General features: G+C 36.7%; 3 protein-coding genes and 1 pseudogene across 4 annotated transcripts; 1 reads left to right on the top strand and 3 right to left on the bottom strand.

Annotated features, from left to right (window-relative positions):
* Positions 1-18,247: 18,247 nt before the first annotated feature.
* Positions 18,248-18,766, bottom strand: LOC108999366. The gene has a single exon (XM_018976258.1). The coding sequence runs from the start codon at positions 18,764-18,766 to the stop codon at positions 18,248-18,250; it is 519 nt and encodes a 172-aa protein (XP_018831803.1).
* Positions 18,767-20,159: 1,393 nt separating this feature from the next.
* On the bottom strand, positions 20,160-29,834 carry LOC108995301 (probable protein S-acyltransferase 4). 2 transcript variants are annotated; one of them, XM_035688168.1, is made up of 5 exons: positions 29,371-29,834; positions 28,148-28,336; positions 26,991-27,299; positions 23,178-23,399; positions 20,160-20,937 (listed from the first exon to the last, which is right to left on the bottom strand). In XM_035688168.1, the coding sequence occupies exons 1-5, from the start codon at positions 29,422-29,424 to the stop codon at positions 20,401-20,403; spliced, it is 1,311 nt and encodes a 436-aa protein (XP_035544061.1). In that variant the 5' UTR covers positions 29,425-29,834; the 3' UTR covers positions 20,160-20,400. The 2 variants fall into 2 exon arrangements, with proteins under 2 accessions (XP_035544061.1, XP_035544062.1); XM_035688169.1 differs by having other exon boundaries at positions 28,264-28,336.
* A 1,880-nt stretch (positions 29,835-31,714) lies between these two features.
* LOC108995300 lies at positions 31,715-33,015 on the bottom strand (annotated as a pseudogene).
* Positions 33,016-49,984: 16,969 nt separating this feature from the next.
* Positions 49,985-51,835, top strand: LOC108995299. The gene has a single exon (XM_018970833.2). The coding sequence runs from the start codon at positions 50,124-50,126 to the stop codon at positions 51,759-51,761; it is 1,638 nt and encodes a 545-aa protein (XP_018826378.2). The 5' UTR covers positions 49,985-50,123; the 3' UTR covers positions 51,762-51,835.
* The last annotated feature ends 19,045 nt before the right edge of the window (positions 51,836-70,880 follow it).

Genomic DNA, 70,880 nt, shown 5'->3' with positions numbered 1-70,880 from the left:
TGGTACAAAACATCAGAGCGAAATTTTCAGAAAAACAAACTTGTTCTCAAAAAGAAAATCCTTTGGCATTTCCAAACTGAAATATTATATTCATATCATCTCATAGCATCATATCGGGACAAATACCATGTTTAACCCTCGTGGTAGGGTTATAAACCACCATTATACCCGTGGCTGGGCCGTATACCATGTTTCACCCCCGTGGTAGGGTTATAAATCACCATTATACCCATAGCTAGGCCTTAACAGAAACAGAATGGAACATCATCGGAACCAGATCACATTCAAATACAGAATTAGAACCTCATGCCAAGGTTTTCAGATGACACATCATATCAAAACAAAATACTAAATAGCTTCAGATCATTTCACATGTTCGAAATAAACAGAATCCAAAACATCTTCATTTATTCAAAGTAAAAAATTTTAGATTTTATAATCGCTCTTTTTCATATTTTAGAGACAACATGATAAAATATAGCTCATGTCTACACAATGCATGGCATAAACATTTTTTTTTTCATATAGATTTCATGAGTAATGCAAATAAGCAATCGAAGTTGGTTTTTCTCAAGTTCTCATTTCATCACAAAACATGCAAAGTTTTTAGAAAGTTAACCTTAGTCTAAACAATTTATATAAAGTCTAGCATAGGAACCCCGCTTACCTGGACTTCTTAACTTTTAAGAAATTTTCCTCAATAATGTCGAACAAATATAAATTATTACCTATAAAAAATAATCATGTAAATTTCGTAAATTTCCACATCCTTCGTAATTAAACCAAAAAAATGTTTAAATAATCTATTTTAATTCCTCAAACCCTAACATCTTCGAAACCTTAAGATCTCATTACTCTAAAAATTATAATTTTCACATCAACTCTCCAATTTATGACTGTGATTATACTGTAAAATATATCCAACAGTCACACATCTAAACTCTCTAAGTTTAATCTCAACAATAACATCATAATTAAGAAACTCTGTGTTACCAATTAGGGCCTATATGTAATTTACTATCTAGGGCTTAAAAATCTAACAATAGAAAAAAAAAAAGGAGAGACTAGAGGTCTTACGAGCAGAGTGTGCATGCGGCGTGAGTCGTGGGTTCGACCGTGGACCTCCGGCGTGGGTGAGCGGCGATGGATGTTCTGGCTGGCAGAGCACGAAAATGATAGAGAGGGAGAGAGAGAGAGAGAGTAAGCTGAGAGAACACGGTGAAAAAAATGAGGGAGAGACAGAGAGACTACGGCTTGTGGAAGGGAGAGATAGCTCACCGTGGGATAGCGAGTAGGCGTGCGACTGGTCGGGAGCTACGTGCGGTGACTTCCGACGTGTAACGTGACTGAAAAATCGAGGGGCACAGGGAGAGTGAGAGGCCGATGGAGGGGAGCTCAGTGGAGAACTTTGGCAAGAACCTGCTCTGTTTTTGGCTGGTTAAAACAGAGGAGTATGGGGCTTGGTAGTGCACAACAGCAAATAGGAGGAGCTGTGCAGTGGCTACGGTTTCGCGTGGCTGGGTAGCGGCTAAGCAGGAGTGTTACGGTGCAAACGTTGAACGTCGTTGAGTTGTTGCTTTGGGAGGTTTGTGCATCAACTGTAGGCTGTGACCGTGGGGGAAAGATGTGGGTTGTTGGATTCGACAATGGTGGTGATGGGTGCGACGGCAGTTTGCTTGGCTTAGAACAGAGGGTTGCGACTGGAGGTGTTTCAGGGCAGAGCTCGGAGGCCTTGACTGTATGAGGTGGTGTCTTGCATGATCACAGCAGATTCATCCATGGACTGACCGTGCGTGGGATGGGAGATGCGAGGCAACTTGCCATTTTAGGGACTTGTTGGTTATGAAAGATGAAACAAAGTATCAGAGGGTGGGAAAACTGGGTTGTGTGCATGAGTTCGGTGCTGCTGGACTGGAGACATGAGGGAGATAACGTGTAGCAGCCCTAACTTATCAAACTGATGAACTGCTATACGTGAGTATATAAACATCTATTACACAACTGTTGTCGTAAATGTAATGGGATAGGAATGTTCATCCCGTGGAGAAAATGGACGCGAAGAGCAACCCTAGTTGAGGGAAGTTCTACGTGTATGAGATGATGCCTAAATAGGTGGTTTAACAGAACCCCACGATTCTTAAGGGCGATTTGCTTTAAAAGAAGACCTTGGGAATCAAAGGTAAAAATGCAGCCGAACTGGTCTGTCCGAATTTATTTGTCACTCTGGCGCAAGCAATAAATATTTATGAACGCAGGATAGAGAGATAATGGCTGGATTATGTAGAGTGGGAGTGCGTGGCTCGGTTCACGAGGTAACTTGCAAAGAAATTCTGGTAGATGGTTCATAGTTTTTCGCTTGTTATGCAATTAAAATCTCTATGAGTGGTCCTAAAAAATGAATTGTAAGATTTGTAGTAAGGGCCTTCGAGGATGGGCCTTGTGAGTTTTGTTTGTAAGAATATTTGTGTAGTGATTGTACGTGAATGTTTTTAGTAAAGTGCGTATATTTCTGTGCTTGGTGATCGTTTTTTGGGTTTTCAGTGTCTAGTGGATTTTGCCCCGTGCTGTGATTTTTGTTATTATTTTTCCGTTTTTGATGTGGATGTAAGAGTTTGTAGTAATCCGTGTTTGAGTGGTCAGGGTGCTTGTCAACCCCCTAGATCCCCTAGATCCATCTTAAGCGGTCGCTGAGCCCATTGACTTGTTCCCGAAGGACACCCGATCAAGGCAGTTATAGTGATTGGAGACACTTGGATGTGGGTGTGGAGGGAGGGTGTCTCGACCGTATAACTTTGGTGATGGGAGTGTAGCGAGGGAATGCCTCAACCATGTAACTCTGAGAGATGGGTGTAAAGGGAGATGCAATGGACTGCGGCGATGGGCAAGAGAAAGCTCCTTGACCATGTAGCCTTAGCGAATAGGTATAGCGGAAGATGTCCTCGATCACATAAACTTGGCGAGTCGAGTGTAGTGGGAGATGCCCGGTTCTAGCTTACCCTTTGCACGGGCTCTAGTTGTGTCGCAAGTATTCAATTTTACCCTTCGGGTGTTAAATTTTTAAAGGGTCCCATGGTCTACTGATCTCCGCGTCTGTTTGATTGCACTGCAAGGGTGTAAGTTGGCTCGTAGTGGCTTACTTGGAGAGGGTCGTAGGTCTTGCGACCTCCGCACCCTTTGGATTGCACTGCGAGTGTATGACTCGGCCCTTGGTGGCTAACTTGGAGAGGGTCGTAGGTCCTGAGATCTCCGCGCCCATTAGATTGCATCCCGAGTGTGTGACTCAGCCCTTGGTGGCTAACTTTGGAAAGGGTTGCGAGTCTTGAGACCTCTGCGCCCGTTGAATTACTCCGTGAGTGTCTAACTCATCCCTTTGTGGCTAACTTGGAGAGTTCTCCGCGAATGTGTAACTTGGCCCTTGGTGGCTAACTTTGGAAAAAGTCGTGAGTCTTGTTACCTCCGTGCCCGTTGGATTGCACTGTGAGTGTTTAACTCGGCCCTTGGTGGCTAACTTGGAGAGTGCATCGCGACTATGTAACTCGGCCCTTGGTGGCTAACTTTGGAGAGGGTTGAGGGTCTTGTGACCTACCGTTGAATTGCATCGCGAGTGTGTAACTCACCCTTTGGTGGCTAACTTGAATAGTGCACTGCAAGTGTGTAACTCAGCCCTTGTTGGCTAACTTGGAGAATGCACCGCGAGTGTGTAACTCGGCGCTTGGTGGCTAACTTGGAGAGTGCACCACGAGTGTGTAACTCGGCCCTTGGTGGCTAACTTTGGAGAGGGTCATGGGTCTTGTGACCTTCGCGCCCATTGAATTGCACCGTGAGTGTGTAACTTGACCCTTGGTGTCTAACTTTGGAGAGGGTCGTGGGTCTTGTGACCTCCACGCCCGTTGAATTGCACCTTGAGTGTGTAACTCGGCACTTGGTGGCTAAATTTGGAGAGGGTCGAGGGTCTTATGACCTCTGCGCCCGTTGAATTACATCGCGAGTGTGTAACTCGATTCTTGGTGGCTAACTTGGAGAGTGCACCGTGCCACACTCTGTGGCGGGAGCTAGAGCTCTCCTTGTACCAAAATAAAAACAAAAAATGTTAGATTAAATAACCCAAATCACAAGTTTGAGGTTTGCAAACCTTGGTTATCTCGCTTGAGTGTGGTGAAGGCTGGTGACACACAGGTGATGTCTACGGGTAGCCGTGCTCGGTGTTGATGAAGGCGTGAGATGCTCGCAATACCAAAGGACCTGAGTAATTTGGTTGTGGCATCCAACTATTCCTTGATTGAAGTTGTTCACTATCGAGTGATTTTATTATTATTATTATTATTATTATTATTAGGTGAAAAATATTGTATATGGCGAGAGCTCTCCTTGTGTATGCGCCCACTAGGCGAGGATGGCTTTGGCATGGTGAGTAAATGGCGAGGAGTATCCTGTGAGTGGGCAATTGGCGAGCAGAATTTTGCGGTGAGGAATCGCGTATGGATCATCTCTTAGTGGCGAGTACTGACAAATTCTGTGGCAAGGAAATTCAGTGGGCGACTACTTTATTCTGTGTTGTGCCTAATTGATCGCTGTAACTTGCAACCTGCCTGAGTGGTTAGGCGACTGGTTCTTCGTCCTCTTGTCTTCTCTTCTTGCACTTTGGCTAGCGTGAGCGGCTCTCGTGGTGAAGGAACTACCCTACTGGCAACGGAAAACTCTAGCGGTTTCGACGGCTGCCGGTAGGGGTGTAAAGCAGTCGGTCCAGACTGGAGAAACCGATCGGTTCGGTCCGGTTTGGTCTAGACAAAAAAAACACATGAGTCTATGACCATAGTTATATAGTATTAATAATTAATATCAATATTAGTATAGTATAGTAATAATTTAGTGTATACTATATGTATTAGTAAGTTAGTAACACTATAAGTCTATAATAGTATAATATATAGTATTAGTGTTATAGTATATATTATAAGAGTTATCATTAATTATTTTTTAATGAGTTAATTAAATAGTCAACATTAAATAGTTTACTTTATTTTAATTTTAAAAATTTTAAAATTTTTTTAATTAATTTATGTGCCAAAGAATCACAACTTAAGAAATACATGATTTGCCAATCAGAAGAAACGGCTCCGTTTAGTACAAAATTGGACCTAAACAGTGCTGTTTAAGTCCCTTAGTTGAATACTAAAACTAGGTTGCGTGAAACGCCGTTTCACGCAACCCAATTTTTTTTTTACTTAACCATCTTCCTTTTCAAAACTTTAGCAGTTGTTGTCCCCTCTCTCCAGCAGTAGTGCCCCCCATCGCATCCCCTGAAATTTGAAGCCGGCAGCCCCTTTGTTGCGACACGCATGGTACTCTCTCTCTCTCTCTCTCTCAACATTCAGAATATACATATAACTCGCTAATCTGATGGCATTTTACAGTTATCAATATATATTTCAAAGGAATCTTTACTTATAAAAGATATATATGTCAACGAAATCTTGATTCATGAAACATATCCATCATAGGATACTCAAGAAATTTATAGTGGCTTACGTTCAAATAATTGAAACACACAAAGCCTTAAATTTCCACTTCGGGTTTACTAAATTGATCCAAATCCTCTTTCAAGTCATAGACTACCATCCCATTATTCACCATCAGACACATTGTTTATCACCATTAACATCTTCTTCAAGTGCCTAAAAACTTATCCCATATCTCTATTCACAGGTACTAAACTTATACCATATCTATATGCACTGGCGCACACATTACAGACCACACGACATAGCATACCATCAAGTGTTGTATGTTTATATCCAAGGATCAACACCTGAAAGACTACATGAGTTATCTTTGATAAGTCATGCTTTAACCTCTGTTATTTACTTTCCTTGTAATCAGGCAATTATTTTTCCAAGTCAGTAAAGTTGCTATCTTTAAATGTTCTGGAAATAATAAGCAGAAGTAGAAATTTAATTCCCTTTCTTTCTTTACTGTAGAGTTGCTATCTTTAAATGAAAATTTAATTCATTTTCTTTCTTTCTCCTTTTCCTGATATGGGTTATCATTGGCAATTATTTTGCCAAGTCAGTCTGTTATTTTCATTTAATTCCCTTTTTTTCTTTTCTAGATGGACTTTATTCCAGAATTAATTCCATAAGATTCTACTATAGATGATGCATAGTCAACATAGGCTACACATGGGCAATGCATTCCTCCACTCTCACCTAATGTAAGTGCTAATACTAAACTGAGTGCTAGTGGTAGACTTAGGTCAATGGTTTGTGATCACTTTACAAAAACACCAAAAGGTGATCCAAGTAAACCTAGGGCTGCATGTAATTACTGTAGTGTTTCGTATACATGTGATACGAAGACCAACGGTACAAAGTCTATGAAGTATCACATTGAAAAACAATGTAAGAAATACCTATTGAATAAGATGGATAAGTCTCAAACTACTCTCGGTTGGAAGGCGGGTGTAGGAAGTGGTAGTGGGGGATTTATGTCCATAGCATTTAGTGTTGAGACTTGTAGACAAACCTTAGCAGAAAATGATTATTCTTGACGAGTTGCCCTTTAGGTTTGTTGAAGGGGAGGGTTTCAAGAAGTTTATACTCGTTGTTTGCCCTAAGTGGGTAGGGATTTCATCGAAATCCCGTGTTATGGTTGCGAAGGATTGCTTTAGTGTGTATAGAAGGGAAAAAAATAAGTTGAGAAGTGCTCTTTGAAGAGGGTAACGAGTTTCCCTCACCACGGATACATAGACATCCGTGAAAAACTTCAACTATATGTGTCTCACTGCACACTTTATTGATGATAATTGGAAACTACACAAAAGAATTCTTTCTTTTTATTTGGTTGAGAATCACAAGGGTGATACACTTGCTAGGGCCATAGAGATGTGCTTGCATGATTGGGGGAGATCGAAAGTATTTGCAATCACACTTGATAATGCAAGTTCTAATAACGGAGCAATTTCTTATTTGAAGAAAAAAATCAAATATAGGAAGGACACTATTTTGGAACATGAATTCTTGCATGTTTGGTGTTGTACCCACATTCTAAACTTACTAGTCCATGAGGGGTTGAGGAAATTTGATGAGTCTATTGTGAAGGTGAGAGGTGTTGTGAAATATGTTAAGTCATCATCTCAAAGGTGGAATACATTTAAGAAGTGTATTGAGTTGGAAGAAATTGCAAACAAAAGTGGCATTTGTTTAGATGTATCGACTAGGTGGAACTCCACCTATCTAATGTTGGAGGGGGCTTTAAAATTTTGAAAAGCTTTTGAACGGTTAGAAGAAGAAGATTTGGGGTTCTTTACTAGTGTTGGAGACGATGATGACGAAATAGGTGATGTGGTGAATAGGAGAACATCAAAGAAGTTAGGGCCTCCCAATAATAACGATTGGGAGAATGTAAGGTTGTTTGTAAGGTTTCTTCAACTATTTCATGATGCAACTTTATCTTTTTCGGGGAATCAATATGTAACTTGCAACTCATTTTTTCTGGAGTTAGTTAGAATACCCGATGCAATTGAAGTGGAGTGTGAAGTAGGAAGCCCCGTGGTGGGATTAATGGCCACAAATATGAAGAAAAAATTTGACAAATATTGGGGCGACTTAGATAATATGAATATGTTGTTTTTATTGGGATTATTCTTAATCCTCGGTACAAGATGCGATATTTTGACTTTGCATTGGAAGGAATGTATGCCAATGATCCCACAAAAGCGGTTGATTTGAGTTGAAATGTGAAAAATGATTTAACCCGCATGTATGAGGCATACACTGATAATGAGGAAGTCAACAATTTTGATCTACAATAACAGTGCACAAGTCCCCCAACGTGAAGAAATAAATTATACAGATGGTAGTGGTAGTGGTGGTGGTAGAGTTGATAGGACGGCAAAAAGAATGACCCTATTTAAGCAATGGTTACAGTCGAAAAACTCTTTAGGCAACAAGAATGAGGTTGATAGATACCTAGCTGAAAGTTGTGAGGAGGCATTTCCAAATTTTGACATTCTTATTTGGTGGAGGGTTAATTCAGTTAGATATCGTGCACTTTCAAAAATTGCACAAGATGTACTAGCAATACCAGTATCTATAGTGGCCTTTGAATCTACATTTAGCACGGCGGGTTGTGTCCTTGATCCTTTTTTGAAATAGTTTATCTCCGATGATGGTTGAGGGCTTCATTTGTACACAAAATTGGCTTTGTTCTTCTTCTACTCCAACCAACCTTAGGACTTTAATGGATGAGGTGGAGGATTTTGAGAGATAGTTGGGTATGTTTCTTACTTACTTCATTTTATAACTTTTATGATCTATAATACTATATGTTATGTAAATTTATATAATTTATTTTGTTTCTTTATTGTATAGAACTTGTTCGGGATGGTGAATATTCTATGGAGGCTTCAAATACAATGTCTACAACCAATGCAAGTTAATGAGGTGAATCTGTTTTAGCTTGTTAGTTTTCAATTTTCACTTTTGCTAATAATTCCTTTGTTTACACTTTACAGTGTACTATGAAAACTGAAAAGTATGTTAAGCCAAAAAATGTAGGAGGAGGCTAGTACTTAGGAGCTGTCAGGAGAATAATTGTATAATTTGTATGGATGTAAATTGTAATTTGTATTGAGAGGCGAGAGTTATGTTTTTTTAGAACTTTTAATTTTTCAATTTTTTGGGACTTGTATAATTTTTAGTTTTGATTATCTATGCTTGGGAATGGTTTTTTTTTTTTATTCTTTTAGAAGCCAAATTTGCTTGGCAATGTTATTTCAATTTTCTTTCATTATCTAGTATAATTTTTAGTTTTAACCTTGTTTAAATTGTTTGGATGGATTAGTATTAAGAAAATCAAGTAACTATTCTCTTTTTGAAGTTTCCGATGGATATAGAAAAATTTTATTTTTTGTAGTAAAAAATTTATTCAAATTTATTGTATATTGACAATTTTTTTATGATTATTTTTATTTTCCTTTCAAGTTCTTTTTTGGTATTTTTTGGCTTAAAATTGGATAAAATGTTAGTGAGCTTTCACTATTGGGCTGAGAAAACATAGGAATAAGTTTGGGCTATTGGCCCATTAGGTATAGGTTGGACCGAATAGGACCGACCGGACCGGACCAAACCGAATTGGACTGACCGGTCCTTATGCCTATTTAGTCCGGTCCAGGGTGAGAAAACCCTAGACCAATGGTTTGGTCCGGTCCACAAAACCTCCTCGGGATCGACTGGACCGAACCGAATTAACCCCTAGCTGTCGGGGGTGCCCCTGCCTACTCACGGATGTAGGGGCAAAAGCTCCTTGTGTATGCGTCGACTTGGCGAGGAAGGAGTATCCCGTGAATGGGCAATTGGCGAGCAGCATTTTGCGGCAGGGAATCGCGTATGGATCATCTCTTAGTGGTGAGCACTAACAAATTCTGTGGCAAGGAAATTCAGTGGGTGACTACTTTGTTCTGCACTACGCCTCATTGATCGCTGTAACTTGCAACCTGCTTGAGTGGGTAGGCGACTGGTTCTTCGTTCGCTTGTCTTCTCTTCTTACGCTTTGGCCAGCGTGAGCAGCTCTTGTGGTGAAGGAACTACCCTGTCAGCAAAGGAAAACTCCGGCAGTTTTGGCAACTGTTGGTGGTGCCACTGCCAACTCATTGATGCAAGAGCGAAAGCTCCTTGTGTATGCGCCCACTTGGCGAGGAAGGCTCTAGCTCGGTGAGGAAGTGGCAAGGAGTATCCTGTAAGTGGGCAATAGGCGAGCAGCATTTTGCGACGAGGAATCGCGTATGGATCATCTCTTAGTGGTGAGCATTGACAAATTCTGTGGTAAGGAAACTCAGTGGGCCACAACTTGTTCTTCGCTACGCCTCATTGATCATTGTAACTTGCAACCTGCCTAAGTGGTTAGGCAATTGGTTCTTCGTCCGCTTGTCCTCTCTTCTTGCACTTTGGCCAGCGTGACCTGCTCCCGTGATGAAGGAACTACCCCTCCAGCAACGGAAAACTCCAACGGTTTCGGCGGCTGTCGGTGTTGCCCCTGCCAACTCACGGATGCAACGCGTGAGCCTCCGACTGCTTGACCACCATCAACAGTTGAAAACTTGCAACCTGTGGTCGGGAACAATGATGGAGGTGCTGAGCGTCAATGGTGGCTAAGAACCACCACTCTTAGTGACAGAAGTTGCTAGTGGCTCTAGTGGCTGCTGGTGGTGTCTTCGCTAGCACACGAAAGCCTGTGAGTGGGTCTCCAGTAGCTACTTTCTTCTCTACCCACACTGTGCACGGCGTGCACTACTCACTGCTACGGTACTTTGTGACTGGAAGGAGGCTCCGCCGTTGTGTTCCCGCCATCAGGGGCGGACGTCTTCAAGTCGTGGCGCTCTTTGGCTAGATTGCATGGAGGCTGAGGAAGGTATTGCCCAAGGGGTGATGCTTCAAGGGCCGTGGAGGGGCTATCGAGGAATCTATTCACATGGAGAGTTTGTGGCCGTGTAGGTTAGTCGTGGGCGAGGAGAAGGACGCCGCCATGAGCTAGTCGTGGTGTCCCTGGGTTGAGGAATGGTCATGTATGTTTCCCACACTAATACGCGGCTTCACACCGCCACTAGCCAACTCGTGACTCGGGACGAAGGCAGTGCTCGACCGTGGACAGAAATTGCTGGCAATCCACATGATGGTCGATGGCACCCCTACCGAGCCATGGTGCGACTGGGCCGAGGTTACCTCAACTATGTGGCAGCGCGATGTGGTCCATGCCTTGAGGGGAGGTCGCTTACCATCCCCACTGGGCACACGGTGATGTGCACCTATGTGCACCTTGGATGGCATGGTTTGTGTCATGCATGGTGTGTACTTTCTTGGTCATCAAAACAAAAAAGTGCAACTGACTAAGTAACGAGTAGTTTGGGGTGTGGCTAAAGCAATCGGGGTACATCTGAACTGGGAAGGCATCGGCAACAAAGTCAAGAGCCGTGTCTCGAGGATGGTTGTCCAGTAAAGACAAACAAGCTCTACACAGTCAGTTGGCAGGGTGGGTAGGAGTCCTACAAACTCCTACGCCAAAATTCCCCCGGGCTTGTCATCGAAACAAAGAATGGAGAATACTCGGAAAAGAAAAGACATAAGGAACAAGGTATTTTTACTAATTAATATATACAAGTCGTTGGGTGACAAATTGCGAGTACATTTGTATAGCCAAAATAAAAAGAAAAAGGAAGAACAAAACAATGAAGCTGTCAAGTCTCAGAGACGGGAACACCAATCTCGATAGCAATTGGAGCAGGGTCATCCAGCTCTACAACGACCTGTGCGGGAACAACTGGATCCAAAAAAGTGTCATGCATTTCCTTCCTTCCCAGGTCGCGGTTGACTTTGAAGGCCGTTGTGCGGGTGGGAATGTTGGCAAGCACAAGGCCCTACAAGTATTTTGTGAAAGACTTCGAACGTAGCTCCAGTCTCCCCAAGAGGAATTCCCGCATAGACCTACGAACCTCGACAACCCCGTTCCCCCATGCTTCATCACAGACTCTCGGGAATAACTTCAGCTACTTGTCCAGGGAAAGGCCGACACTTCACACTTGGAATAAGTCATCTCGAAGACTTTGGTTAAGCTGCTCCAATTGTTCCTTCTTCTCCTTTACCCTCCTCTTGTGCTTCTTCCGGCAATGTTCCAGCCTCCTCACCCTCTTGTGCTCATCCTCCACGTCGAGCCGCATCCTCTCTAACTCGTGCATCGACAACTCCCTCTTTTCCCTCTTGCCTCGAGCACAGTCAAGGGTCATCTAGCGAAGGCCCGGTTCTCTTGAACAATAGACCCTTGACCGTCCACGATAAAAGCAGTCAGCTGAGAAGTACCTTGGCAACAAAAAGAATAGACAGCCAACAATCATTAAGGGGAGACTCAAAGGCAAGGAGAAAGGAAAAGACAGGAAGGAAACGACCGAACCTCATGAAAGAAGCCAGACAAGCACTTGATTACCCGACTAATGGCCTTCTCACGACTCCCCTCCATTGCCAGCTGGGACAAAGGAGGGAAAACTTCCCCAAAGCCCTTGACTTCAGACGGTTCCGCAGCTGTTTCAGGAGGAGCAGTTGGGATGCCGCAAGAACCTTCTGGGTCTTGGTCGATTACAAAATTTGGAAGGGGATCATCCTCTATTGGGTGCTTGGCTTGGAAGGGCGACTCGTCATGCAGACCCTCGCCGACTATAACATCGAGAGGGGAATCACCCCCCACTGGGTGCTAAGTCTGGACAAGCGGGTCAGCGATCAGACCCTCGCCGACTATAGCATCCGAAAGGGAATCACCCCCCTCTGGGTGCTCGGCCAAGGCAAACGGGTCAGTGATCGAACTCCTCGCCTTGCGTACTATAACATCCAAAATGGATTTACCTCTCACACGATCCTTTATCTCCACGCAGTTGCTGGAAGTGGCAGCCGCCCCCTCTCGTTAGTGGCCTCGAGGGAGTGACTACCAATGACAGAACGAGACAAAGAAGGAGGGGAGATCCATGAAGAAGAGTGCTACCCCTCGTCAGGAATAGTGGCCATAAAAAGACTCTAGAGTAAGGCATCCATCTTAACCTCATCCACGGATGCCGCAGCGGTAGCAGCTGGTAATGACGTCATGGGAGGATCACCGACCAGTCCAGGCACCGACACCTTCGTCAGAGTTGCCGTGACAACAGGGTGGCTAGCTGCCAAGATAGTTGACTCCTGCGACGGAGGATTCAAAGCTCCAGAAGAGGGTCTACTATCAATCCGAGCACCCCTAGCGGGGTTTCTTCCCCTTGTCAGACAATGGAAGGTCTGAGGAGCACTTCCGAGCAAGAATAACTTGAGGCTAGGCCGTAGTCGCCCTATCATTAGAAGGAAGGTGGCCAAGGGGTGGCAGGGAACTTCTTAAGTTCTCCTTGGAAAGAAGGGCTTCGGAGAACACGCTTTTAGAGTTACTTTGTACCCATTCTCGGACAACCACAATTCGTCACGCTTCATAAGAAGTAGTTGACGGACGCACAACCTTGTCCTTCGGGACCTTTCCCACTTCGTCTGTATTGGGAATTTGCGGCAGTTCCCTATATTGCGACAGTTCACTTGGCCTACAGGGAACTCCCATTCACGGCCAGACATGGAGAAGAATTTGGGAGACCAGTCTTTCACCTTGCGGTACCTCAACTCCAAGGTGACTAGAGCGTGTATCACCCTGAAACTGCAGACATTTCCCTTTCCCTGTAGCACCTTATGGGTAAGAAGGAACTCACGGACGGTAAGATTAGCATTATCAAGAAAAAATTCCAACAGAGCACACCGCCAGATAATGTTGCAGCATATCAACAGTCTCCAGGCATTCGGGTGCATATGGGAGTGGTCCAGACCTAGGCGGTCCAGAAGGTCGCGAACAGGGCGAGGGAAAGGCAACTTCAGGCAGCACATAAACATGGAAGCAAATAGGGCCACCCTTGTACAATGACCCTCTTCATCGATGACACCCTCGTTGGGGCTAGGAACTTCGAAAAATAGTGATTTCGGTACTTGGTAAGTAAGGGCCAAGGAAGCCAGCATTGACGTTGTGGCTCTTGAGCGCCATCTGCTGCAACGACCCAGTATTAGTAGAATCTCCACCAGAAACATTGGGTTGAGCAGGTTTTCAGAAGCCATCACCACCAATGTATGAGATAGTGAAAAAGATTGGGCAGATGAAAGAAAAAAAAAAAAACTGAAATAGCAGGACAATTACAGTGCAGTAGACGGAAACCACACCTCACTCCAACTTTATATAGGGGGAAGGTGAAGGTTAGTCTCTCACAAGCTGTGACAAAAGGGGAGGTACATGCCGATTCAAATTTTGGGAGTGTAGTCTACGAAGCGACGCAAATGCGAAGAGTCGCCTGACACCCTTACATTGATGAACTTGAAAAGACGTAACAAAAGGCGAGCCAATCAAGGATGATGGGAAACGTTGCCAGGGTTACCAACCAACGGGAGCCTCCCCAGACTTCAGAGCAGTGCGCACATCAATAAAGGGATCCCAACCTTAGTGGCAAGGTGAGTTTGGATAATGATGAAATTCACACTATATTCGTCCGATGAGCATTAGAAAGGTAACTGTAATGGGATTTTCCCCCCACTAAGCCCAAAAAGCTTGTGGATGAAAGAGAAGTAAGACCAAAGGCCCAGCCCAGGGCAAATAGTTCTCAACCCAACCAATGGGAAAAGTCCTATGGATGCAACTTGCAGGAGGAATGGTGCTGCATGTGATGAGACTCGTCGATCTGAAGGCGCCTCGAGTAGTGTCCATCCCTCAAGTGCCCGCCCACATGATGGACGTAATACGCGGGGAGCCTTTGATCTACTGACGGGGAAGATATCAATGGACCATCAAGAAGACAGTCTGAGAGAAGGAGGTCGGAGAATCACACCGCATTAATGACTCCACTACCCAGGCAACACGCCACATTAATGACGCCGTTGGAAAGCCACGCTGCAATTAAGGATTCTGACATAGGGAACAATACGAAGGACGAGAACTTCATGGGGGTAGGCATGATTTATTCCTCTAGACTTATAGTATAAATAGCATATCCCAGGTACGAGAATGACTCTCTCATTCCTAGACTTCTTTACTTATTTACAAACTTCCAAGAATATTTATTAACTTTGGCATTAGAGGTTATCCGGCCCCTAGGCCGCCCTCTCCAAGTGCGCTTCTCTCCATCTTTTACAGACTCGTTACTGAAGACCTGAGTTGTCGGAGTTTGGCACAAAGGTTAACACTTTTTTTTTTCTATTTTTTATAAACAGTTAGGGCCACATGTCCAGAAGTGACCCATTCCCAGTATATTAAGAAAAAGTCATCACTTATGACGAAGGAATACCGTGGTTACATTTCAAGCATAAAAATGAATATAACAAAACGCAGTATGCCGAAAAGGGCTAACCTAACCAAGACAAATCAAATACCGGAAAAAACACAAGAGACCAACACTAAACATCAACTTAATGAGCTCTCAAATAAGGCAAGGATAATTTTTCTGTGCGAATCAATCCTTTAAGATGTTTTGGAACATGCGAAAGAGATCTCTAAACATAGGTCGAACCTTGAGCTCACATTTTAGCTAAATAATCAGCCGGACATTTCCTTCTCGATAGGTATGATTAATAACAAAATTCCCACCTTCAAACAATCTCATAACCTCCTCCCAAAAGTCTTCTAAATACCAAACCCCACAACGTTTCTTCTGAACCCAGGATACACATACCAATGAATCAGACTCAATGTCCACCTGTTGTAGACCCAACGCACATCAATATTTCCACCCTATTAACAAGGCCTTTAACTCAGCAAGATTATTAGTATCCACCCCAAGATAGCATGAAAAGGAAAGCGCCATGTCCCCATGCAAATCTCGAATTACACCCCCTACGACTAAAACTCCTCGGATTGACGAGGCAACAACCATCAATTTTCAATTTAAATCTTCCGTGCCTTGGCTTCACCCAACAAACTAATTTAACCTGAGCAAATTTAATCGAAATAATCTGAATATTCAAATCCCTCAGCCTTTCCTCATTGGCAAAGGCAATCTTTGTAAATTTAGGCAAACTACTTTGCAATTTCCCTATCCACACACAAATAGACCTCCAAATCTCTTGCCTTACACTTGTGTTGCCACAACTTCCAAATAATAATAGAAGGAAGAAGCATGTCTAAACCAAAGTAACACCAACTCAAACCAACGTTTATTTGGGTCATATGGCATGCCCAAGATAACAGAAAACCTCTTCCAAATCTCGGAAGCAACATCACTTGCAGTGAGAACATGATTTAAATCTTCATATCTTCCTTGCTCACAACAATTACACTTGGAAGTAATAGGAATACCAACTCCTTGCAATCTATCATCAACACTTAAACTATTATGAAAAGCCTTCCACATTAGTATGAAATGTTTTTTTGGTAAAGCTTCATGATACACCCATTTAGCCCAAGGCGTAGCTGGTGCAGTAACACGAATACATTGCCATGCACTTTTGGTGGAGAAACAACCATCTTTATTGTGAAGCCAAACTAGTAAATCTTGGCTAGATTTATAAGCACCCAAGAAGCTACATATCTCCTCCATTTTTTGTAATCCCACAAGCCTCTCTAAAACTTTCAATGTCCCAACCATTAGAAATTCTTAAATCAACCAGCATCAGCCTTGGCACATCCACCACAGGAAAAGAATTAGCAAGAGGACCTTCATCCAGCCAATGATCCCACCAAAAAGAAATATTCCCATCCCAGACTTTCCATTTCGAATGCCAGAATGCACTTCACAACCATCCTCCAAAATCGCGAGCCCTTTTTGGGATATAATAAAGAAACATGTCTATCCCCAATATATTTAGCACGAAAAAACTATGACCAAAGATCATCCCCAATCATAACCTTCATGCAAATTTCATATGAAGAGAAGTCTGAACCTCATCAAAGTCCCGAAGACCAATTCCCCCCTCATCAATCGGCTTGCACATCGTCTTCCATGCAACCCATTTCTTTTTTTCCTTTCCATCATTTTCACCCCAAAAAAATGAGCTAAGAAGCCTGTTCAGATTTTTCAATATCCCTTTTGGTAATTGAAGAATAGACATAATATGTATAGGCATACTATCTAACACATGCGTCAACAAAACCAACTTACCACCAACCGAGAGACATTTTAATTTCCACCCCCCAAGTTTATTCCTCACTCAATTGAAAATAGGTTCTAGATGTAAATTGGTTAGCTTCCCATTGACAATAGGCGCACCAAGATAAGTAAAAGGAAAGCTACCTTCAATGAAACAAGTGATATTGAGTAACTCACTCTTCCGCCCTGTTGAAAAATGCATAGCAAAATACATAGATGTTTTCTCCTTACTAACTCGTTGCCCAGACCAAGACTCGTAAGTCTCAATAACCTTCATCAATTCCTTTATCAAATTCTTCCCTCCATTAGAGAAAATCACTACATCATCAACATAAAGAATGTGAGAAACAAGAGGCGCACCTCTGGGGTGAGATAAATTTTTAATCTTGCCACACAAAAAATTCTTCATTAGTAAGCGAGCAAAAACTTCTTCCATAATGATAAAAAGATATGGTGATAAAGGATCTCCCTATCTCAAACCCCGACCTTCTAAAAAAATCCCAAGATGTGTCGTTCATCATAATTGAGTACCAAGGCGAAGTAATACAATTCCTTATCAATGTACTAACAGAATGAGAGAACCCAAAAGCTGCCAAAACATGCAAAAGGAACTCCCACTCCACCCTATCATAGGCCTTAGCCATATCAAGTTTCAAAAATAACATTACCACCCATAGCATTCTTATTGAGATAATGCACCATTTCTTGCGTAGGACTGATTTTATCTAAAATAGTCCTAACCGGAATAAATGCACATTGCTCGGAAAAGATCAAAGAAGACAATAAAGGCGCAAGCCTTGCCACCAGAACCTTAGTGTAGATTTTGTAAAACACAGAACATAAACTAATAGGCTGAAACTTATCAAATCCTGTCGGCTTAGTCATTTTTGGAATAAGAACTACAAAAGAGGCAGTATAGAATCTGGGAAGAGGAACCCCCTGAAAAAATTCCCTTACCTCCTCGACCACCTCCAAACGTACAATATCCCAACATGCACGATAAAATCCTGACCAAAAACCATCAGATCCTGGACTACTCTCTATGGGAATACTGAACACTGCTTGTTTCACCTCTTCTTTTGTGGGCAATGAGCAAAGTCTCAAATTATCTTCATCCGAAATCACATTAGACACTAGGCTTCGTTTGGAACCACAATTTCTCTCAACTCATCTCAACTCATCATTACAACTTTTTCAAATCCCAATACAAAATATAATAAACAATTCAACTTTTTCAAATCCCAAAATAATAATAATAATAATAAATAATATTCTAACAATATTTTATCAACTCAACTCAACTCAACTCACTTCAACATCCAAACGCAACCTAAATCTTCCAAATCCGAAAACACCACTCGGGAAGACTGCCCCAAGAATTATGTGAAATATTGCACAACACCATCATGAATTGCTTGAGGGGACTGTAACAATGAGCCATTTGGAAGTTTCATCTCCGTGATCTTTGATTGCTTTCGTTTATTAAGAATTGCATGAAAGTAATGAGAATTCTTATCGCCATGTCGCCACCATCTGACTTTATAGCACACTGAGCTAACCGAAGTTATCCAGCTACATTTTTTAAGCGAACAGATCGAGCTCCGTCTCTTCATCATACCGCATCTGCAACTGACCTTCTAGCCCCTCAATACGATTCTCCAACTCTTGAATATGCCCACTCGTCCATCTAAAAACTGACTTGTTCCAAATTTTCAGAGCTACTTTCACCTTTTTTAATTTTGCCTCAAGTTTCAGGAGACCATTGCTGACTTCAGATTGTTCCCAAGCATCTCGCACGCATCTGGTAAAATCAGCATGATCTACCCATATTTGTTGAAAACAGAATGGTGCCGGCCCACACACTTCGACATTCTTCACCAGAGAAATGATCATAGGAGCATGGCCAGAAGAGGTTTGAGGAAAATATCTCATAACTGAATCCGGAAATGCATCCAAAAAAATCTGATCTACCAAAGAACGATCCAAACGAGCCCAACTACGAGACCGACTGGCATGCCCACTACACCATGAAAAACTTTTACCCAAGAATTGTAACTCCAATAATCCGCAAGAGTGTATCCAAGAATTAAACTCCTCCATAGCCACCACAGGACATTAACACTTAGTTTAATAATTCTCACTTAGTTTTTGCTAATCATTTACCTTGATTTTTGTCGCAAAACAAAATGCAGAAACAAAAACAACTTTTAAAAAATCTAAGTTGGGGTTCGGTCCATTAGCTGGTATTTTTATATTCAGATAGTGACTGGCGACATAAAATAAATAACAATAGATTTATAAAAAAGAAAAACCTTTTCAATTTTATATGTCCACTTTTACAAAATCTAATACAAAAAAATTTTAAAAAAATATATTTTCCATTTTAGCTACTCATTTTCAGAAAACCCATACAAATATGAAAGTGGTTTTTGAGAATCTAAGAAAAATAGAGAAATTGTCACATATCAAACAGGTTCTAACTTTTTCTTTCTGATAGCAATCATCCTTCTTGCCTTTTATCAAAGCCATTACCGTGGTCTGAGTTTTCGTATAATTGGCACTCACTGTTTTTTAATTAGCCATAATAGCTACTTTGTAATAGAAATTAATTAATATCAATGAAATAATTGATTTATCAGCTCCAACATACTCTTGGTAAGGATTATATATAGTACCAACAACTAGCCAAGAAGTCGTGATAGGAGTGTGTTATAAGTTAACCACCCTAGATTTGGACTAGCATTTGTACATGATGAGTATGACTCTCATGTACAAATGCTATGGTGGTTGGTGAGAGAATATGAGTATGACTCTCATGCGAGCCTCATAGAGTGTTGTATATGGTTCTCGAGCCATTCTACTCATAATTTCTATATTACACACCACATTTGATTTTTTTTTTTATTCTTATTAAACTAAAAGAATTCTTCTACTTATTATCCATATACCACAAATTTGATAAGGAAAATAAAAATAAAAAATCATTTATAGCGTGTGGTGTAAAAATAATGAGTATAATTTTTCTTGGTATAACAAAATCACGTGAGATTACCACTTCAATATGGGAATTGGCGTGATGACGTTACGTGAGATTGACACATCAGGTTGTATATCCTCAAGGCAACAAAGTCTATGTCGCTTGCATTAGTAGTCTTTTGATTATTTTTTTCCCTTTGCTCCTTATGGATTTCATTTCCTACTGATAAGCAAGGTGGATGTATTGCAATATTTTGACATGAGAATTGGAGCCATTTTTCAATTCGTGTTCCTTTTTTTCTGTCTACTTTGTTTGGAATGTTTGTTGGGATCTCCCTTCCCATAACATATAATTGTCATATTATCCATAACAAATTATGGTAGATCTTGCCTGTGGTATAATGTGGTCAACTTCAATTTACAAATGGGGCAAAGCAGTTGTAGAAGGCAATGATCTTTTATCAGTATGATGTTAAGGGACCAGCTCATTCAAGGTTACCATCAAAAAGAGCAATCTTCAACGCTAACATTAGTTAAGATTTAATTCAATAGACGTTACATTATCACATCCTTTCTTCTTGAGATCAAATGTACACTTCTTAATCTATTGATTCATTAAACTAGTTTTAGTGGTCCAAAAACAGAAGCTTGGGTGAAAACAAAAAAGATGGAAGATTCGGAATGGAGGGTGGAGGGGGATCTTTATGCTTGAAAAACTGGTGCTGTTGTGGTTTGGTGTAAGTTATTTCCAAAATCACTTACCTATCTGTTTTAGTTACATTGACAGCCATGTATCTTTGATCAGATTCTCCAGCTCCCTCAACAAAAGATGATTTCTGAATAGACATTCTCACTCCATCTCCAATTGATGAGCTTTGAATAAGTTTTGTCACTCCATCTCCACCAGTGGAGCTCTGAACAGATTGATTCAATTCTTGCTCAACATGCAAAGGTGGGTCAAAAACAGATCTTCCTTCTTCTCCCTCTGCAGTCTTCTCATCATCCTCCAAGTCATCATAGTCCAAATTTCTCAAAATTTCTGGAAGTGAGACTCCACTCTCTGCACGCCTAGTTCCCATTTCAATGTCAATTTTCTCTTCTGGGCTAATAATAGCTTCCCCACGATTCAGACTCACTGATGCCACCATCATATGTTCCTCCTCCACAAATGATCGGAATCTAGATATTGAATTGGGGATCTTAGAGAAAAACATTTCTCTGAGGTTCTTCTTCATTCCCTCGTTATATGGGTTCTCCTTCTTATCGTATCGGTAACGGAAGTTCTCATAAGTAGTCTGAAATGAAACAAATATCACCCATTGATTAAATAGAATTAATTCAATAACTGCAATGGGTTAAATCTAGTGGAAAATCTAGTAAACAAGGAAAAAGGTAAGGGGAAGAAAGAAAAGAAAAAAGAGGTAGAAGGAGATAGAAGACGTTTTCTAAGATTAATTTGAAGATAATTGTACGTAGGTAATTTATAGCTGATAAATTATCCAGCAATATGATGATGAGAAAATTTATAGAAGCTACAATATCTGAGCAATATGGATGACAAGAACTTTGAGCATTCCTTTTGAAACATGAAAAATAGTAGATTAAATTATTACATTTAACATATGTAAAGAGAGACAGTACTCTCCTTGAGGTAAGACTTATTCCTTTCTCTATTCAATGAAGAAATCACTGTTACTAGCAAAATAAAACATTATGAATTATGGAGCTTAAAAATGGATATAGGTCCTACATAAGAGAAGCTACGTTTTTGGTCATTTTTGCAGTTAAAAAAGTATGGAATCAATGTACAAAGAAAGTTCAAGGGTAGTCCAAAATAGAACAAGAAACACGAGTACAAGCCTAGCTATACACGAGGAGAATTTATCAAGGTTCCCTTCACATTGCAATTAAGTATACAACTCCAAGCTTTCATGACAGATCAAGCATTGGTACTTCTGTCAAAGTAAACTTTTGGGAGCAACATTTTTTTTGGAAAGTGACGCATAAGAAAAATATGGGAAGTGTATAAATACATGTACGCGATCTACCTGTAAGTATAACCATTTGAATAGTTGAGACAAAAGTAAAAGGAAGAGTGGGAAGAAGCTCAGCCTGAGCTACAGTGGAGGTATGAACTTAGGTTTGTGTTTCAATGGGAGTTAACTTTGGCGAAATGACTATATTTACCATAACAGAGTCATGTTATAGTGATTGACTGGTGTTGTACCTGAAAATGGGGAAATGATTTTCGTTCTTTGCATCATTGTGAGGTAGGCAGGCCTTTGGGATAACACTTTCAATAAGAGTACTGCATGGGTTATAGTGGATAAGGCCTTAAAGGTTAGTAAATCTTTTGGCAAGCTGGAAAAGCCAAACTGGTAATTAATCTGATGGCGAAACTAAATGGAAAATGTTTACCTCTTGCCTGATATGGTGCTTTTGGGGGGAAATAAATGATCATAACTTCAAGGATTCCGAAAGGACGAAGGAGGATCTTATAGAGCTTTTTACCTGAATTCATTCTCTTTATTTTTGGATGAATGCTCTTGTTACTTCTGTTTTTAGTTTTCAGTATTTTCTTGCAGTTTTCTCTTTTGAAGCTTAGATGCATGTCTTGTATATTCCCCCCCTGTACTTAGGGTAGTTCCCTCATATCTTTTTTATTTGATACTATTAACTTAAATATTAAAGATAAAGGCCCATAGGTGATGTAGCTTTGATGACATGGAACCTTATGGGAGCAAAATGACTCAAGGCCAGTGGTGAGGAGAGAGAGAGAGGGAGAGATCAAAGAGTTGTAGACCTAAGAAATTAACCGAGAGAACAGAGGAGAAAAAAATAATAATAAAGAGGCCCAAGAACATGCTTTTTTTTCTTTTCCAACGCATAACACTACAATGCTAAGGGCAAAAACTGATTTTACTTTGTGGTTTTACTTTTACTTGGCATTTTCAGTTGCGTGAAACATAACAAAATGTGGAAAATACTTTTCAGGAAATGTTTTCAAACAAACAGAGCCCTAGATATATTACAATCTGCTTAAATTTATTCATTTCCTAGACATTGCGTGTTGTCATGCCCCTGATTTAGCATGAAAGGTGAATTAGATCCCACGTTGTTTGGAATTGGAGTTCTTGCTGTTAACAGCAATTCCAAAAGGCTCCAACTGTGGCTTGACATTTTTTGAGTCATTTAGAAATTGTATTAGAGCCAATCCAAGCAAGATGTATGGAATTTGAGCCATGCTGCCTACAAAAGAATGGTCTAACGAGAACATTATGTTCTAAGTGGGGATATTTTAATATCCTAATTTAGTATTAAATGGTAGTGAATGGGATCTACATTGCATGAAAGTGAGAAGTTCTTGCTATTTATAATAATTCTAAGGGGCTTCAGTTGTAACATCTTTGACTAGTTCTTTTAAAATAGGATGCTTGGATATTTTCTCAAGTCTTTACATGTGCATATTCATGTATGGACTAGTGACTGAAACTTAGAATCAATTCTCTCTATGCATGTTTAGTAATAACAGTACCTGGTTTGTGCAAATCAGATAGAAATGGAAAACCGTAAGACCACCAACAAACCACACAGCTACGAAGCAGTACGCCATGAGAATATCTGATAGGATATCTTCTTTCATAACCTTCCAAACACTGCCTTCCTTTTTAATAATGTTGATCAAGGAAAACACAAAGACATAAATGCACAAGATGGTTGATGTTGTAATGAACATGATGAAGAATCGGTAGTTACACTGCAATCAGATCAACAATAAAGAAACGTTAGCTTCTAAGAAGTATAATAAAACAATTTGATTGGCATTTGCAAACCAAATAAAATTGTAAAGCATCTAAGTTCATATCATTTAAACTACTTGCAGCATGTTTCTTATATAAATTATATTTATATTATTATCTTATAAGTAAGACTGGAATTACAGATAAGTATTGTTACGACTGTTGTTTCCCTACATTTCATGATAAATACTAGTTGCCTAAGTGGAAAAATAGAGTTGCTGCTTTAAAATTGGGAATCTGTTGTTTCCTCAAAAAAAAAAAAGAGATTGGCTCATGACCGTTACTTAGTTAGCCTCACAACTGACAGAAACAAATGCATGCAATGCAGAGTCCCCTATCTAAGAGGCAATGTAAGAGCTAGAGGTGCAGTTGTCCCAGACAAAGGGATGGCAAATGGGGCAATCCAACTCATACATAATAAAGTTTTACAATTCACTCCACGACATACTAGAAGCTTGAACATTTGATATTGATGTAAGGGTCATTTGCAACAGGTTTATTTTTCTTCTGATAAGTAGTCATTCCCAGGAGATATAGAAGAATTAAAACCTTGATATCCAACAGTCCTCACTTTTTTTTGAATAAGGGCAATGAATGTAGCACCAAGGCTCTTCTCAAAGTTGTCTTTCAAGTGAAACACACCTACATAATGTCATCCTTCAGAATATCCCAACAATGTGATCCCTAATTTCCAAGGGATTGGAAGAAAAAGTTCCATTTACAAGTAGGGAGTCAATGGAATGGTTCCTTGTATTCAAATTAGCCACCTGGCAAAAGAAATTCATGCATATATCCCTCTCTGAAAGCCACAATGCTCTTAATTTTTATCTCCAACATATATCCTCCATAAGGATTATCCTTTTCAGGTTACTCATAAGCCATAAGCATTGCTTTCCTCAACCTCTTCGCAGGGATCCAGTCTCCGACTAGCACCTACTCCAGGAATCTCCCTCGTGGCAATAGTTTATCTTTTCCAATCATATCAAGGCCTTGCAACTCTTTGGAGAGACGTTCTTTCCTCTAACGTCTCCAACTATACCTCTTCATTCTATACTCTAAATCACTTTCCAAAGCTTTGAGTTCTTGTGCCAAAATAAAACTTCAAGATCCCAGAAAAAAGCACTAGTCTCAACATTGCTTCAATGTTTCCACAAAGCCTTCTATTTAAGCCACATATTTTCAAACTCCATATCATTTACCATCCTGAATATCCCCACAATGCAGAAGAATAGGAAAATGATTAGAGCAAAGTCTAACCAACTAATTCTAAAACACAAAAGGAAAGTGTACTTCCTACTTGGGGAACATAAAAAAAAAATCCAATCTAGACCAAGTAGGATATCTCAATTACTTGACAATGTGAAACCTCCTCCCACCAATGGTATATCAATAAAGTTTGTTCAAAAATAAAATTCAACATAGATGGACAAATAGAAGCCGCACCCGATTTTTGACTAGGATAAGACATTAAAATCACCCCTCAATAGACCAAGTCATGGTCTGCAAATTCATAAGACCAGTTAATTCATCCCAAAGAAGATTCTTTTCACTATAACAAGTGGGACCATAGCCCCTGAGAAAGCACAATCAAGTTTATCTTCTACATTCTGAAAAGAGAGCACAATAGTGAATCCACCCTCATAGGTTTATATCCCACATAAGAAAATACCACTTGACGTCCCTCTTGAATCTAATCAATACCAATCTACATGTTTACCACTCCTTAAATTATGAACAAGACTTTGGGACGCATGTGTCAACTTCATTCCCTTAATGCAAATAATACTCGCTCTCCAATCTCTTAGCAGATTACTAACATGAAAATGCCTATCTTTTTCATTCAACCTGCTAACATCCATGACAATAGCTTAAGCTTCATGAAAAAACTTAAAGTGTCCTTCCCCTGAACTCGATCCAAACTAGAAATAACACTTTTAGAATCATAGTAAATGGAACATGTACATTGTTTTAGCTCCCTTAACCTTCTACTATCTAGTTCAGGGATAAAAGTCGTAAGTTGCTCTTCAAACCCATAGCAGAAGCTCCCACAAATTGATAAAACATTCAAACTTCTGCAAAACCTAACCAGAAGTTCTTGATAGCCAATTCTTCAAGGGAATGCACATAGCCAAAGGCTTACATTACCCAGGGTCCTCTTGAATGCCCCCAGTCATTGACAAAGACCTTAGTTCCCCAGACATGCACCTTTGCTTTATTGGAGATCCCAACACACATCGTTCCATCAGAGACAAATTAGTAGCCTTCCCCTTATTTAGGCTACCCACAGGCCCTCCATCCCCTCCCCCACCAATTTCTTAGAAAACAAAGTGGAAGAGAGGAAGCAGATGCCCCTGGTCCCCCTTTAGTTATAGCCAAATTCGAATCCTTGGCCCCTACTAAGTTCATAATCACTCGCCTCAATGGCGAGGTTGCAGAAGAAAGCTCCTCAAATGGTCCAATACCAAAAGAAGTCCACTGTACATTATTTGCAGCAGTCTCTGTACATGAGAGAAATGAAACAAATTCAATAACTTGTACCTGGGTGAAATCAACAGATGGCCTTTCATATTGTGGCACCACTAGAGCACAGCGGGACACTTCACTGTACTCTAGCGAGAATATCTTTGTGTTGATGAAAAACAAACTCAGAAAATCCATCAAAGAGAGAGAGAGAGAGAGAGAGAGAGAGAGAGAGAGAGATAACAGTAAATAAAAACAAAATTGTAGAAGAGGGAAACCCATGAACTACTTAATTTTTCACTTTTAATTACAGTTAAAATTGTCATCAAAATATTGATGCATACTTCAGATAATAATGTTCCAATGACACAATTTGGAGGTATCACGGAGATAAAAGGAAAACAAAATAATATTTACATCTGTCTATTGAAGTTTTCTACTAAACATTTTGGGCAATTGGAGAAGACCTTGAAAAGATTCAGTTGTATACAGAAAGGAGAGTCAGTCGATTAGAATGAACACAATTTTTAGGATTCGAAATACGTGACAACAAAGAATTGGTTACGCTTCAACATTAACAACTCAACCAGTACTTTACAGAGGAAGCTGCAGAATTAGAGGCTGATGATGTCACTTGATTATTTCATCGCTATATTCTTTTCTTTCTTTTGACTTTTATCAATCAATTTTATCTCTCTATAAGCAGTATAAATGAAATAAACTAAGTTTATAGTGAATGGCTTTTCAAACTATGAGTTGGATGGCTTGAGATAGAGTTCCTATATTGAGTTGAGAAAGAGGAAGGGATATACAATGTCAAATAGGGACACATTTTAAAAAACTTTCCCCTTCCCAAATCCAAGCACATTCAAATTAATTACTTCCATAGTTTTAAGATCAAATTAATGAAACATATTATCTATTTTTAAAATATCCAGATTTAATATCAGAAGGACTAAGTTGTGGGTGAGATCCCCTTTAAACTTTACCAAATTTTATTTTTTTGAAATGGATATTATCTCAATTCAGTTTGTTTACTTTTACAAAGAAAAAGGAAAAAACTGCAAGCAGAAAAAAACAGAACTTACCAATCCAATGCACTGACCGACCCATGGACAATGATGATCAAATCTCTGGACACAATTATTGCAGATGGAACAATGAGAAGTGCGAGGTGGGCGATAGAGCAAACACGTGTCACAGTATTTCACTTTAACAGCATGTCCATTCACAATCACATCCTTTGTCCGGGGTAGTTTCATGTGAGGAGTTCTACCATTAACCCACTCCATAGATGGTGTAGATGCATCAAATGCTTCATCCGATTCCGGAGGCTTTGCATTTCTAGGGACTATTCCAGGATCTCTACTAGATGTCAATAAGAGAAGAATTAAATTCTGCACAAAGGTTGACCGGAGTTATTTATCTGTAAAAGCAAGAAGAAGCTCTCACTGTAGCACCAGGTAAAGAAGTGATGAAAACATTCTCCATGGGAAAATCAATAACAAAAACCATAATATTGAAATCATTACATCTCGGTTTTCATAGTGTGTGATGGAGGGATGGTGCCCAAAGTTGATAATAGAATCAATATTCTAAAGAAGAATGTACATATGTTGATTGTACAGTAAACCTGGGAATAGAATATCTTCACTGAAATCCAAACAGTACAAAAAATTAAACACTGCAGAAACAAACCAGACTCATTCCAAGGTTAGTTGGCTAGTTGTGGGTGAGGAGGTAATGAACCCAAAACTACTTTGGATCTCTTCCTGTGAGTAGTCCCTAGCTTGCCATGTCCAAAACATAGATAGAACTGCTCCCAAGTTTTCTCGAGGACTTCTTTTTTTTTTTTTTTTTTGAAAAGGGGGGGGGGGGTTGTTTAGAAAAAAGCCAAGGGATTTCATTTCCATGTGATATCTGAATAAATGAATGCATTTGTAGAAATTTCAGGCATCGTCCTATCCGTAGTGATTGAGTCAATAACAGAGGACTTTCCTTCTCTCCTCTCTCTCACTTCGCCATGTTTTTTCCGTATTTTTTTTTGGGGGAGGGGGGCTAGAGAAAAGCTAAGGTGTTCCATTTCCATGTGGAATTATCAATGCATATGTAGAAACTTCAAGCATCATTCCATCCTTAATGATCTCTCTGTGCACATGCGCGCCTATGTGAGTAGCTTTGAGCATGCATGGTTTTGGAGACAGTCATCACAACTGAGAGATAAACAGTTAATGTAAATACTTACCAAAAAAGTGAGGATTAATCCAACAAACAATACAGGACACCAAAGATGATCGTCCTTGTTGTTCACATCTTTGATCTTAAGATATATATTTATACAGAAAGAAATTGCGGGCCCACCAATAAGGAGTGTGGATAGCAACAGGGATGCGACATCAGGACCAAAGATCAATCTCCCACCGCACAAAAATTTCTGACAAAACCAAGAAAAGGCACCATCAGTGCAAATATGCCATACTAGTTCAGGATCTTCATTTTGAATCAACCGCAATAGACATAGTTAGCTTCTTTAACAAACCAAAGCACAGCTCTCTAGATTTTTAAAGAGCACAAACTTTAAAGACAAGGAAGCTAAAGCCTACACACATACACACAAGTCACATAAAAGTAAATAAACAACAAAAGAAAATGCAGCTTTACTTGAGAAATATGTGTGTGTGCGCATGTGCACACTCATGCGTGAAGAAAGATGTGGAAAGAAGAAAACAGAAAATTACATCGTTTTTGGTTTTGGTGGCAAAAAACGAAACTACTGTATTTTCTTCTTAAACCTAACCATCTTTTTAAATGTCATCTATGTTAGTGGAAAAGTTCTAGGAGGCTTCAATTGTAAGTTTTGAAAATTCCTTCTGAAAAATACAAGAACTTAGAAATTTTCTTTCTTATCTTTGCTGTAGGGACTGATAAGATAATAATTAATTCAAAAGATTTCTACTCTGAAAAAATAGATACCTACAACCGGAAGACTTCAACAATCAGTTTCGATCCTTTCATATGTTGTCTCTAATCACATTAACAAAGATATATACTGAGCTCACTAACTAAAAATTCAAATATTGCTACTTATCAATGGAGGATGACTCATTCGGAGCAACATCGAAACACAATTTGTATTTAAAACCAAATAATCACCAACCAGACGGCAAACAAGAGCTGAACCCAACACAAGAAGAATGAAAAGGATGGAGTTGTCACATTTGTAGTACTTCCCTTCAAAAAGAAGAAAAAAACATCCAATGCAATTTATGAACTTAAAAATAAAAATTGTCGAGCCTCTTGCGCTTATCATGTTGAATGCCCCAATCATGAAGTTTGTAGAGTAGAGAAACTCACATTATTTCCCTTCCAAAAATCACAATCATGAACTTCCCTTCAAAAGGGAGAAAAATACCCAATACACAATTAATGAATGCGAACCCAGTTGAATACAGACGTAGAGAAACTCACATTATTTCCCTTCCAAACTTTGTAGAGCCTCTTGCGCTTAGCATCCGAGTCCATACTGTCACCAGGAAGAAGAAAAAACCAGAACCCAGATAAGGATGTTTATGCTCCAAACCACAACAGAACTTTTCTAATCACAACCCCACTTTATCTTCCTCAGCATCCATTGCATATACCAAACCGCACCCACAAAAATATTCACAAAAAAGGATGGTGATTCTATATACAATACTCGCATGTGAATGAAATATGGAGGTTGGAAAGGCAGGTGATGAGAAAGACAGAGAGAGAGGAGGACGCTGGATTGAAAAAAAAAAAAAAAACAGTTGCCTCTCCGCTCACCCAAAGATTTTTGTTTTTGTTTCAAACGGATTATACCAAGAGATAAAAATTCTATCTTTCTGTTTTCTCTCTCTCACTCTCTCTCTCTCTCTCTCTAAATCTCTGCCTATTTTTCCTCTTCCAAAAGGCTGGCAACGATGAGTTCGGAGGCAGATGTTCCAATTTCTCGCAGGTTTTACGCGCGTAATATTTATTAATTTATTTTTTTATTAAAAGATGCCAAATCATTAACTATGCAAATATACAATATAATATTTTAGCCTAAAAACTTTATATCTCTATACATTTAGATCCAAATGCGATCTCCATGATTTAAAAAATAAAAATAAAAAATGTGATCTCCATGTACTTTATTGATTTTTTTTTATAAACTATAGTTTTTATAATATTAATGATTATATTTAATCAATTATTGAGAAATTCTATATCTATACAAAAATCTTACAAGGATGTCTACAAATCATTAATGTTATCCATGAGCGCCGCAAATTGGTCGCGATTAATTTGTTGTATCAACGTTATCGATAACATCTTTTTGTTATAGATAACATTTTTTTAATTTTTTGAAAATCACATGAATTGGTAAATAACATATTTGCAATCATAATAAATTTATAGAAGAATGTTATACATCAATTACTATTTATTTTTATATTTCACATCTATAATTTTTTTTCTTCATAAGTTGTAGAGTATTTTTCATAAAATATGAAAGGTGTGTTAGTGAATAGTAACTGATGAATTTCATTATAATTTAGAATCATTGTTATGTTAGTTGGAATAAGTCTTAATTAGCGAATAGTTGTTAGGGTGCATAATTTTGTTTGTCAATAATTGTGATTTTTAAGTGGTTTTTTGGCAATAATTTAGAATATGCCCCTTTTTAATTTATTTGGGTTATGCCTTATGGTTAGAATAAAAAGCTGGTTGATTGATTGGTGCACGTACTACTATTTTTATTTAACGTTATTATTTATCCATTTCTCATATTTTATTCCAAGTGTTCAATTGAGATTATAATAATTACATTGTTTTACTCTTAGTTGTGTTTGGTTGTTGAATCAAACTCAATTTATTTAAATTCATCTTGAACCAATTTTTAATGTGACCCGCTATCTTTTCAAACTCATATAAATTTATTTCATATATTTTAACTTAAAAAGTTAAACACATTTCAATATAAAAAAGTTAAACTCATCGCAGTGAAACTCACAAAATACTACTATACACAATTCAATTCAACTCATCTTAATATCCAAACATTAATGTTCAAGCAATATTCCATGGTTTGGTCCTTGCACATAGCATTTCCAATCTAGTAAAATATGTTGAAATATAATACATCCACTGCTTTTCCAAGAAGAAATACAAAATATATATTTTCTAATATCTTTTTTATTCAATCTATCAATATAATGTATTTAATTAATTTTATCTATTCTTTTTCTATACATCATTCAAATATTCTGTTTTATTCTTCTTAAAAAAATATATAGTCTTATGTGATGGCAATGTCTTCCTCCATACTCGAAACGAACAAATAATCTAGATAAAAATCATATTTGGGAGGGGAGACCGTGGTTGTTTGACAACCACCTGTTTGTCATAAGGCTTTTTGATGGTTTCACGCCACCTCAGAGGATGAACTTCAATAAGGAGCGTTTATGAGTTCAGATGCACAACTTACCTTTAGCATGTATGAATGAAGCAAGAGGTAAACTGATAGGTGAGTCTATTGGCAGAGTGGAATAGGTAGACGTGAAGGAGGATAGTAGCGGATGGGGAAACTTTCTAAGGGTCAACATTGAACTGGATCTTACTAAGCCTCTAGCTAGAGGAAGAACAATCCATGTGAAAGGGGAGAAGATCTCGATATCACTCAGGTATGAAAAGTTACCGAGATTGTGTTTTTCCTGTAGTTTTATTGTTCATGATTTACAAGAATGTAAGGGAGGAGTGGGGGGAGATACACAATATGTGGCATGGTTGAGAGTGGGATCTAGAGTTAAGAAGAATGAGCCTCCAAAAAAATCAGGATGGAGTCCAGTAAATAACAATGAAACAGTGTGAAGACATTCTTAGGTAACTGTGCCATACTTTTCATGAACTCTGGATTCTCTTCTGTACCAGAGAAGATACCAAAAAATGCAAATGCAGCACGTCTGGCAATGTCCCAAGCTGTCCATTCCTTTATAAGCCTATATATTTGCACATTAATAGCACCTGGTGGATGAGCCTACAGCCAGAAAAGCATTATCTTAAGTAGAGGAAAAATAACTCTACTTTATGGCTTCATATTTATTACTCAGATGGCCATAAAAGCTTAACATAGAAAGAATAAGAAGTGAAGAATGCATTGTTAATGAATATTTTACAGGTTCAATTGCAGTTAGAGTTTTCCACCTATTTTGATTTCTCTGTAGCAAATCTAGATAACATATAGTAAGCAGATTACCTCTTTAAATTCTGCTTCGGGCCGCACATCAAGAATCACAAAGTTGTTTTCTTTCTGAAGGCGTAGAGCTTCCTTTACATCCACACTCCTTACCTGAAAAATAGAAAAAACATCCAAGTATATCCATCAATATGTTTGTGTGGTTTGACCGAAATGTGTCTGCTTTACGTTTCAGAATTGTAGTATTAGTACTTTATGTTCAGTCTCTGTGAATCAAAGCTAGAGGTGGGGGCTGTACCTTTTTCTGTAGCAGATACTCCCTCTTAATCTTCCAGTCTTCTTCAGCTGATCCCTCCAAGAAAGAAGTAGAAAAGAATGAAAATCAGTGTCAATCTAGGAGATAAAAATATCAAACAGATGAACATATATCAAATCAAACATATCTCTATTTCAGTGATCATGTCGTCTTGAAAAATGTATGGAGATTCTTATTAATTACATGTAGACTAGAAAAGATGTACCTGGTGTTCTTGCAGGTTTTGTGGCTGCACTTCGGATTCACAAAAACCTATGGGAAGAAATATGAGGGAGGAGGTTGGCAGGGATGAAGAGATGAAGGGTAGTAAAAAAGTTAAAAAGGTTAGTGTTGAGGTTGAAGAAGTCCAAATAGAAGAATTGGCAGAGGTTGTCGTACAACCCCGCCAATCTCAATGAAAATACTAAGTTGGAACTACCGAGGGCTTGGGAACCCTCGGACAGTTCAAGACCTTTGTCATATAGCAGAAGAGAAGAAACCCAAAGTAGTCTTCTTGATGGAAACTAAGTTAAATTTAGAGAAGTGTACCGGAGTGAAGAGAAGACTGAATTGTGAGGGGCGTTTTGTGGTGGAACCAGTTGGCAGAAAGGGACATCTAGTAATGATGTGGGATCATATGAATAAGGTAGAAGTTATGAACTATTCACATAAACATATCAGTGCTTGGATTACGAATGAGGAAGGGAATATGAAGTAGTTGCTGACAGGGTTTAATGGTGAGCTTGATTCAAGCAAGAGGGACGAGACCTGGAATTTGTTAGCAGCACTAAAACCTATAGGAGATTATAGGTGGTGTGTAATTGGTGACTTTAATGAAATCCTAACTCATGATGAAAAAATAGGAGGTAATATAAGACAGGAAAGACAGATGAACAAATTTAGAGAAGCTTTAGAGAAAGGGGAACTATTTGACTTGAGTTGGAGACGAGACAAATTTACTTGGAATAACAAGCATGAAGATGATTCATTTACTAAAGAAATGCTAGATAGGGCTGTTGCAAATTTGAAATGGTCAGAAGTTTTTAATGACAAAATAGTGGAAATGTTAGTAGCAAGTAGCTCTGATCATAGACCTATTTTATTATCTGCAAGTCAGGTTAGTAAAAGTGATTGGCGAGGGAAGAAAATGTTCAAATATGAAGCAAGTTGGGCACTTGAGGAAGAGTGCGAAGAGGTGTTAAAGGGAGTATGAAATGATCAATCAGAAAGTAGAGAATCAATGTATAAAATACAAAAGCCGATGGAAGGAAGCAGATGTGATTCAGTTAAGTGGATCAATCATATAAGAGCAGAGAGGGGGGAGGAGTTGGAAGAAAAAATAGAAGAATTGAAATAGTTACAATCGGAATAGAATGGGTATAACTTGGAGAGTATAAAAAATATTCAAAAGGAGATAGGACTAATGCTTGTGATAAGGAAGATATGAAATGGAAACAAATGGTCAAAAGGAATTGGTTTCAGCATGGTGATAGAAATACTAGGTTTTTTCATGCATGTGCAAGCCAAAGGAAAAAGAAGAATATGATAAAACATATAGTTGATGATCAAAATAGAAGCTTCTCAAGGCCAGAGGAGGTTGAAGAAGCCTCTAAGTCCTATTTTGGAAAGTTATTCACTTCTTCTCAACCAAGTGTAGATGAGATCGAGGATTATCTAAAGAACCTGGAGGCCAAAGTTTCAAGAGAGATGAATGTGAGTGATAGGAACCAAGGTGGGCCTACTCTTAAAGATCATTTGCAAGTTCCAGATGGGCCAATTACAAGATGAAGGGCGAAGAAGATCAATGAAGCAATGCAATGATTGGTGCAATCCACTTGGGATGAAGCCAGCAAGAGCCCAACACTCAAGATGGGTCTAAAAGAAGAAGAACCAGTTTTGATACACTTGATTCAAGCTGTGGAAGATATGACTTAGAGATATGGCCTATTGTTATTGGATGCTTCCAATTTGGTTAAATGATTTATTTTATTAGTTTAGAATAAGTGGGCTTGAAGATGCTTGGCTCACATGTCTTATTTCTTATGAACTATGTTTTTGGGAAGGCCTTGTATTTTGGCCAACGGCTTATTTGGAAAGTTACTTTTTAGGAACTAGGGTTTCATCAATTTATTGTAGGGGTTACTGTAGCCGCGCGTACTGTAGCCGGTACTGTTCATCGAGGGTAATTTTGGGTAAAATGGGCTTTATTTTGGCTAGGGTTTTGATTAGGTTTGGGTTTAAAAACTCTTTGTTGCCTCATTTGAGAGATTAGACAATATTGAATTTTATTTGTGAGTTGAGTTTTCTCCTCTTGTTCTTGATTGAACTCTTGAACTTATCAAAGGTAAATCACAACATTTGTGGCGTTCCTCCTTTGTAATCTGGGTTCTTGAGACGGGTTCTTCAACGGGTCTAGATTTTAATATAATCTAGGTTCTTGAAACGGGTTCTCATCGGGTTTAGATTCTCCATCTTTGTCTTGATTTTTGGCTTTCTTGTGGAGTTTTCAAATTGATTGTGGGTTCAAGGGAATTCATTTCCACGGGTTTATATCATTTGGTATTCAGAGCAAGGTTTCCAATCAGGTCTGATTCTATCTTTTATTTCTTGCATATTTAATTCTAGGTCTTCATTGTTCTAGGGTTTGTGTTGGCTAAAATCTCTTGTTCTAGGGGCTGCCGTATATCACTTGCCCTTGGGTTTTTGAGTTATTGTTAAGGTTTTCTCAACTGCTTATTCTTGATTGTGATCAAATCAGTTGGTGAAAAGAAAAGAAAAGAAAGGAAAAGAAAAAAAAATCATGTAAAAAAAAATTCGAGATTTTTTTCTTCAGCCTTATCATCAAAGGGGGTGATTCTAGTTGGTATCTTGTCTTATAGTTACTGTTCATTCATATAATTTTCTTGATTCACGTGCCATTTTTTTTTTCATTCATTCCGTGTTTCTCTTGTTCTTGTTTCTTGGACCTAATTACTAGTTGGGATAAAACAAGATTGCTTTATCTTGATTGAGTCAATTAGTTCTTAAAGAACTTGTGTGGGAAAACTCTTGAGGTAAAAGGCAAGAGAGTGTGAGACTATTATCGGAAAAAAGCCAATTAAGAGTGAACACGAGTAGAGTGTCATTATTCGAGTGTAAACACGTAAGGGAGTGTGTGAGGTTTACTTTTTTTTTTGCCGCTAACATTCTTTTGTGTAGTACCTGATAATGTCTCATCGGAGTAGCGCATCACTAAGGGGGAGAGCAGATAACTCATCTTTTGTGTTGCAAGCCATGAAACAACAGTTTGAGCGGTTGAACTTAGTGTTGGGTGAAGTGAGGGATAGGATGGATCATCAAGAAGCAGCGATTAGAAATCTACAAGGTGGGAGGGACAGGAGGCGACGTGAGCATAGAGTTGAAAATCAGTATGAGAATGAAGGAGATGGTGAGGATGAGGAAGACTTAGCATCTGACGTTGGGTTGGGTAGAAATAGAAGAGTTAGGCATGAAAGAGGATTTGAGGGGAATCTAAGGGGTTGAGATGGTGTAGATAGAGACCTTGGTAGCTTCAAAATGAAAATAGACCCTGAGGTTTATCTAGAGTGGGAGAAAAAAATAGAGTTGGTGTTTGATTGCCATAATTACTTTGAGAAGAAGAAAGTGAATTTGACGGTAATTGAATTCACTGATTATGCTATTATTTGGTGGGATCAATTAGTGACCAATAGGAAGAGGAATTATGAGAGGCCTATAGAGACATGGAGAGAGTTGAAAGCTCTCAAGAGGCGGAGATTTGTTCCTAACCATTACTATAGAGACCTTTACCAGAAATTACAAAATCTTACACAGGGGTCTAAGAGTGTGGATGATTACCATAAGGAGATGGAGGTAGCGATGATTCGGGTCTAATGTAGAGGAGGACCGAGAGGCCACCATGGCTAGATTTTTGAGTGGTTTGAATAGGGACATAGCCAATGTAATTGAATTGCAGCATTATGTGGAGATAGAGGACATGGTGCACATGGCTATGAAGGTGGAGAGACAATTAAAGAGAAAAGGGACAGCAAGGTACACTTCGGTTTCTAGCACTACTTGGAAATCAAAATGGGATAGGAATGATCTAGCTGAAGCAAAGAGAAAGACCGAACAACCTAAGGAAAAAGATGAGGGAACTAGCAACAAACCCAAGGTAGAATCCCAACCTTCACGGAATAGAGATATCAAATGTTTTAAGTGTTTGGGTTCAGGGCACATTGCTTCTCAATGTCCAAATAGGAGGGTGATGATTATGCGTGACAATAGGGAGGTGATGACTGAGAGTGAGGATGATAGTGTGAGGTGTCCGAATTGGTTGATGCTAGTGATGATGATGGAGTGGTATACCCTGTGACACGTGAGTCTCTTGTTGCCAGGCATGCTCTCAATGCACACATTAAGGTGGATGATGCAGAGCAACAGAGAGAGAACATTTTCTATACTAGATGCCATGTCAACAATAAGGTATGTAGTATGATCATTGATGGAGAGAGTTGTTCTAATGTGGCTAGCACTACTTTGGTTGAGAAATTGAATTTAACAACCTTAAAACACTCTAGACCATATAAATTGTAGTGGTTGAATGATTGTGGAGAGGTTAGGGTGGATAAACAAGTGTTAGTTACTTTTTTTTATTGGGAAGTATCAGGATGAGGTGCTTTGTAATGTTGTGCCTATGCATGCGGGCTATATTTTGTTGGGGAGGCCGTGGCAGTATGATAGGAGAGTGACACATGATGGGTTCAAGAACATGTACAACTTTGAAAAGGAGGGCAAAACAATTAAGCTTGCTCCTTTAACTCCAAGCCATGTCTATGAGGATCAACTGAAATTAAAAAGTGAGGTTGTTCAAAAAAGAAAGAGTGAAAATGAGAGTGATCAAAAGAGAAAGAGTGAAAATGAGAGTGATCAAAAAAGAAAGAGTGAAAAAGAGATTGAGCAAAAAAGAAAGAGTGAAAAAGAAAGTAGAGAGGTGGCTAAGAGTAAAGAAAAAAGAGTGGAGCCACGAGAGAAAAAAGAAAGAGAGTCTGCCGAGAGAAAAGGAAAGGCAAAAGTGAGTTTCTATGCAAGAGAAAGTGAGGTTAAGAGGGCTTTCTTCGCAGATCGCCCTATGATTTTTCTTGTCTATAAAGAGTCTTATCTTACTCTTGATGAAACTAATCAGTCTCTTCCTAGTTTGGTTGTTTCTTTGTTGCAGGAGTTTGAGGATGTATTCCCGGAGGAGATGCCAAATGAGTTGCCACCCATTAGAGGCATTGAGCACCAAATTGATTTTGTGCCCGGGGCTGCTATTCCAAACCTACCAGCCTATAAGAGTAATCTAGAGGAGACAATGGAGCTTCAGAGGCAAGTTGAGGATTTGATGAGCAAGAGGTACTTGAGGGAGAGCATGAGCCCTTGTGCAGTACCAGTGCTACTCGTGCCAAAGAAGGATGGGACGTGGAGGATGTGCATTGATTGCAAGTCGGTCAACAATATCATGGTAAAGTATCGACATCCCATTCCTAGATTGGATGATATGCTTGATGAATTGCATGGCTCATGTATTTTCACTAAAATTGGTCTTAAAAGTGGGTATCATCAAATTAGAATAAAAGAGGGTGATGAATGGAAAACTGCTTTTAAGACTAAGTATGGGCTTTATGAATGGTTGATTATGCCATTTGGACTTACAAATGCGCCCAGTACTTTCATGAGATTAATGAACCATGTCCTACGTGCATTCATAGGCAAGTTTGTGGTTGTGTACTTTGATGATATCTTAGTATACAGCAAGAACTTAAATGAACATATTGAGCATTTGAGATATGTGTTTGATGTGTTGAGATGTGAAAAGTTGTATGCTAATTTCAAGAAATGTGCCTTTTGCATGGAAAAAGTTATTTTTCTTGGTTATGTTGTTAGTACAAAGGGTATTGAGGTGGATGAAGAGAAAGTCAAGGCCATCAAGGAGTGGCCAACGCCAAAAAGCATCACTAGGTAAGAAGCTTTCATGGCTTAGCTAGCTTTTATCGGCCTTTTGTTAAAGACTTCAGCACCATTGCTGCACCACTCACTGAGGTAATTAAAAAGAATGTTGGATTTCATTGGGGGGCTAATCAAGAGAATGCTTTTGCCACTATTAAAGAAAGGTTGTGCTCTGCACTTGTGTTAGCATTACCTGATTTTAACAAAACTTTTGAGATCGAATGTGATGCCTCAGGAATAGGGATTGGAGCCGTTTTGATGCAGGATAGGCGGCCCATAGCCTTCTTCAGTGAAAAGTTAAGTGGGGCATCCCTGAAGTACCCTACTTTTGACAAAGAGCTTTATGCTCTTGTTCGTGCATTAGAGACTTGGCAGTACTACCTATGGCCAAGAGAACTTGTGATCCACACCGATCATGAATCATTGAAGCATCTCAAGGGTCAAGGTAAGTTGAATAAAAGGCATGCTAGATGGATGGAATACATTGAGACATTTCCCTATGTCATCCGTTACAAGCAAGGTAAGGAGAACATTGTTGCTGATGCTCTATCCTGGAGGTATGTACTTCTTACTTCTATGAGTGCTAAAATGCTTGGGTTTGAATATGTGAAAGACATGTATGCCGATGACGCTGATTTTTCTAATGTGTATGTGGCATGTGATAAGGCGGCATTTGGTAAGTTTTACAAGCATGATGGTTATTTGTTTAAAGAAAGTAAACTTTGTCTGCCAAATTGTTCTATGCGTGAGTTATTGGTACGTGAGGCACATGGTGGGGGATTAATGGGACACTTTGGTGTCAAGAAAACTTTAGACATTTTGCATGAACATTTCTTTTGGCCTAAGATGAAGAGAGATGTTAACCGTATTTGTGGAAGGTGCATTACATGTAGAAAGGCCAAATCTAAGGTTTTGCCACATGGGTTGTATACACCCTTACCTGTTCCTAGTGAGCCATGGGTAGACATATCTATGGACTTTGTTTTGGGGCTGCCTAGGACCAAAAGGGGTAGAGATTCTATTTTTGTGGTTGTGGATAGATTCAGTAAGATAGCACATTTCATTCCATGCCATAAAACAGATGATGCCACAAACATAGCTGACTTGTTTTTCCGGGAGATAGTGCGACTCCATGGTGTACCTAGGAGTATTGTTTCTGATAGGGATGTTAAATTCCTTAGCTACTTTTGGAAGGTGTTGTGAGGGAAATTGGGTACTAAGCTCTTATTTTCCACTACTTGTCATCCGCAGACTAATGGTCAGACTGAAGTAGTTAATAGGACTTTAACTCAGCTCTTACGCACTGTTGTTCATAAGAATTTAAAAACTTGGGAGGATTGTTTGCCATTTATAGAGTTTGCATATAATAGGACGATGCATACTACTACTTCATACTCTTCTTTTGAAATTGTTTATGGATTTATTCCACTTACTCCTTTGGATTTGATGCCTTTACCTGTTGATGGCAGGAGTAGTTTGGATGGACAAAAGAAGGCGGAGTTGGTGAAGTCACTTCATGAGAGGGTACGACTTCAAATTGCCTAAAAGAATGAAAGGGTTGCTTCCCAAGTCAATAAAGGATGAAGGCGTGTCATCTTTGAACCAGGAGATTGGGTTTGGGTTCACATGCGCAAAGAAAGATTCTCAGCCCATAGAAGGACTAAGTTGCATCCTCGAGGAGATGGACCTTTCCAAATTCTTGAGAAAATTAATGACAATGCATATAAAGTGGATCTTCCAGGTGAGTATAATGTTTCTGCAACTTTCAATGTTTCTGATCTTTCTCCTTTTGATGTAGGTGAAGATTCGAGGTCGAATCCTTTTGAGAAGAGGGGGAATGATAGGAACCAAGGTGGGCCTACTCTTAAAGATCCTTTGCAAGTTCCAGGTGGGTCAATTAAAAGATTAAGGGCCAAGAAGATCAAGGAAGCAATGCAAGGATTGGTGCAATCCACTTGGGATGAAGCCAGCAAGAGCCTAACACTCAAGATGGGTCTGAAAGAAAGAAGAACCAGTTTTGATACACTTGATTCAAGCTATGGAAGACATGACTTAGAGATACGGCCTATTGTTATTGGAGGCTTCCAATTTGGTTAAATGATTTATTTTATTAGTTTAGAATAAGTGGGCTTGAAGATGCTTGGCTCATATGTCTTATTTCTTATGAACTATGTTTTTGGGAAGGCCTTGTATTTTGGCCAACGGCTTATTTAGAAAGTTACTTTTTAGGAACTAGGGTTTCATCAATTTATTGTAGGGGTTACTGTAGCTGCGCGTACTTAGCCGGTACTGTTCATCAAGGGTAATTTTGGGTAAAAGGGGCTTTATTTTGGCTATGGTTTTGATTAGGTTTGGATTTAAAAACTCTTTGTTGCCTCATTTGAGAGATTAGACAATATTGAATTTTATTTGTGAGTTGAGTTTTCTCCTCTTGTTCTTGATTGAACTCTTGAACTTATCAAAGGTAAATCACAACCTTTGTGGCGTTCCTCCTTTGTAATCTGGGTTCTTGAGACGGGTTCTTCAAAGGGTCTAGATTTTAATATAATCTAGGTTCTTGAAACGGGTTCTCATCGGGTTTAGATTCTCCATCCTTGACTTGATTTTTGGCTTTTTTGGAGAGTTTTCAAATTGATTGTGGGTTCAAGAGAATTCATTCCCACGGGTTCATATCAGTGAGTTTGTCAAAGACTTGCACTAGAAGGGAGGTAGAAGAAGCTATAAACCAGATGGCTCCAGGCCTGATGGATTTGGAGCTTGCTTCTTTCAAAATCACTGGAACATAATTGGAGATGAGGTGAGCTCAACTGTACTTTCTTGTTTGAATGGTAATGTATTAAATCCATAAGTGAACTTTTCTCATATTGTGCTTATTCCTAAAACAAAGAGTGCAGTGAGTATATGCCAATTAGTCTGTGTAATGTCTTGTATAAAATTCCGTCAAAGGTGTGGGCTAATAGACTTAAGAAAGTATTGACATATATCATATCTCCCAATCAAAGTGCTTTCATATTAGGGAGATTGATAACTGACAATATTATGGTGGCCTATAAAGTTATGCACTCAATGAAGGTTAGGAAAAATGGAGCTCAAGGAAGTATGACCATTAAGCTAGATATGTCAAAAGTCTATGACAGAATAGAGTGGTCTTTTTTGTAGAAAACAATGAGAAAGATGGGGTTCTATAATAAATGGGCAGAGATGATCATGCTATGTGTATCGTCTGTGTCATACTCTGTAATGGTTAAAAATACAAGAGATGCTGCATAGATAAGACAAAGTCTCGGGACAATTTTTGAATAGAGATAAGACATCCATCTTTTTTAGTTCCAATACAAGAATATAAGACAAAATGAATATTCTAGTAGCAGGGGGAGCAGCAGTGAGGGGTAGCTTTGAAAAACACCTTGGATTACCAATCATGGTAGGCAAATCAAAATATAATACCTTCAGAGGTATTAAGGAGAGAGTTTGGCACAGAATTAACAATTGGAAGAATACATATTTGTCTGTCGTAGGAAAGGAAATCATGATAAAGGCAGTACTTCAGGCAATACCCACCTATACTATGAGTGTTTTGAAGATCCTCAAAAAAATTTGTTAGGAGTCGAATGTGATGCGTGCAAATTTTTGGAGGGTAATCAACATAAGAATAACAGTGTGCAGTGGAGGAATTGAAAAAAATATGGGAAAACAGAAAGGGAAGGGAGGATTAGGATTCAGGGACTTAGAGAGTTTCAATTCTACTTTGCTTGCTAAGCTAGGTTGGAGATTTACCAAGAATCGTAATAGCTTGGTAGCAGTGATCTACAAAGAGAAATATTTTAAAAGAACATCCTTGCTAGAAACTAAAATGGGTGATAAACCATCACTTATTTAGAGGAGTGTGTGGAGAGCTTTGGGTTTGTTGAAAGAGGGTCTCAGATGGAGGGTGAGTAATGGCAACAAAATCAAAATATGGGGACACAAATGGTTATCCACACTAGTTTCCTTTAAAGTACAGTCTCCAATATCGATTCTCAATGAAGATGCAAAAGTGAAGGAACTAATCAACCAGCAGAATAATGTATGGAATGAAGAGCTGCTAAGGAGTATATTTAAAGAGGAGGAGGTAGAGCAGATTTGTAGTATTCCCTTAAGTAGCTCGAGTGCAGAAGATAAATTGATATGAGATCCATCAGAAAAAGGTTTATTCATAGTCAAAAGTGCTTATTTTGAGAGAAAAAATCAATTCAGGGAGAAACATCATATGAATGTAAGATGGATGGAAGATGGAAGAACATTTGAGATCTAAATGTCTCTGGAAAAGTGATATTTTCTTAAGGAAAGCAGGCAACGATTTGCTTGCCATAAGAAGGGACTTATTCTGTAAAAAAACAAATTGTGGATAGTCCGCTCTGTCCCATTTGCCACCAAGAAAATGAGTCAGTGATGCACTTTTTATGACAGTGTCTATCTGCAAATGATGTATGGGCAGGTATGATGAATTCAATACAGAAGTGGAAAAATGCAGAAGATGATTTTCCTAGTTTGTGTAAGAAGCTTAGGGAAACAATAACAAATGCAGAATTGGAAGAGACATCAAAAACAATGAGGGCTTTGTGGATGAGAAGGAATGAGTTCATTTTCGACCATAAGTTTAAAAGCCACATTAGAGTGATTAGATTAGCAAAGGAAAGTCTCCAAGAATACCAATTTTCGACCATAAGTTTAAAAGTCACATTAGTGTGATTAGATTAGCAAAGGAAAGTCTCCAAGAATACCAATCAGCCAATCAGTGGTTGAAGAGGTCCAAAAACACAGCCATCTCCGAGAGGAAGAACCAGCATTGAGAGAAACCTTAGCAAAACTTTTTGAAAGCCAATTGGAATATATCAGTGGATCAAAATAACAGGAAAGTGAGAATTGGAATTATTATAAAAAATGAGAAAGGGGAAGTATTGGCAGCAGCATGTGATCAAAGAAGATTTATACACCAACCAGCTATATATAACAGAGAGTTTAGCCTTATGGAGAATAACAGAATTATGCAGAGAGTTGAGTTTTACAAAAGTGATACTAGAAGGTGATGCACAGGTGATTATCAATGCAGTGAACAATGAAAATGAAGACTATTCTAGCTATGAGAATATTATACTAGAAATAAAGAAATATCTTTATGATAGAAATGAGTGGCATGTAAGATTTGTACGTAGCGAGAAAAACACAGTTGCACACACCTTAGCAAAAGTAGTTTTACAATTAGAATATGAGAGAGTATGAATAGAAGAAGCACCAGAAATTGTAAGTAGTGTTATGGAGAAAGACAAACTTTGTAATGAATGATCATTCAAATCGAATACAAGAGGTTTACTTCAAAAAAAAAAAAAAACAAACAAAAAGATACAGTATTCTCTTTATATTTTAGCTTTTATCATATTTTATAAGGTTTTATGTAGAGTACATTTATTTTTATCATCTTTTTGAAAGGGAAATAACGTGATTGTAAGAAACATGAAGGAAAAAAAAAAAAAAGAGAGAAAGAAGAAGAAACAATAGGAACTTTTTACATAGATCATGAATAGTAGATTATCTAAATGTAGAGCTGCAGTACAAATGTATTTTTCCTATACTATACATAATCTGGAGGAGACCTTTGAACCCTTCGAGCACTTCAATGATTTTTGTATTTTGTCATTTAAAATACATTATCAAGATTCAAGATTCATTTTTCTATTTGAGCTAATTAATGACTTTTACAATACACCATATATTAGCTTATTTATTATTATTTTATATGATTTTTTTTCTTTATTCATATAAAATACTTTTTTAATTACCACTAAATATGAAATATTCTTGGATCTTTTAATATTTCTCATATATTCATTGAAGACAATATTTCTTTATTGCCAAAATGACATCAATAGTCCAATATAAAACAAAAAATAAAGATGTAAAAAAGCCATTCGTCCTATTTGTTTTTTTAACATTTTATCCTTTTATCATGTTTTGAAAACTTTTTAACACAACTATTTTTATTTTTATTTTTATTAAAATAAACATAACTTTTTTTTTGTTTTTGTTTTATAAATAACAGTATAAAATGTGAGAAATATAAAGAAAAGAAAGAAATAATAAAAAAACATTTACATAGATTAATAGTGCATGTTATATGTAGGAAGTACTTTTAACTCATTTGTATTATATATATTTGATAATCAGATATTTTATTGCTCAAAGAAGACTTACATCATTTCACTGAAAATAATAGAATGAATACATAAATTAGGATTGGGGTTGCTACCCGCACCTTGCCCCCGCCCTTGCCGATTTGGACCTATGGTCTGTCCGCCCCCCATTTGGGGTAAATGGGCCCAAAACATCTTTTTGGGCCATTTTGGGCCTTAGATTTTAAAACAATAAGTCCTAAAAAAAAAGAAGAACTATATTTTACAATTTACATATAACATAAAATTAAATAAATTTTGTTTAAAGTATAAAACATACAAATCTAAGTATTCTAAACTATTATAATAATAGAAATTAATCTAAAAATATTACAAATTGTCAAATAACTGAAATTATAATATTAGAAATTGTATTTGGCAAGTTGATAAACAAGATGACTTTGACTTTGAGTCTAGAGATTGAAATTAATAGGAAAAAAAAAATAGGATTACAAACAATATAATGATCTATACATATGTAAAAAAGTTAAAAATATAAAACTACAAGTACAAACCAAGTGAGACTATCAAGGGTTGTAGATTAGATAATTGAAAGTTTGCCTCACTGTCCATTCTCGTTGACCGACAAAAACCTAACATACATGATGGCATGATGCAAAAATTACAATAGAATTTCATAAAATCATACAAGCAGTCATGAACAATGAACATTAAGAGGTTTCAATATTGAAATCCCTAAATTAAATTTTGGGGTTTCAGTATTGAAACCCTAAATACCCCCCCCCCCCCGAACGGATTTGGGATTTCAATATTGAAACTCCTAAATTAAATTTGGGGTTCAACAAAACAGATTGCTAGATTAAATTATGGTTTCAAAATGGAATGTATTGGAGTTTCGATATGGAAACCCCTAAACAAATTTAGGATCTCAGATTAAAACCCTAGATTTCCAATAATTCTACAAAAGTTCACCAAACAATAAACATCATCACAATCACACAAATATCTCCATAACATACAGATCAGAACCCCATCCTCCAAATCCATTCATGACTCCCATCCTCCATAGTACAATCTGAGAACTAAAAATTAATGGGTCCTCAGGATACTTACAACCTGAAGATGTATGAGAGAGACACAGACTCGACTTCAAAAGACGACAACGAGAGAGAGAGAAAGAGAGGGAGAGAGAGAGGGGAGTCAAGAAGGGGAGGTGAATTTACGTATTAAACAAAACGAGGCCGTTTTAGGTATACCCAAAACGGCGTCATTTTATTTAATGTATAAGTCTATATATATATATATATGTATGTATGTATATCATGAGGGATGGGGGAAATGCGGAGCGAGGCCATGCCCGGTCCATTCCCCACCCCCCGCAGGGGTGGCTGGATGCGGGTGGATTGCCCCCCCCCCCACCCCCCCGGAACATCTTCCATTTCATACTTTAAGAGCATGGAATTAAGAGTTAAGAGCATCTCTTGCTAATATTGCCAGATTATTGTGTATTTTACAAAAATTGTAAAATAAAAAAGCCGTTGAAAATGCTCTAATTGGAAGTCATTTTGCACTTCATTGTGATTTATCTAAACTTTCCTTTTTCTCGTCTCTATCCATATATAATACATAAGTTTTAATTTTCAACCGGATAGCTCTAATTTCTTCATTGCGTGTAAGTTATTTTCATTAAAGTTTTTTCAACATTTAACTAACATCTTATATATACTAACTTTTATAAGGTGCTTATACTAACTATATATATATTAATTGGAACATATAAAGGTATTGGCGTTCATCTCTCATTTTGTCATTCTCAATTACATCACTCAATATGTCGTATGTTAAACTGTTTTTTTTTATTAATCGGTTAATGTATAAAATAAAATAAAGAATAGGCAAAAAGTATTTTTTATTTCTTTTATTTCATGTATTTTTTTAATCATCATAAACATTTAAAAAAAATAAAAAATTCATAACATTATTAAAAAATACTTCCTTAATCATTAAGTAAAATAAAAAAAAGCATTCGGAACACAAATTCGAGACCCAAATTCAGGTCCTAAAGCATTTCTCTAAAATAAATGATGAATGGTAGTTGTACTAAAAACTATGGCTCTCAAACAGAGCAACGAGGCCTAGAATTATACTTCTATTCTTTTGTGTTTATGTGGAATTATGAGGAGACCACAAATAGATGTACGGTGAGATACAATAATTTGTAAGTTTATTAATGTAAGAATTCTGTATAGATCTAGCAATTCTCACAAATAAGGAAGGGTTTGTCTCAATATTAAAAATATTTCAGAATATCTGTAAATAATAGTAAAATAATATTAAATAATTTATTAATAATAATAAAATAATTTAAGAATATTTAAATATAGTTGTGTTCTCAAACAAGTCCTAAATCTAAACTTGGGATGCCACTCTCGTTTTTATACGAGTTCTATTTAAGAAAAAATGAACATGCAATCCTTTTTACAATTCTATTTTAAAAGAAGAGTATTTTTATAAAATAACTTATAAAAATAACAAATTTTATAGAAATACTTTTAATTTAAATATAAAGGGTGGTAAAAAAGAATATTGAAAAGAAAAAAAACTCAACGATATATTAAGGATATATATGGGACAGCTGGTAGCAATGATTATTGATTACCCCGTTTCAATATTGGAAAGTGCAACGCTGCAAGCAACTTATCTTGCTTGTGGATCATTATCTCGTGAACGACCGGCCAAAATAATAAAATATTAAAGTTGCGTTCGGATATTGAGATTAGTTGAATTAAATTGTAAATAATAATATTTTATATATTTTATTGAGATATTTTAGATTAAGATCATGAGTTTAACTTTTTATTTTTTTGATAACAACATATCTCATTTCATTCATTTAAAGAGGATATTTAAATTTGACTTTAAACAACAAGTCAATTATAAACGTTAGTAGAATCCCAGTACACTAATGTGACTGACATGGTCTAGTCTAGACGGCTTATCTCTAAAGACCGAAGTCTAAGAGATAGCACAACTCTGTTCCTGACAGAGTTTGTAGTAACCAAATACAAAATTCCATACCCAATTGGACGAGGTATGGAGAAACCAAACCCCAACATCACCGACTAAGCGGAGGGGAGACAACATCCTTTGGACCTAAGTCCGAAGGACCAAATATTTTTGGATTTTTTGTTTTATTGAAAATAAAGACAATGCAAAAATAAATTACATTAAAAACACTGTAAAAAGGAAAAAACAGTGCACAAAAACGCCTCAGAAGAGATTGAGATTAACTTTTTAAGATTGAGATCATGAGTTTAACTTTTTAGATTGAAATGTATAAAATAGGTTGAGATGAATTTAATTTTTTTTCTTTTTTTTTTATAATAAATTGAAAAAAATAATAAATTTTATCAATGATAAGTTTGAGATGAGTTGAAATAAATTGAATTTGATTCAACGACTAAACATAACCTAAAGCATGCAATGCATGCCTACCAAGGGAAATAGACAATGTTGTACGTGCATGCATAAAAACATAGGACCTCATACATCCATCTACCTCATCCTATATGCTCTTCCAACCTAGAAAACACCATGAATTAGGAGGTTTGGAGCTCCCTTCTCTCTAAACTCTCTCCCATCTCTCTAAACTCCCCCAATCTTTAGAATCGGCCAGAGGGGGTGAGAGCTTTGGCTTCTTCCCTCCCCCTCTCTGTTGTCTTCTTGTGTAGTGCTAGGTTTTATTATTGTGTTTATTTTAGGCTAAATAAAGAGAGAATCACTGATCGAGAATTTCCGCTACCCAGTAGCTAACACGCACCCCACTAGGAGGTTGCCCAGCCGCCAATCTGCACGACTACCAAATGTGGCCTCAACCGGAGTGGAGCGTAGTCTGTACGTGCGAGTTGGAAAATTCGGAGATCGCCTACGCATGGCCCTCATGCGCCACCAAGGAGCCATCTACCGCTGCAACGCGCGGCTGTTCCTAAACCGGCAACTTTGGATCTCCTAGGATCAACCGTCAGTTTTCCCTTCAACAACCTTTTTGTGCATTGTTTTTCCATTTTTATAGTGATTTCACAATGTAATTTATTTTATGCCCTATCTTTATTTTCAAGAAAACAAAAACCCAAAAACATAGTGTCTTCGGACTAAGGTCCGAAGGGTGTTGTCCCCCCTCCGCTTAGGCGGTGATGATGAGGTTGGTTCTCCATACTTCGATTAGTCGGATATGGAGTTTTGTTAATTGGTTACTGTTACTTTTATCGTGGACAAAACTGTGCTATCTCTTAGACTTAGGAATTTAGAGATTTAATGTCTAGTCTAGACCATGTCAGTCACGGAAGTGTATTGAAAAATTACTAACGTTTGTAATTGACTTATTTTTTAAGTCAATTTTGTATGTCCTCTGTTAATGAAATGTGATCCGTTGTTATAAAAAACACTATAATAATTAGGAGGTTTGGACCAAATCTGTTAACAGGGCTTTTATTTTTAGAACTGGCTAAAATTACCGAAAAAGTGTTTCGAAACTGTGTCCCAAAGCTCTTTTTTTTTTTTTTTTACTTAATAATTAAGGACGTATTTTTTTAATGATGTTACGAATTTTTTATTTTTTTTAAATGTTTATGATGATTAAAAGAATACATGAAAAAAAAAGAAAAAGAAAAAAATAAATACTTTTCGAGACACAAATTCGAGACAAATTTTTGGTGAGTGTAGTGTTACTCTTTTTTTACCCTTTTTAAATCTGATTGTGTATTGTTTCCATGTGTCCTCAAGTAATTTGCTTCAACCTAACAAGTAAGTTCCCGTCGATAATTTCATCATATAAAAACTAATTAGAAGAGAACGCTTACTCGTTTGTTTTCATAATTATTTTCATATTATCGTAAATAAAATAAACAATTTAAAATTTTCAAATATTAAAAAATATATTTTAATAATATTTTATTTAACTTAACTTTTATCTCAATTCAACTTATCTCATTTCATGTCATTTTATAAAAGAAACGAGGCCTATAAATCCTTTAATTAAAAATAGATTTTATAAAAGTAAATATACAAATTAATGTGATTTGATATAGTATATTAGATTGTAAAATTATTTTGATTATAAAATATAAATTAACCAATCCAACATGAGATATTATTTAAACCATAAAAGGAATTTATTAACTGAATTTATTAATTAAAAGATTCTATTTAGCAGCTCTATTCCATGCTTCTCTTTTTTTTTTTTTTTTTTTATTCAAGTGGCGTTGTGTTTGCTGAGTATTCAAGTAGAATCGTAGCCCAAAGATCAACTTCGTAGTCCTAAGCGAAGAGTATTCATTCCTTGTAGCTCAAGGTTTCAACGTTCGCCTATATATATATATTCGCTTTCTTTCCCTTATAAAACTCAACGCTTCTTTAACTCTTTTTACACTAAAACCTTAATCTTCGGCCAAACTCTTAACCCTAGATTAACGCCGTACACCACTCTCTCTGTTTCTGTTTCTGAGTGTTGGTTGCTCTTCTCTTTCTCGGGCGCCGCTTAATTTGTTCTTGGTTTTTCTCTCGTATATGCATGGAGGATTCTAAGAATGGTACTGGGCTTGAAGCTGGATACGACGAGGTAATTCCTTCTTCGGAAGCCGCAGCCAAGGTACTGCATGGCAGTGTTTCATTGATGGAGACATCCGAGTTTAAGAACAAAGAGCCGGCGGGGAATAGCAGAGTACTGCAGATCGTCGAGGCCCGGCCTGGAATAGAAGAAGAAAGCTTCAAGAACCGAACGGGCGATCATGGTATTCGCATGCGGGATTTGAGAGAAAAAGATCAGTTTTACTCATCGGGAAAGGGTGCTGCGGGTCATGATGATCAGTACATGATGCGGATCCTTGACTCTCAGCCTGCTGCTCGCCCCAAGACAAAGAAGATCAAGTGTTTAAAACCAAAGGTATATGCTGCTTCTTCACCCAAAGCTCTGAATTCCGGTTCCTTCAAAACTGGTGCGGCAAGTGGCGGCGGGGGCGAACACCAATGTTTTTGTTGTTTCAAGAAATTCCCGACGCTAAAGTCGTTGTGCGGGCACATGAGGCTCCATCCCAAAAGAAACTGGAAGGGGATTCGGCCTTCTGACCAGATTGGTACTGCTTTCTCAGCGGCCCATGAAGATCAAACTGGACTCTTACCCAAGTGGTCCAGAACTGGCAGGAGAGGTCAAAATAGTCTTGTATTAATCGATCGACCTTTTCAGCCTGACAACACCCCAATGACTTTTCGTCTTGACCCAACCACAATCCCGGCATCTACTCATATTCCGACGCCTGTACTTCGGACGCAAAATGTATCAGATAAGCATAAACATTTGATCGGAATTGAAAAACTGGAGAACCAGACTCAATTCCTATTTTCTGAACGTGTTGCCTCAAGGAAGCAGATGATGGAGTACTTACAAACGGAAAGTAAAAGCTATTCTTGGTTAATGATTGATGGAAAAGGGTGTTGGAGGCATGCAAGTACAGCCTCGGATGAAAGCAATAGTTCCAGTAGTACTAGAGTTCCGTCAGGAAAAGCAACCGAATGCAAGTACGAGTTTGAGCAGTTACCCGTTGATCTCCAGCAACCGAATCTCAATGTTCATGAGAAAAATGAGAAGATGGTCATGGCAATGAATTCGGAGATGATGAGGATGAATTGGAAGTCAAAAGTACTGAGACCTTTCGAACCTCAGATTCAGAAAAAGATACAAAAGAAGTACTCATACCATGAATATACATGCAGGACTTGTAGCAAAACATTCCAAACTTTTCAAGCTTTGAGAGGTCATAGATCCAGCCATCACAAAGATCACAACAGTACTAAAGCTGTGCAGACATCGATTGAGATACAACCAAAAAAGGATATTGCCAATCCCATGGTCCAAGTTAAAGAAACGAAGGAGTTGGGAGAACATGATGCATCTTTGCACATATGCAACATATGCTACAAAGGTTACCCAACAGGTCAAGCTCTTGGTGGCCATAAGAAGCGACATTGGGCGGCGGCACGGTCAGCAGAATTAGCTCGAGCAAGCAGTGAATTAGCCAAGGCTGAAGACAGTGGGAGTACAGCTGCTCTTACATTTGTACAGTCGCCATTGCGAGATGGAGCAACTGCTCAGGCTGCAGGTCGCAAAGTGCTGCACTTCGATCTCAACGAACCATATGTGGAAGAGGATTAAAGAGACCCGTAACCATATATATCTTCCTTCTTATATTAGTGTGAATCGAACTAATTATAAATTTGGACCAAGCAAATTAAATTAATTTTTTGTTTATAAATTCTTGCCTCAAATATGTACGTATATATATATATATATATATATATCTCGCGATAATCGGTTGATTAATCTAGCTGATCTAGATTAATTAGAAACATAGATCTATGTTTCTTCGTTCTGATGATGTGAGGATTTCTTTAGGGAATTAGAAGGTCGGTAGTATATATAATCAGTTAATAAATGTTGGCAAAAGAAAACTACAAATCTTATATGTGAACGATCGACTCTACATTATATCGTTGTTGATAAGTTCAAAAAATACAACACAATCAAACCAAATTAAAGACTTGGAAGTAATGCATAGAGTCCATGGAAACGAATTATGTACAACTAGTTGCCATGCACTAGCTAGAAAGCACTAGTCTAATGTGATAGATTTAAGGCTGTATGCACTACAACACAATTTGTATTTTGTGACAGAGAAAATCGTCACAAAAAAATGTCAAAACGTCACTAAAGATATTTGGTGACGGTTTGAAACCGTTACCACGACCATCACCTAATGCGCGTCACAGAAAATAATTGGTGACGGTTTACTGTTGAACCGTCACTAAAAATATTTTTAGTGACGGTTGGAGGTGTTCCGTTTGGTTGAACATTTGAACGTTCCATTTTTTGTGACGGTTGAGAACTGTTACAGAAAGTAACGTTCGGACGTCCAATTGAACGTTCGAACGGCAACCCGACCGATTGGCATTCGAATGAGAGAAGTTGATGTTCATTAATTATAGTTCGAACGTATTATATTTACGTTCAAACGTTTATGTGTCCGAACGTTAATTATAATAAACGTTCGAATTTCCATTCGAACGTTACCGGACAAATGTTCAAACGTAACGGGTTTAAGGTTCGGACGTTATCTTGAATGTAAACAAATGAGTGTTCGAATGCAAGTGGTACGTTCAGATGTTTGTTCAAACGTTAATCGTTTAATCATTCGAACGTTTTGTTTGTTTGAGGGTCAGTACGTTCAAACGTAGATGCCTCCATTCGAATGTTACTATACAATTTTATGTATTCACGTTCGAACGTTGGATCAAATGGAAACCAACGTTCGAACATTTTACTTTACATTCAAACGTACACATCAGAAATATTAATTTCATAAAATTTAAAAGCATACCAATTGTATCATATTACATACCATCAATTAACAAATAACAATGTCGTATAAAATTTTAAAATTAGATATTAAAACTAGCCACCACTACCGATAAAATTTATTTCTTTTTTATTTCCTCGCCCACCGCGATTCTGTTGCAACAACATAACATGCTTCAGTTGCACCATCATCTCCCGTTGCACTTGCACTTGGACTTCACTGCGTATTCTTTTCTCTTGGTCACTTTGTTAGTCCTACAAACGCGTCTTTAAACAAGAGTATCGTTCTAAGAGAGACTCTAATTCTTGCTGTCTCGACTTCATATACTCATTCTCACGCGGTGCAGTTTTTAAATCTTTGATAAGATTATTAATTTGTGAAGGAAGTCGATGAGGTTGAGAAGGATGAACATCTATGCTTGATAGATCATCCGAAACCTCTTGCCATACTAGACTGTGGCCCAAGCACTTGTGTGAATATGTCTCTATCACTAGGAGAGGATTCTCTAGAAGCCGACTGCATCTCCATCATTTTTTCCTGCAATTTGAAAGGTAATGATCGTTAATAAGTATCGTATTAAAAGAAATAGAAATAACAAATAAATTATTCAAATGTTACATAATTTAATTAATAAAATTAAAATTACTTACATAATTATCTACAGTGACATGATTCATCCACTCACTATGCTAATTAGTGTGAGCAGCAGCATAGATATGAATGAGGGAAAAATTTTCAGGATCATCACATTTCTAACAAAGCGACAATAACAATTTTAAAAAGATAATATTAGTACTTAAATAAAAGAATATCAGAAAAATAAATGAATTCTATAATTTTTTAATTACCATTTTTTCAGCAAGAATGTGGAATGACCTTGAACCGACACAATGGTGGACAATCAGAGCTGATCTATTATGTGCATTTGTAGAATTCAAGTACTACAAAATATATTAAGAATGTTAATTATAATATGTATACATATAATATATAGAACGAATATGAATGTAAATAATTAAAAGATATAAATGTAAAATACTTGATAATCTGGAAATGCGAAAAGATCACAACACTTTCTCCAATCATCTAACTTTATTTGCTGGAAAGGAGACTGCGCAGCCTCTTCCAACGTTTCAAACTTCTTGAAGTGGTCATGACATCGTCCTTTGTGACGTCAGAATAGTGTAGTCATCAACTCATTCATGGTTCTCAAATCCTCGTTACGGCCAAAGTCAAAGTCGAATTCATCCAAACAAGTAAATCAGGTCAAAAATATGATATACTAATCTAGGTGAAAAAAATGTACTCTCAAAGTAAACTCACTAGCACACGACTTCGAATGTGCTCCTTAATCTCATTCGAAACATCTTGTCATGAGCGCACATAAAATGGAGCATAAGTTTGAACTACTGTGCTAATATATGAAAAAAGCGCTTCTGCACTATCATCCACTCCTCCAGTAGAATTATTAGGAATGGTGATCTTGAGTTTTCCATGCCTTCTGTTTTTCTCAAGAGAGATGTCACGTGTATAGCTACGACCGCGACGTGCTGATGCATCAACTACATGATAATAGATAGTATAATTATAGTTATATAGTTATTGAGACAAAAGTATTAACTATATTAATTATCAACGACAATATTTCCTTACTAGTAAGTGTCGACTGGCTGTTGTTCTCTTATGTGTTTACTTGATCTTCAGGAGTGAATTCCTCGAGTGGAGAGTCCTCAATGGGTTCGAGACATGGATTTGGTGGAGGCACATTTCTTCGTTGTCGTTTTGGCGGCATTCTTGAAAATAATTAATTATATCAAAGAAAATTAATTAGAAGAAATTATGAAAATTCAAGATATTTTATTGTCACTTATATGAATAAAATATTTAGTACTTTTATTCTTTATCTTCGGATGTATTTTCCATGCCTGTTTCAGAATCTCCCTCAATAACATCTTCATCATCATCATGCACCTCTTCTTCATCCTCCTTATCCACCTCCTGGCCGGATTCTGGTTCGTCTTCATCTTCTGGCTCTTCTTCTTCTTCTTTCTCACTTACTTGAATTGAATGATCATTTAATACGGACTGGTCGAGATGGATGGGTGGGACATCATCTCTACACAAGAGGAGCAACTCGAGTGCACTGAGGTCAACAAACAAGTTAATACCCTCTCCATCTTCCTGGTATGCCTCTACAATCGGAGTGTCATCTTCATCTCCACTATTCTCGTAATCTGCACTCGTTCATGTTTCATATATTTTTCAAGGACAAATTTTTGTATGACTCCCTAAGTTATCTCTCCACTATCTTTATAAGCACTTTTCATTGGATCAATCAAGTAATAGACTTGGGTAGCTTGACAAGCCAATATGAATGGATCATCTTCGTTCCATTTAGATGCAGTATTGACACTCGTAAAGTGATTATCCCTATGTATCGAAACCTGACCACCGCCTAGATCCCACCAATCACATTTAAAAACATATGTTACAGACCTACCAGATATTTCAATCCGACAATATCACGTAAAACACCATAATAGTTAATATCAACTGTTCCATGACTCTCATCGGCCAACACACTAGAGTTTTAAGTTTTTCTATTACATTCACGGTCCAGAGTATGGAATCTATAATCTCGAACCGTGCATACAGTGTATCGAAGTGCTCTATTTGAGGGACCACGAGTCAATGCATACAATTCAGAAGAAATTAATTCGGAATCGCGAGCACGTTACTCCAAAATCTAACAATTGAAATAGTATATATTTATTATTTCATTATCTAGAATTAAAAGTTTCAAAATATAACATATATATAATTTTAGTTCATACACGTTCTTCAAACCATCCGGAAAATTCTTCTTTGTGTCTTGCCTCTATGTTTTCTACGCCTTCCGTCCTAAGTTTGTCAATGTGCTCACTGTTATAGATAAATGCAAAAGAAGTTTATTTTGAGCACAACAGTTATAGTTAAACTTGAAGAACATTATAATTATTCGAAGCATGAAACGACATACTTGAGATAATCATCAATCTCCCGGTAATTGTTTAGCACATACCACTGAACTTTACCCAACTCTCCATCAATTAAATCGTAACTCATTTGTGCACCCAATGGTCGTACATTCTAGGAAAATACTGATAGCTCACGAGGAGGAGCAGCAGCAAGATCAGCATTTCGCTCTTGACGATTAAATCGTCTCTCAACACCACGAAGATATAGAGAGCAAAATGTTAACCATTCATGGTGTACATAGGCTTCTCCTATTGAACCCTCAGCTCTGACTTTATTCCCAACATTGAGCTTCAGTCGACCAAAATATCTTTCAATTGGATACATCCAACGGAACTGCACCGGTCCACCCAACAGTACCTCTCGCAGTAAATGTATTGCTAAATGGACCATGACATCAAAAAATGATGGTGGAAAGATCTGCTCGAATTTACAAAGTATAGTAACAATGTCTTCTTCCAATTTTCACAACATATCTCGATTTACTATCCGAGCGCACAAATCCTTAAAAAACATACAGAGTTTGAATATGGCGATACGTACATTAGATGTCAGCTTCCCACGAATTCCCACAGGTAATAACTTCTGCAAAAATACGTGACAGTCATGACTTTTCAATCCATTGATTTTCCAGTCATCAGAACTCACGCATCTACCAATATTTGAAACATAACCATCTAGCAAGTTCACACCTTGCAACCATTTGCAGAAGTCTTTCCTCTCCTCCCTCGTCATCATAAAACATGCATGCGGCATGACCACCCTATTGCCTTCTACCCGCAAATGTACATTATGTTTAATTCTCATTCTATCAAGATCTTTCCTCATCTTGATTGTGTCTTTTGTTATTTTGTTAATGCTCATCAATGTACCAAGTATATTATCACAAATATTCTTCTCTATGTGCATTACATCAAAACTATGTCACAACATGCAGGACGACCAATACGGCAAGTCAAAAAAATACTACGCTTTATTCAATTCAATTTTACTGCGCCTCGTTTTCTCTTGTTCTTTCTCCGACCTTTGCCAAAATTGTTCACTCTAACATGTACCAGTTGTTCCACTATCTCTTCCCCAGACAATTCTTTTGGTGCAATTCTATCCTCTACTCTACCATCAAATTTAGCACATTCTCTTATTCATTCATGATTTTCTGGTAGATAACGTTAATGACTCATGAAACACAACTTCTGAGAATATTTTAACCACTCACTAGTAGTTTCTTTATTACACGTCGGACACGCTAACATCCCTTTCGTATTCTAGCCGGAAAGATTTTCATTTATTATATATCTTAGGACATTGTTAATTGATACCTATGTAATTTTAATTCTTATTATATCATTGTTATTATAATTGTTATATATAATTTCAAAGATTATTATATAATTTTAATTATTATCATTCCTAAAGTATAATTTTAATTGTTATACTTAATAAAGTGAGTTATTTATTTATATAGACAATAAATATATAATTTCTATATAAGCATTTATTTGATCCTTATTTATTTACTCTCTAGTTTATTATAAATAAGTATATTTATTTATTCCAACTCTCTACTTTTTTGGTAGGTTCAACACTTTGTTCTTGAAAAGTATTTTACTTTATTTATTTATATATATAATAATATAATGGTTTGGAACCTCACAACGGTAAGAATATTTCATAAGTAATTATAGTTATTGTATGTATATGTTATACTTTATATATAGTTAAGTTATATACTTCTTTTTTCTTTTTCTTTTTTTTTTTAAATTAAATTTTATACTATTGTTATAACTTGAATAATAATCATATTCTAACTAAATTAGTATGAATATATTATATATACTTATTAAATATTAAATATTAAGTCTCATATTAAATATATATTAAATGTTTTTAATCTTTACTTAAATTAAGAGTCTAAACTTATAATTTTCTTGTTAAAGAACAAATTCAAAAAATACAAAAAATTCACATAAATACTAAAAACTAATCACAATATATTTCTAACCATATAAACATATTCAATAATAATTCACAAACAATAATCACAATATTTCAAATTCATATCACAACAACAATAATTTTCCCATTAATATATTTTTACACATATTAATTCATCAATGAACACCATAAACTCACAAACTATTTACAAAATTCACAAATAATAATCACAATTATTTCACGAGTAAGCATAAAATCACATGTACATGTATTAACATATTCCTAAACTTGAAAAATATAACTAGCACTCACAAATTCTTCAAAACCAAAAAATATTATATCAAAATTTTCACATAAATCCAAAACCTAAAGACAATATATTTCTAATCATGTAAACATATTCAAACTAAATTCACAAACAATAATCACAATATTTCAAATCGATATCACAACATATTTACAATATTCCTACAACAATATTTATACACATATTAATTCATCAATTAATATCATAAACTCACAAACTATTCAAAAACTATATAAACAATAATTGCAATATTTCAAGAGTAAGCATAAAATGTATAAACACATTTCTAAAATTTAGAAATATACCTAGTACTCACAATATCCTCTTACAAATCAAAAGCTTCCAACTTGCGAAAACAACCAATCCTTAAAAAAAATACAACACTAACTTATTAGAAATATATATAACAAAAACACAAGACAAATATCATAAAATTTAGAAAAATACAAAAGAAAAATAATTTTTTCTTACCAAAGCTCAACTCAACACTCACTCTAACATTCTCTCTCTCTAAGCCACGTCCCCCTCTCACTCAACTCTCTCTCACTCTAACCCTCTCTATCTCTTTAACCCACGAAGACTCTCTCTCACGTCTCTCTTTGTTGCGTGCACAGGAGAAGTAGCAGAAATGAATTTGCTGCCTCCCGTGCGTGTATTCATTCAATCATAAAACTTTTTAAATAAAATGTTCGAACGTTTAAGTTGTACGTTCGATCATTAAGAAACTCGAGCACGTTTTCTGCGAAAGTTGTTCGGACGTTTTCTATACACATTCGAACATATCTTCCTATGACAGCATCGAAATTGAGCGAAAAATTTCCCGCACTTTTATTTTCATGTTCGAACGTAAAGAAATTTGGCATTTGAACGTTTATAAATTCCCAGTGATTTTCATCGAATAACGTTCGAACGTAAAATTTCAATATCCGAACGTTCAGATCATCACAGAGATACCTAAATCGAACAAAAAAATTTTCGCACTTTTATTTTCATGTTCAAACGTTAAGGAATTTAGCTTTCGAACGTTTATAAATTCTCAATGATTTTTATTGAATAACGTTTGAACGTAAAATTTCAACATTCGAACGTTCAGATCATCACAAAGATATCTAAATCGAGCGAGAAATTTCCAGCTGGTTTATTTTCATGTTCGAACGTTAAGAAATTTGGCGTTCGAACGTTTATAAATTCTCAGTGATTTTCATCGACTAACGTTCGAACGTAAAATTTCAATGTCCGAACGTTTAGATCATCACAGAGATACCTAAATCGAGCGGAAAATTTCCCGCTCGTTTATTTTCATGTTCAAACGTTAAGAAATTTGGCGTTCGAACGTTTATAAATTCTCAGTGATTTTCATCTACTAACGTTCGAACGTAAAATTTCAACGTCCGAACGTTCAGATCATCACAGAGATAACTAAATCGAGCGAAAAATTTTCTGTACTTTTATTTTCATGTTCGAACGTTAGAAAATGTACGCTCGAATGTTTACACTGACGTTCAACGTACATTTTGTACTTCCAAACGTTTCAGATCATCACAGAGATGCCTAAATTGAGCGGAAAATTTCTCGCATTTTTCCCGTTCTAACTTTTCGTCACTATTTTCTTCTTTCATATAACCCGCTTGTTCGAGATATTCTTTGTTACTTATGAAGTTCTTCTTCACTCAAAGTGAGTATTTGGACATCATCACCAATCACTTGTGAATATGCTAGAGAAAAAAGTTCATTTTTAAGATTATGAAAGGTGGATGTCAAGATGAGTAATCTGAACTATATATAGTATACTATATGTAGTATATAATATACTATATTATAGTATAGTATATATATTATATTTTATATATATATATATAGTATGATAGCAAAATATTTTAAATGAAAACATAATAATATAGTATATATACTATACTATATATATGAATCAATAATATGTAATAAATAAAACTAACAACAAAACTTATATATATATATAATACACTACATAGTATGTATATAGTGCATTATATATATAATATATAGTAATGATTTTTTAGAATCACATCATCTGAGGGTCATAATTTGTATGACTTTGAACTTCATCCAAATATATGACTTTCAACTTCATCCAACCCAGATCCATATCGTTTATAAATATATGACTTTTAACTTTATTCAACCCTATCGCATACAAATTTTTACACCATTGATATAAACAGTTAATGTAACCACGACTATTAACAGAGACCCGTATGGTTGAGACTCACTTAATGGACACTTATATCGATGTCTGAAGATACGTACGGCCCACTTCATAGCCACAAACGCAACAAATGAAGGTACGCAACTACAATGTGATCACCGAACTAGCTAGCTAGTCAGTCCTCTATATATTTATTACTTGTAACAAATCATGGATGATGTTTGAACATTACTTTGAAAACAAAAAGGATCGATCCTCTCTCTAAAACTGCCTTGCTATTTACTGATCCAATGGCCAGCCCCGTCTTTAATATTTACATAAATTAAGATCCTAAACTTATAATTTTCTTCTTAAACATATTCAATAAAAATTAAAAAACAATAAGCACAATATTTCAAATCCATATCACAACAACAACAATATTCTCATAACAATATTTCTACACATATTAATTCATTAATCAATACCATAAACTCACAAACTATTCACAAAATTCATAAACAAGAATCACAATTATTTCAAGAGTAAGCATAAAATCACAACAATATGTATAAACATATTGCTAAACTTTAGAAATATAACTAGCACTCATAAATTCAAAAGAACCAATTAATCCAATTGTCATTTATTAGGGAGAGTAATTTGATTCTAATTAATTTATTTAGGAATTTGTACACTAGAAGTTTGGGTACTGGATTGTAATAATAAAGTATATCATTTTAGGCTAGTACTAAGAGCTTGTGATTCTAATGTTGTTTTCATTAGTTTATAATGGATCATATATGTATAATATATTATATTTATAATATATAATATAATATTCTAATATTATATTATATAGTATATTATATATAATACATTATTATATAATACACATTATAGATATATATACTATAATATACTATATATATGTATTATAATATATAACATATATTAATAATATATTATATTATAGTCAATATTGTGAAAAATAAATCGAAAAACGTTCGAACATACTAAGAATTACGTTCAAACGTTTCATGTATATAAGGCCAAAACAGAAAGGCGAAACTTCATTTTCACCGTTATCTAATTTCGTTCCCGTTTGCACGCCGCCACTCCTCCGTCGCCGCCACCGTCAAACTCCACCACAACCATCACTAAAAGGTAGGTATTCATCTTTTAATCAAATAACTTATATTTTATTTGAGATTTGGGGTTCAGTTTTGTTTAAAACAGGCCAAGTGGTGGCTAGATTTTCAACTCCATTTTCCGGCCACCACGGCTTGCCATTGGCCAAATAGTCACCGTAGAAAAGTTTCTTGGAATGTATACTTCATTTCTATGGTGACATTTCGGCATTTAAAACCTTGTAGATTGATTTTCAAAATTTCAATAATAGCTGAGTCGACTTAGTCATTTTGTGTCGTAACATTCGAATGTCTCACCAAGACGTTCGAACATACGATGTTACAATTGCAGAGCCGTTAAGGCTTCTATGTTCGAACGTGTATTGTTTTACACTCGGATGTTATTTTTCGTAAAATTTTCGTCCAAACGTTTAATTATAACGTCCAAACGTACTACTTTTTAAATTTATTTATGTTTCAACGTTTAGACGTTCATCCTTTACGTTCGCACGTAAAACCCATACGTTCAAACGTATAATATAAACGTCCGAACGTATGTCATTTAAATTTATTTACTTCTTACGTTCAAACGTGTATGTTATGCGTTCGAACATATGTGTTTTACGTGCGAACGTAAATGATACACGTTCGAACATTTTATCTTAAGGTTTGAAGGTTTATTTTACTATGTTCGAACATTAATGTAGAGCAGCTTAAAATTAATACAAAAAATGTATCAATGTAAATAATTTTTTTTTCTTTTATATTTTCAAGATATGGCTCATCTTCTGTATACTAGGAAACGAGAGAGGGAAGAAGCCACTCAGGACACTGCTTGTATAGGGGTTCGTACTGTTATGGTAGAGCGAGAGGTCCTGATTAGCGAGTTTGACGAACGCATGAGAGCGGACGAACCTGAGACATGTTTTCGTCAGTAGAGTCTGGACAAATACCTGCACATTGAAGGGGAATGTATACCCCTCAATGGTTCAGGAGTTCTATATGGGGATGTGTGACATGCCTCAGGACGCATCCTTTCACACCGTGACTGTACGCGGTGTTTCCATTAAGATTTCACCAGATGTCATCGCTGAGCGCCTCGAGATTTATCGAGGAGTTGAGACATCTGCACACACTACATCCCGTGAGTATGTAGGCACTTCTGCATCATCTACTGGCCGCCCATTTGAGACAACATCAGCTAGAGATGCAGACCGGTCAGAGGCTAGGGATGATGACCGAGACGAGGATTTCTACATCCTCACCAGGAAGGACCGCATGCAGATCAAGAGGAAGAACGCCTTCAACCAAAACCATCTACTACCTTTCTTCCGCATGTTGCACCTTATTGTTGCAACAAACGTGGATCCTGTGGCACATAAAACCACATTTAGTCGACTTCGAACACATTTTCTTATACGAGTGGCACGTGGAGATCCCATAGATTTGCCACTGCACATCCTTGAGAGGATCCATTACGAGGCGAGCATCGTCTCCACGGATAATCTCTCATACGGTGTCCTGATCAGCCGGCTATTACTTGCACGGGGAGTGCCAACCCAGCCAAAAGAGCGGGTCAAAGATCAGATGAACCCCCTAGACATGACCACGCATCAACATAGCATTGGAAATGCGAGGGGACACAGCCACACCTGCAAAGGATCTTCCACACAGCCTGAGCCAGGTCATGTGGGGAGTAGTAGTCAGTAGCCTCTGAGTACATCTGCGAGAGATGCGCGGTCTGCTTGGATTGATGCGGTGATCTCACAGTTGACTTCGCATATCGATCATAAGATCGATCGATCACTCACGGCTATAGAGGCGTCTGTCTCAGAGATCGTCCATCGTGTAGGTATCCTCAACAACAAGGTTGATACCTTGATTGAGGAGGTACGGAGTTCGAATTTCGCAAACAACGCTATCATCTGAGTGTTATTTAAGAAATTTGATCATATTTTGTATTTTGCTTTTATTATATGTAAAGAAAAATATTATTTAATATTTCTATGACTTTTTAATTTCAATTCTCAATCTTTTTAATGTTATATTTTCCATCTTTAATTCTAAATCATTGCACTTCAAATATATATAAACATAAAAATATATTTATATATTACAAATTGTGTATATATAAAGATATACAAATCAATTTTTTAGACTTATTCACAAATTATGCACTATAAAACCACATAATTTTTAAATTTGAGTCATATTTAACTTAAATTTACAATTAACATTTGAACGTTAGTAATTGACGTTTGAATGTTGGCGCAAAACATTTTACATTTGAACGTTAATTACTAACGTTTTAACATTGGTGCCAAAACATTTCATGTTCTCACATAAGTAGCTACAATGTTCGAACGTATATGTGACGTTTGAACGTAAATTTCTCAAATACAAAAGTTGATGGAAGGAAGCTGATGGGATTTAGTTAAGTGGAGCAATCATATAAGAGCAGAGAAGTGGGAGGAGTTGGAAGAAAAAACAGAAGAATTGAAACAGTTACAATCTGAATTGAATAGGTATAACTAAGAGGGTATAAAAAAGATTCAAAAGGAGATAAGAGTAATGCTTGATAAGGAAGATATGAAATGGAGACAAAGGGTCAAAAGGAATTGGTATCAGTATGGAGATAGAAATGCTAGGTTCTTTCATGCATGTGCAAGCCAGAGGAAAAAAAAGAATCTGATAAAACAAATAGTTAATGATCAAAATAGAAGCTTCTCAATGCCAGAGGTTGAAGAAGCCTTTAAGTCCTATTTGAAAGTTATTCACTTCTTCTCAACCAAGTGCAGATGAGATCGAAGACTGTCTGAAAAACCTGGAGGCCAGAGTTTCAAGAGAGATGAATGTGAGTTTGTCAAAGACTTACAACAAAAGGGAGGTAGAAGAAGCTATAAACCAGATGGCTTTAGGCCAGATGGATTTGGAGCTTGCTTCTTTCAAAATCACTGGAGCATAATTGGAGATGAGGTGAGCTCAGCTATACTTTCTTGATTGAATGGTAATGTATTAAATCCATAAGTGAACTTTACTCATGCTATGCTTATTCCTAAAACAAAGAGTCCAGTGAGTATATGCCAATTAGTCTGTGTAATGTCTTGTATAAAATTCCGTCAAAGGTGTGGGCTAATAGATTTAAGAAAGTATTGACATATATCATATATCCCAATTAAAGTGCTTTCATATCAGGGAGATTGATAACTGAAAATATTATGGTGGCCTATAAGTTATGCACTCAATGAGGGTTAGGGAAATAGGAGCTTAAGGAAGTATGGCCATTAAACTAGATATGTCAAAAGCCTATGACAGAATAGAGTGATCTTTTTTGGAGAAAACAATGAGAAAGATGGGGTTCTGTAATAAATGGGTAGAGATGATCATGCTATGTGTATCGTCTGTGTCATACTCTGTAATGGTTAAAAATACAAGAGATGTTGCGTAGATATGAAAAAGCCTCGGGACAATTTTTGAATAGAGATAAGACAACTATCTTTTTTAGTTCCAATACAAGAATAGAAGACAAAATGAATATTCTAGCAGCAGGGGGAGCAGCAGTGAGGGGTAACTTTGAAAACTACCTTGGATTACCAACCATAGTAGGCAAATCAAAATATAATACCTTCAGAGGTATTAAGGAGATGGTTTGGCAAAGAATTAACAATTGGAAGAATACATATCTATCTATTGTAGGAAAGGAAATCATGATAAAGACAATACTTCAAGCAATACCCACCTATACTATGAGTGTTTTCAAGATCCCCAAAAAATTTTGTTAGGAGCTAAATGTGATGTGTGCAAATTTTTGGGAGGTAATCAACGGAAGAATAACAGTGTGCAGTGAAGGAATTGGGAAGAGATGGGAAAACAGAAAGGAAGGGATGATTAGGATTCAGGGACTTAGAGAGTTTCAATTCTACTTTGCTTGCTAAGCAAGATTGGAGATTAACCAAGAATCATAATAGCTTGGTAGCAGTGACCTACAAAGAGAAATATTTTAAAAGAACATCCATGTTGAAAACTAAACTGAGTGATAAACCATCACGTATTTGGAGAGCTTTGGGTTTGTTGAAAGAGGGTCTGAGATAGAGGGTGGGTAATGGCAACAAAATCAAAATATGGGGACACAAATGGTTATCCACACCAGTTTCCTTTAAAGTACAATCTCCAATATCGATTCTGAATGAAGATGCAAAAGTGAAGGAACTAATCAACCACGAGAATAATGTATGGAATGAAGAGCGGATAAGGAGTATATTTAAAGAGGAGGAGGTAGAGCAAATTTGTAGTATTCCCTTGAGTAGCTCGAGTGTAGAAGATAAATTGATATGGGGTCCATCAGAGAAATGTTTATTCATAGTCAAAAGTGCTTATTTTGAGAGGAAAAAAAAAACAATTCGGGGAGAAACATCGGAAGAATGTAAGATGGATGGAAGATGGAAGAACATTTGGAATCTAAATGTCACCAGAAAAGTGAAGATTTTCTTATGGAAAGCAGGCAACAATTTGCTTGCCACAAGAAGGAACTTCTCTGTAAAAAAAAATTGTGGATAATCCCCTCTACCCCATTTGCCTCTAAGAAGATGAGTCAGTGATGCACTTATTATGGCAGTGTCTAATTGCAAATGATGTATGTGCAGGTATGATGAATTCAATACAGAAGTGGAAAAATGCAAAAGATGATTTTCTCAGTTTGTGGGAGAAGCTTAGGGAAAAAATAACAAATGCAGAATTGGAAGAGACAACAATAACAATGAGGGCTTTATGGATGAGAATGAATGAGTTAATTTTCGACCGTAAGTTTAAAAGCCACATTAGTGTGATTAGATTAGTAAAGGAAAGTCTCCAAGAATACCAGTCAGCCAATTATCCGATGAAGAGGTCCAAAAACACAACCATCTCAAAGAGGAAGATCCAGCATTGGGAGAAACCTAAGGAGAACTTTGTGAAAGCCAACTGAGATGCATAAGTGGATTAGAATAATAGGAAAATGGGAATTGGAATGATTATCATATATGAGAAAGGGGAAGTATTGACAACAATGTGTGATCAAAGAAGATTTCTACACCAACCAACTATATATAACAGAGAGTTTAGCCTTATGGAAAATAGCAGAATTATGCAGATAGTTGAGTTTTACAAAAGTGATACTAGAAGGTGATGCACAAGTGATTATCGATGCAGTGAACAGCTTAGCAAAAGCAGCTTTACAATTAGAATACGAGAGAGTATGGATAGAAGAAGCACCAGAAATTGTAAGTTGTGGTCTGAGAGAAAGACAAACTTTGTAATGAATGATCATTCAAATCGAATACAAGTGGTTTATTTAAAAAAAAAAAAAGATACAGTATTCACATTATATTTGAGCTTTTATCATATTTTATAAAGTTTTATGCAGAGTACATTTATTTTTATTATCTTTTTGAAAAGGAAATAACGTGATTGTAAGAAACATGAAAGAAAACAAAAAAAAAAAAAAAAAAAGAGAAAGAAGAATCTAAATGTTACTTTTTACATAGATGACTTGTAGATTTTCTAAATGTAGTGATTACTGCAGTACAAATGTATTTTTCCTATACTATGCATAATCTGGAGGAGACCTTTGAACCCTTAGAGCACTTCAATGGTTTTTGTATTTTGTCATTTAAAATACATTATCAAGATTCAAGATTCATTTTTCTATTTGAGCTAATTAATGACTTTTACAATACACCATATATTAGCTTATTTATTATTATTTTATATCATTTTTTTTTTCTTTTTTCTTTATTCATTTAAAATACTTTTCTAATTACCACTAAATTTGAAATATTATTGGATCTTTTAATATTTCTCATATATTAATTGAACACAATATTTCTCTATTTCCAAAATGACATCAATAGTCCAATATAAAATAAATAAATAAATAAATAAAGATGGCCATTCGTCCTATTTGTTTTTTTAACATTTTATCCTTTTATCATGTTTTGAAAACTTTTTAACACAACTATTTTTATTTTTATTTTTATTAAAATAAACATAACTTTTTTTTTTTGTTTTATAAATAACAGTATAAAATGTGAGAAATATAAAGAAAAGAAAGAAATAATAAAAAAACATTTACATAGATTAATAGTGCATGTTATATGTAGGAAGTACTTTTAACTCATTTGTATTATATATATTTGATAACCAGATATTTTATTGCTCAAAGAAGACTTACATCATTTCACTGAAAATATTAGAATGAATACAATTAGAATGAATACAATTTTAGGGTGGTGGGTAAGTGAAACTGTGATATTATAAAACCTAAAACATTAATAGGAAAACAAATTAGGATTACAAACAATATAATGATATATATATATATATATATATATATGTAAAAAAGTTAAAAATATAAAATTACAAGTACAAACCAAATGAGACTATCAAGGGTTGTAGATTAGATAATTGAAAATTTGCCTCACTGTCCATTCTCATTGACTGACAAAAACATGACATACATGATGGCATGATGTCACAACAGAATTTCAGATACATTCATGAACAATGAACATTAAGGGGTTTCAATATTGAAATCCCTAAACTAAATTTTGGGGTTTCAATATTGAAACCCCAAATACCCCCCCAAAACGGATTTGAGATTTCAATATTGAAACTCCTAAATTAAATTTGGGGTTCAATGTTGAAACCCTCAAAACAGATTGCTAAATTAAATTAGGGGTTTCGAAATGGAATGTATTGGAATTTCAATATTGAAACTCCTAAACTAATTTAGAGTTTCGGATTAAAACTCTAGATTTACAATGATTCTACTAAAGTTCACCAAACAATAAACATAATCACAATCATACAAATATTTCCACAACACACAGATCAGAACCCCATTCTCCAAATCCATTCATGACTCTCATCTTCCATAGTACAATCCGAGAACTAAAAATTAATGGGTCCTCAGGATACTTACAACCTAAAGACGTAGGAGAGAGACACAAACTTGGCTTTAGGCGACGACAACGAGTGAGAGAGACTAAGAGAGAGAGGTCTGTGTGCTGTGGGTCGTGGGGGGGGGGAGAGAGAGAGAGAGAGAGAGAGAGAGAGAGAGAGAGAGAGAGAGAGATGGGAGAAGAGAAGGGGGTGAATTTACATATTAAACAAAATGAGACCGTTTTAGGTATATCCAAAACAACGTCATTTTGTTTAATGTATAAGTATATATATATATATGTGTATGTATGTATGTATATCAAGAGGGGTGGGGGATATGCAGAGCAAGGCCTTGCTCGATCCATCCCCCACCCCTGCAAGGGTGGCTGGATGCGGGTGGATTGCCCTACCACCCGCATCTGGCGGACAGGGCCATCGCCCCTCCATGGCGAAGGCGGGAACGGAGCCCCGCTGCCCTCCCCTAATTATGAACATCTTCCATTCCATACAAGTCTTCACGTAGTTTAAGAGTATCTCTTGCTAATATATGGGCTACCTTGTTAGCGTATCTCTTTAGTATGTTTCACAGACCAAATAGCAAATGAATTAAGCAAGATTTTTGCATCCTCGATCATTTGTATTTTATATTGAATATTTTACATGATAATCCAATAGAAGACTTATATTGCCAGATTATTGTGTATTTTACAAAAATTGTAAAATAAAAAAGCCGTTGAAAGTGCTCTAATTAGACGTCATTTTGCACTTCATTGTGATTTATCTAAACTTTCCTTTTCTCGTCTCTATCCATATATAATACATAAGTTTTAATTTTCAACCGGATAGCTCTAATTTCTTCATTGCGTGTCAGTTATTTTCATTATTTTTTTTTTTAACATTTAACCAACATCTTATATTAACTTTTATTATAAGGTGCTTATACTAACTATATATTAATTGGAACATATAAAAGTATTGGCGTTCATCCCTCATTTTGTCATTCTCAATTACATCACTCAATATCATGTCGTATGTTAAACTGTTTTTTATTAATCGGTTAATGTATAAAATAAAATAAATGATAAAAAAGTAGTTGTAGCAACGAGACCTAGAATTATACTTCTATTCTTTTGTATTTGTGTTTATATGGAATTATAAGGAGACCACAAATAGATGTACGGTGAGTCACATTAATTTATAAGTTTATTAATGTAAAAATTTTGTATAGATCTAGCAATTCTCACTAATAAGGAAGGGTTTGTTTGAATATTAAAAATATTTTAGAATATTTATAAATAATAATAAAATAATAATAAATAATTTGTTAATAATAATAAAATAATTTTAAAATATTTGAATACAGTTGTGTTATCAAACAAGTCTTAACTATAAACTTGGGATGCCACTCTCTCGTTTCTATACGATTTTTATTTAAGAAAAAAATGATACACATGCAATCATTTTGACAACCCTATTATAAATGAAGAGTATTTTTATAAAATAATTTATAAAAATAACTAGTTTTATAGAAATACTTTTTAATGTAAAAAAGAAAATTGAAAAAAAATACCAACGATATATTAAGGATTTATATGGGACAGCTGGTAGCAATGATTATTGATTACCCCGTTTCAATAATGGAAAGTGCAACGCTGCAAGCAACTTATCTTGCTTGCGGATCATTATCTCGTGAACGACTGGCCAAAATAATAAAATATTAAAGTTGCATTCCGATCGATATTGAGATTAGTTGAATTAAATTGTAAATAATAATATTTTATAGTTTTTATTGAGATGAGTTTAACTTTTTTAGATTGAGATCATGATTTTAACTTTTTAGATTGAAATGCATAAAATAGGTTGATATGAATTTTATTTTTTTTCTTTTTTTATAATAAATTAAAAAAAATAATAAATTTTATTAATGATGAGTTTGAGATGAGTTAAAATGAATTGAATTTGATTCAACCACTAAACATAGCCTAAAGCATGCAATGCATGCCTACCCAGGGAAATAGACAATCTTGTACGTGCATGCATAAAAACATAGGACCTCATACATCTATCTACCTCATCCTATATGCTCTTCCAACCTAGAAAACACCATCAATTAGGAGGTTTGGAGCTCCCTTCTCTCCAAATCCTCTCTCTTCTCTCTAAACTCTCCCAATCTTTAGAATCGGATAGAGGGGGTGGGAGCTTTGGCTCCTTCCCCCTCACTCCTTCCCTCCCCCTCTATGTTGTCTTCTCGTGTAGTGCTAGGTTTTATTATTGTGTTTATTTTAGGTCAAATAAAGGGAGAATCACTAATCGAGACTTTCTGCTACCCAATAGCCAACACGCACCCCACTAGGAGGTTGCCCAGCCGCCAATCTGCACGATCACCAAATGCAGCCTCAAACAGAGTGGAGCGTAGCCTGCACGTGCGAGTTGGAAAATTCAGAGATCG

Source organism: Juglans regia, chromosome 3 (genome assembly GCF_001411555.2).
Source record: "Juglans regia cultivar Chandler chromosome 3, Walnut 2.0, whole genome shotgun sequence".
Lineage (NCBI taxonomy): Eukaryota > Viridiplantae > Streptophyta > Magnoliopsida > Fagales > Juglandaceae > Juglans > Juglans regia.
The sequence above is the reverse complement of the archived record's forward strand: the minus strand, read 5'-3'. Positions and strand labels throughout refer to the sequence as shown.

Bases quoted from the DNA above. Each gene is read 5' to 3' on its own strand.
- LOC108995299 (XM_018970833.2), top strand. From the start codon at position 50,124: ATGGAGGATTCTAAGAATGGTACTGGGCTTGAAGCTGGATACGACGAG.
- LOC108999366 (XM_018976258.1), bottom strand. From the start codon at position 18,766: ATGGAGGAGTTTAATTCTTGGATACACTCTTGCGGATTATTGGAGTTA.
- LOC108995301 (XM_035688168.1), bottom strand. From the start codon at position 29,424: ATGGACTCGGATGCTAAGCGCAAGAGGCTCTACAAAGTTTGGAAGGGA. The intron at 28,337-29,370 runs GTGAGTTTCTCT...TGGTTTTGTCAG, and splicing joins AAGTTTGGAAGGGAAATAAT to AAATTTTTGTGCGGTGGGAG. The intron at 20,938-23,177 runs GTACTGTTATTA...GTTTCATTTCAG, and splicing joins ATCTGATTTGCACAAACCAG to ACTACTTATGAGAACTTCCG.